Source organism: Colossoma macropomum, unplaced genomic scaffold (assembly GCF_904425465.1).
Source record: "Colossoma macropomum unplaced genomic scaffold, Colossoma_macropomum, whole genome shotgun sequence".
Taxonomy (NCBI): domain Eukaryota; kingdom Metazoa; phylum Chordata; class Actinopteri; order Characiformes; family Serrasalmidae; genus Colossoma; species Colossoma macropomum.
The window spans coordinates 5,776,097-5,848,185 of record NW_023494798.1 but is presented as its reverse complement, the minus strand read 5'-3'; the positions used below and the strand labels follow the sequence as shown (position 1 = coordinate 5,848,185).

The following is a 72,089-nucleotide window of genomic DNA, read 5'->3' as shown; positions in this document are numbered from 1 at the left end:
TGGGTGGTGGATCATTCTCAGCACTGCAGTGACACTGATGTGGTGGTGGTGTGTTAGTGTGTGTTGTGCTAGTCTACACTGTTGGACTGAGAATAGTCCACCAACCAAAAATATCCAGCTAATAGCGTCCTGTGGGCAGCGTCCTGTGGGCAGCGTCCTGTGGGCAGCGTCCTGTGACCACTAATGAAGGACTAGAGGATGACCAACACAAACTGTGCAGTACCAGATGAGCTATCGCCTCTGACTTTACATCTACAAGGTGGACTGACAAGGTAGGAGTGTTTAATAGAGTGGACAGTGAGTGGACACAGTGTTTAAAAACTCCAGTAGCACTGCTGTGTCTGATCCACTCGTACCAGCACAACACACACTAACACACCATCACCACCACATCAGTGTCACTGCAGTGCTGAGAATGATCCACCACCCAAATAGTACCTGCTCTGTGAGGGTCCATGGGGGTCTTGACCACTGAAGAACAGGGTGAAAGGGGGCTAACAAAGTATGCAGAGAAACAGATGGACTACAGTCTGTAATTGTAGAACTACAAAGTGCACCTATATAGTAAGTGGAGCTGATAAAATGGACAATGAGCGTAGAAACAAGGAGGTGGTCAGAATGTTATGCCTGATCGGTGTATACCTTATAATATGAGATCTTATGAATGATATTCAACTTAAGATGGTCTAAATGCAGAAAAGCAACAGTTTTGGAAGGTGGCTTATCTTGTCTTTGTCATTGAGGCCTATGCAGTCATATGCAACAGCTAGAGCACCCAAATATTACATTTTGTAGATCTTATTAGTGACAATAAGGTAACACATCATCCACAGAGAACACCCCTGCACAGTATAATGCACAATTACTATTTATTTGCTTAATTTAAAATAGTGAGGAGAAAAAATAAGCATGAAATATGGTCTGTGCAAAAGTTATGGCACATTTGATATGTTTTTTTATTTTATTTTTTAATTATGTTAAAATCAACAAAACTAAATCTTGCATACAGTTGTAAGCACCTTGATTGGGCTCTTAAATTACACTTGTGAGATTTGCAAAACACAAGGTAAACAATTAATATTTTACGCCTGATTTCACAGTGGATTGCATCATGCAGTGTCAAACCCCGAGGATGTTTGTGACAGCAGTCTGATGTTGATATCAGCTGTGGTTTAATTAATAAAGCTGTTGTTTGTGTTTTACTGTTTGTCTGTTTTAATTGCTTTCCAGACAAGTGCATCCTCATGACAGTCTATTAGATTTTGTGGTTTTTCAGTAAAATACTGTGCCTGTCATTGAATTATTTTTTCTATTTTTGCTATAAATTGAAAACCTAATAACATCCTTAGAAAGCAAGGGGTACTTTAGGATCCCCATCATTTAGCATTTTGCTATTTCTCCCTTTGCTTTAAAAACACAGAACAGTGGAAATGCACACAGAAACATCACCAAGGTTGTAAAGTGCTAATCCATTGCTGTGCCGTAACTGGAAGATCTCATTATATACATGATCATGTCTACATAAGAGCATAAAATATGATACAACAGAGTTAATACAGTGTCTTTATTGAAGGGATAATACAGAGACTTTTAATGATCTTTGAAACCAGTGCTGATCATAGATATAGTGCCTTGGTGTGTAGTTTAACAGTATACAAAAAGTATGCAATCTTTTGTTTTTAGCTATTTTATCAGGTGTTTTTTTTTTTTAAGTGAAGTTGATGTTTCATTGATATAAACTGGGAGACTGACAGATCAATCTTTTTTTTTTTCTCTCTTGGTACACTATCGTTGTACTGGCACCACCAAGTGAGCCTCTGTCTAATGATGGTGATGCTACTTGAAATTAATTTTATATCTAATTCATTTAATTCAGTTTATTTTTCTACAGCTCAAACCCCTCTGTTTAAAACACATGACTACCACTGAGGTCCATATGAAAGAAAATACATGCAAGTGAAGTAAAACAGTGGATTTGAGTCAAGTTGAGGCAGTTCTTTGGGCTACAGTCTCTGGACTACAGTTCAGATTCTAAACCTGGTGCTGTGGGTTGGATTGGATTTAGGCAGAATGTTCTCTGGCTGTATTCAGATTCAGTTGAAAAATCAGGCCCACTCTAGGAGGTTACCCACAAATCATCCTGTTAATCATTTTTAATACAAATCATGCATTTTCATACCCAAAGGGTGGACAAAATAACCAAAACACCTAACACCTATACTAATATCACTTTTAATATGATACGGCCCACCTTTTGCCTTTGTGAATATGCTCAGTCCTTTTTGTAATGTTTTTACACTTGGCCTGATTTCTGTTATGTTATTGGGCTGTTATTCAAGATGAAAAGCATCCAGTTCTTTGGAATATGGTAAAAGAGGAAATGATCTTTCCTCAGATAAGGGTAGTTATGTTTCTATCTGGTGCTCGAGGAGGCCAGCATAGGTAAACCTGGTCCTATAGAATAATAGGGCCTCATATTCCTCGGCCATTATATGAGAGAAATTATTTGACTTAGTGATACTGACAAGATGAACGAGTCGCTACTGAATCCTCAATTATGGCTCCTTTACCATATTTAACAGTTGGCATTATATGGCATTGTGGGTAGAAGTCATCCTTTGGCTTGTTCTCCATTGCAATGACTCATTTTCTGTTCCAAGTCTGGTGTCTGAGGGTCATTTAGTGGGACAGCACCTCTCTAAACCCACTACTTTTTGGTATAATTTTGGACAGACTTACTATACATCTTGAATCTTTATTTAGTAGATGTATGTTTTACAGTACTTTATACATAGTACATTCTATAGTAAAGTATATTATATAGTATACTTTAAGTAGTATATTTTATATTTTTTCTTTTGCACCACATAGATATACTGATCACAGAATAAAATAACCACACTATGTAGATGCAAATATTTTATTTAATTTCTCAAAGTGATTTTGATGCCATTTTCCCCATAACATGTTTCTTTGTATTTAGTTCAGGCTTAAACAGAATGACATAACACTTAGGTGTAAATATACAGAATAATAAACCAAAACTTGAAGCTAAAATAGCAAATATTTCAACAGCTACAGTGAACTTTCCAGGAGAGCTGACATAAGCTGGGATGAAGGTGATCCAAACTGCACAAAAGATCAGTATGCTGAATGTGATGAACTTGGCTTCGTTAAAATTGTCAGGCAATTTTCTGGCCAGAAAAGCCAAAACAAAACACAAAGTAGCCAAGACTCCTATATAAGCCAGTACAGCCCAGAAACCTACAGCTGAACCTAACTGACATTCTAATATGATCTTATCCTTGTAGTAGTGCATATTGTTGTAGGGGAAAGGAGGTGATATTGTTAACCAAAGCACACAAATTAGGACCTGTATGAGAGTGAAGGCAAGAACACTGAGTCTCTGCTGTGGAGGCCCAAACCATTTCATGACATTACTGCCTGGAAGTGTAGCTCTGAAGGCCATTAACACCACTATTGTTTTCCCCAGAACACAGGAGATGCAGAGGACGAAGGTGATCCCAAATGCTGTGTGACGCAGCATACAGGACCACTCAGAGGGCTGACCAATGAAAGTAAGCGAACAGAGGAAGCACAAAGCCAATGAAAAGAGTAGCAGGAAGCTCAGCTCTGAGTTGTTTGCTCTGACTATTGGAGTGTCCTTCTTAATTAGAAACAAAATTCCCACTAACATTGTTAGTCCTGTTCCAAACAAAGAAAAGAAAACCAGTATTACTCCCATAACTTCTGTGAATGAAAGAAATTCTACGACCTTTGATACACATTTGTCTCTTTGGGCATTAGACCAGTATTCTCCTGGACACGGCTCACAGTTATTTGAATCTGGAAAACAATTACAGTCCTTGAATGAAAACAGACATTTCTTGTGGTTTTATTTATTGATACCATTGTTCAGGGTCTGTATCCTAAATAGTAGAAGAAGAATACAAAATGTACAACTAACAAATTTCCTTTGAAGCATCGCAAGCCTGAAATTACCTGTCATATTACTGATCTCTCCTTCTGCGCATGGTATACAGTCATAGCAGCAGACTGGCTTTCCTTTCTGTGCAGCCTTCCTGGTGCCTGGAGGGCAGCTCTCACTGCAGATAGATCTTGGCTTCTAATATGAGCGACATATTTGGCTGCAATTAGTATGATTTATTTATGTTTTTCACTATGACTCTATTGGTAGCAATTTATTTTAAGGAAAATATACTAGGGGTTTATCAGGATGGTTTGCTCAGTAGAGCTCAAGTTAGACACTTCTAAATGGTTCTGGTACTCACAATATATTACGTCTTATTTATTCTAACATGTATTAGCATGGAATTGGAACTGGGTTGTATGAAAAAAATACTAATAGCATTATTAGTTGTAATAATGCATAATAAAAACTTAATTAAACATTTTTACACAAGAATTAACCATCTATATTAAGATCTTATTAATGTTTACTTACATTTTATTCCTATAGGTTCTAGGTAATGTCAAGTGACTTCTGGAGTTTATTGAGTCAGAGCTTGTAAGACTTGAATAAGTCATTAATAGTTCAAATTATCTTCCGCATGATTATCACATGATTCACAAAATCATCAAAAACTCTTCCATAGTTTGTATGCAGTTCCTTGTTAAAATGGGTTAAAACTAACCAGCTTGTATGTTTTTGGCTACATAAAAGCTGTAAAATAATCTTTTCCTTCAAACGTGGGACGCAAATTGACTAATTTAAAAAATGTTTAGTACTTTTTAGCCTCTAGTGATGAGTAAAGCTATATTTAATCATGGAACATATCTTTAAGTATTAAAAACTGTGATTACCTCTAATGCAGTAAACTCCAGAAATCATGTGATATTATCTAGAAGCTATCAGAATAACACATCTCCCAGTTGTACAATGAATTGAAGTGAGTTAATCATTCGCAGTTTGCAGACCTCCAATTTTGTACTAATATAGGTCATAATGAATAATGCATAATGCATATTGAATTAATTTCTTGGGCTTTACTGAGCAAAGAACAAGACATTGATAACCCCTCAGTATGGTGCTTCTCACTTTTGTAGTTAATGAGATTATTAGAATGTGCCCACAAACCTCAACTTTTCCTCCACCCCAAATGATATTTTTATCAGTTATGACAAACTGCTGTCCAGGAGGAAGAGAGGCATCATAGTAACCCACTTGCTTAAACAGCACTTCTCCATCAGCCCCACGCTGCCAGTTTATCACATCGTACTTTGCAGCTGTTGCACCGGTGCTATCAAACCACACCTGTTCCCCTGTTTTTGTGGTAAAATTGACCTTTTTCAGAGATTCAACAACCTTAGGAGGAAAAAAAAGAACAGCTCTGTTCAAGTGGTGAAAATATCACAGATATTTCTTCTTATTTTGATTATTTTGCTACCTGCCATGGTTGGATTGTCTGATCTTTCTCACAACCCTGCTTTTCCATGCATTTGAGTAGGCTGTGTAGGGAATGTGCCACAGCATAAACACCATTGTAAATGTTATTCGCATATCTCAATTCGGAGATATCGTCATTGTAGTTTTTAAATGGAAACAGATCCTGATATCTGCTGCAGTTGTTTTCAGCTTGAGAAACGTTTCCTGTTGTAACCAAGCAAGGCAAAGCCGTTTCCCAAAACTCTTTTACAACGTAGTCAGAAAAGCCGATAATGTTGGATTTTCCCACATCAAATCCAAGGGATCCACCCAGTATGCTGTAACTTGTTGGAGTTATTAGATTGACGGCAGTTATCCATCCCTCAACGCCAATCATCTGGAAGCCTGTGACATTCTTCAGTATGAGCTGCTCTATTAAAATGTTCATCTCAATATGGGCGACAAATATGATAACCACTTTTGCAGTGCCTTTTTTGATGGTGTCAACCACTTTCATGAGCTTGGCTGGCTCTGATCGGTCAAACTTCTCAGAGTACTCCACACATATCCCCTCCTCTTTGGCTGCTTCCAGAAAAATGGCCATTCCATTGTTGCCATAGTCGCTATCACTGTTCACAGCTCCTACCCAAGACCAGCCAAAGTGTTTGACCAACTGTGCCAGTGCTCGGCTCTGGTAGTAATCACTAGCTATAGTCCGGAAGAAAGATGGGTACTCCGTCCTGCTGCTCAAACATTCGCAAGTGGAAGAATGACTTATCTGCAGAGAGAAAGACAGATTTCACAGGAACTTTACCTGGTTCAAGAGAAACTACTAAGGGTCAGTGTATTCTGCAGAAAGAATAAAGAAAGTGATTTTACTTTCATAATGGAATTAAAGTTAACAGACAGTAACTAAGCCTCATGTGTTACTCTTTAAATGAGAATGGTCAGAATAAAACCATGTAACCAGAAAAGTAAATTTACAGGAGATGAAAAAAAAAGTTCTTAACTTTCAATATACTATAATGTAAGTAAATTTCATTATGAAATTTTGACACAGTGTAAATAATACCTGGCATTTTGAAATTACACAAAACAGCAATAACATAAAGGTTGACAAAATTGAGATTTCTTTCTGCTAATATTATACACACTAAAAATGCATTTTGTAAGTATTCAGCACATAAAGCAGCCTTAAGAGTGTCTTACCACTGGGATCTTGAAAGGCCCTGTAGTTTTGGATAGTACTATAGTCGGAGAAGACTCAGACTCCCCTATAATGGCTTGCACTCCTGCTTGTCCAGAGCAGCCTTCTAGTGCCGTTAATTCCTGACCATTCATCAAAGCCATGGCTGCCTTCATAGACAAGAACCTTGAGCCACAATTGTCATAAATCCTGTAACCAACTGAGATATTTGGGAGCAGGCTGCTGCTTCTGTTGATTTCCTCAATGACAAAAACCATGGCCTGAGCAAAGCGCAGTTCTCTGAGGTTAAATCTGTGGACATATGGAACCAATTAAATTCTATGTTTAATGTAATGTGAATGTATTCATGAAAAAATATGTTTTCCTATGAAATGAATCAGTCCATTGTAATGTGTCCCACTCTAACAAACCTAGAGCATATCAGAGATTTAGGTTTTTCAGTAAATGACATTGACGGCATCGTTACACCACTGTGTATTGAAAAAGCTCCTCCGATGATCATATCTCCATCCTTAGACAGCAGGGGATTCTCTGGGCTCTCAATAACATGGCATAGTGGCTTCTGCCCTTTTGCCGAAAGGCCAAGAGAAAACAAGATCACATGAAAAAACATCACATATGCTGTCTGCTTCTGTTGCATGAATCCTCATCAGCTACTGTATTTGTACTTTTTATAGACATGCATAGAAATCTTCCGGGTATGAACATTCAGTTTGGACAAATCAGAGAGGGTAGACTACATGACCTCATCGTGGGACAGAATGCTACCTGGGGCCTGAGGCTTAAGCGAGATCTGGTTACAATGGTTGCAGTTTAGGTACAATGCTCTAGCACAATTACTGACAGAGAAGAGATGGTATTGACTGTAAGAATATATTGTCCATACACTGTCAGGCAACAGAGTAATGTCCTCCAAGATACAAGCAGTTTATCCCCAAAGGTTCAGCATGGTCTTTAAAGTGCAGTTGTATAGTTGTATAGGCTTTTTGTACCTTTTCATATATTTTCTGTGTCTTATTTATTTAAACAAAAAGCCTGGAGCTAAGACAGGGTGTATAGAATCAATGCAACTTAAAACATGATTTCCCTGAAATATAATTAGAGCAAATTATTTTTTTTAACTTCAAAGTTTCAAGGATTTCTCAGTATTAGACAACTATGTCAGTGTTAATGGAGCCTTTCTGATTTATCCATATAATTAATATAATTAATTTATAGAGAAATGATTAAATGCACAATGTAGATCTCCAAGTTAAGTAATGTTTATGTTAAATAGTACCTAAATATAAACATATAAAGATTATATATTGCAATTCCAACAGAGTTTGTACCGTATGTGAAATACCAATAAAAACAGAAAGCAGTTATTAATAAATTATGTTTGACTTGTATTAAATTATTAAATATTTTACCTTATGACTCATGTTTTTTTTATATATATATATTTGACCTTCAATGTTTTTCTTCTTTGTGAAATTTATTATGATTTTTTGGCAAAGTGACATGCCTCAATGCATCCTTGTTCATAAAGGACTAGGCCTTTCCTGGATGCTCCTTTACTATCCAAGCATGATTGCTTCAATAGTTGTAGATTTTTTTTTAACATTTTACAATTTCTGTAGCTTTAAATTGCCTCTGTGCAGGGGATCAACCTGGGACTGAGCTGTCTGCAATACCACAGCCTGCCACCAGAGGGAAGGACAGAGCTGCCACGCAGTAATCAAGGCTATTTGTGACACTGTATCTATCCATCTTAAGCCAAGTTCATTCACAGACTCATGCTCAGTCCTAGTGTTTCAGAGTTCTGGCAGCAGAGTTTGCTCTCAGGTCCCTTTCTCGAGCCTCTGTTCTGTACATGTTCTGTGCTCAAACCTCTGTAAAGAAAAGAATATTGGGCTCTGCTTTGACACTCCTTGTTGAGCCAGTCAGGAAATCCCTTGTCTATTAGTAGTTTTCTCTGTTCTCTGTTCTTTGCTTCCTTTGTTCTGTTTGTTACTTTGCCTACTCAAACTCTATATCACTTCTGTATTTGAGCCATTCCCTTTGTTTCATTTGGTGGCTCACTGAGTTTCTGCCAGCTTCCCATTCAAGGAGGAATGGGTTTCATTTCCTTTACATCAAATTAGGATTAAGCCAGACATGGACTCAGCAGAGCAGACAGGACTGAAGCAGGTGAAGATGGCCCTGGCAAACCAGGGTCTAGCGATCAGCAGGCATAAGCAGGCCCTGCAGCAGATTCTATCCCAGCTACAAGGTCTTTCAGAAATTTAGCACACTGGGGCGATCCCACAACTCACAAACTCATCTGCAATCATGGAACCCCGGAGTCTGTCTGGTTGCTGATTGTCCTTTATCAACAGCCTCCAGATTTCCTACCAAATGGGCTAAAGTGGCCTATGTCATTTTGCTGCTCACAGGCAGGTCTCTAGCTTAGGCCGCTACCATTCAGAGCACCAGCCTGCCTCCATAGACCAATTCATGTGTGAAATGTGCAGTACATTTGACCGTTTGGTCTTTGGATTGGCCCCCACCCCCCCTGCATACAGCAGGACAAGTGCTCAATGGTGAATTAGGCTATGGAATTCAGAATTCTAGGCTGTCAAAAGTGGCTGGAATTCAGAGGCCCAAATGGCTGCCTTCTGGCAAGGCCTAAGCAAAGAAGAGCTGGTGACTCTGGAACCCTTTACTTCGCTTGACCTCATTAGGGTGGCCCTCAAGCTGGAAAATTGGCTGCAAGAGTGCCGTAAGGAGCTAAATGCTGCTCACCCATCACTACAGTGCCAGATCATGCAACCAGCCCTGCAGGCTCTCGCGTCCCAAACAGGGTGAACAGCCCATGCAATTTGGCTGCACCATCTCTCTCTTAGCTGATGTAAGATGCTCATATGAAGGGGGGAGGGTATGTGTATTGTGGACACACTGAGGCCACCTCCATCAGAGTTAACCAGAGCTTCAGGGAATAGCCAGGGTTCAATCCAGTGTGGGAGATCTATGATGGACCCAGGCTTTTCTCCCCAGGTCTTGTGGGTGTTCCTCAGTGCAACCATCACCTGGGTACAACTGCATGAGAAACTCCCCAGGGCCTTTGTGGACTTTAGAGTCACAAGCACTTTCATTGTGACCCTTGCTAAGACCTTGAAATTGGCTCTAGAGATCTTAGGTAGTTGTGGCTTTGTGTTGGCAATCAATAATAGAGCCCTTGGCTCTGGAGCCATTTCTCAGCACACCCAGCCCATACTGTGGTAGGGGCAGCACATGGGGCAGATTTTCCTGGCTCTAGTGCAGGCTCCTAAGTTGCAGTTGGTTCTGCGGTTCTGGGGCAATTTCACAACCCACACATTGAGTGGCTTACATGGTCAGTGTCAGGATGTCAACCCCAGTGCCATGGCTTGTGTATTAAGATATCCCACAAAATCACTCAGATCTTCGTCGCGTTCCAGCTGAAGCTTTCGATCTCTCTCGAGTTACACCCTCCTACTTGGACCTTCCGAAGGTTTTCAGCAAACAGAGGGCCCAGCTCTTACCCTTGCACAGATCCTCCGACTGTGCTGAGTTGTTCCCAGGCACCAGTCCCCCCATAGGGCAGGCTGTTCTCCCAGCACCTACAACCTCATCTGCATCAACTAGGGGGACAGATGGAATAAGGTCTTCATCACCCCATCAGGGAAATAATTGAACATAAAACAGTGCCCTTTGGGCTCAAGTAGTCGGGGTCCACAGGCTCCCGAGAGACCTGGACTCTGAGAGAGGACCCCAGTTTGCTGACTGCTTTTGGAAGGCCTTCTGTCAACAGGTGGGGGCCTGAGTCAACTTCTCCTCTGGGTTTCACGGTTAATCCATTGGCCAGTATCAGTGAGTTAATTAGGACTTCAGGTGTGCTCTCCAGTGCATGACATCTGCCAACCCCTCCTCCCATACAAGGAGTCCTGGGTTCGATTCCCATTCAGTGTGAGCAACTGCTTTACACTCCTGTCTTGACTTTTTTGGAGTGTGTTCAGGGTGGATATATATTTACCAAAAACAACAAAGTTGATGTGATAAAACATTATATATCTTGTCTTTATGCTGTTTTTCTCCAAATACAGGTCAAAGTGCATTCATAAATCACTGCTTTTAGTTTTTGTTTGCATTTTACCTACTTTTCCCAACTTTGTAACAGTACTTAACATATTCATCAAACTTTTAAAATTGTGCCCTGAAGGACCCAAATACTTATTTGTCATCAGCATTTTTATGTTGGCTAAACCACGTACTGTAACACTCACTGCAGCATTTTATTTTAGTCTTCTTAGATGATTCCTGTTTCTATTATCATCCCACTTTGACAGTCATTATCAATACATTTACATGTTTATTTCTGTTGTAAAGAGCTTACAAACATGAATTAAAGAGAATGGTGTGCTTTTGTAGGCCTCTAAGGGTAATCCTTGTTATTAGCTGTTTCTGGAATGGGGTTGAGCTCAACTTCAGAATAGCACTACATAGAGATCTAGTATAAGATACTTATGAAAGGGCCATTCCAAAAGTGAGCTGTTCCTTATGTAGTGTTTAAAGTGGACTGAGAGCATATTTGATCTCCTTTTGTCTGTGCTTGTTATCAGGCCTTTAAGGATGCGTAGGTGTTTACACATGGGAGATTGTTTGCATTATCATAAATAAATGGAAATAATAAAGTTTGAATATGGGTCACATTAGTGCTGCGGTGTCTTTGTGTGTAGTGAGAGTGTCTTCAGTGGGCCTTAAACATAGCCATTTGGTAAGAAACGTGACAAAAGCTGAAAAAGAGAATTTTGGCTTGAACCCTACTACATAACATAACCATGCCATAAACATGTCATAACAGATTTTATTCTGTAATATAACTGCTATGTTACCTTTACAGCTTCTGTCACTTTTGTTAAGTATTCTCTAGTTAATCATGACATCAAAAATTATGACAATTGCCATTAATGTTTACCGCATTGATAACACTTTTATATTACTGGACATAATCTGTCATGACAACTCATGACAACATATGACATCTACCTGTATGTATATGACATGGTCATGTCAATGTTATGTAGCCGAGTTCAAGTAAAGTGTTACCAGACACATGTGTTCCTGCATGATATCCCATATCCTTTCACCATAGCTTCTATGTGAATAATATGATTTTGGTCAGATCTGAACACTGTTCTCTGTAGTATATCAAGATGAAGAGGGTCCTGGTGTCCAGGCCTGTGAGTTCATGAGAAGGTGCACACAGCCAGCAAGGCCTGCACAGCCAATAGGGAGCTTTGTTTTCTTTCTGTGAAATGTAATATATCTCTTTCACATATATGTTTTGCCCTTTGCACATACCTTATGCTTAGATCCAGTACAAAGTGATCTACAAACTGCTAAGATGTAAAACTGACCAAAAAACTTTTCTCAGAGTGTACTTTTCTCAAATAGATCAACAAGATAGAGAGGGAAATGAAGTCATAATGTGCTGATGAGCCAAGGTATATGTTTAAGGCTTAATGTATGTGTTTTTTTTAGCTGATTTGTCTTGCATTTAAGTTACAATAACATTAATAAGACACCATGTAGTTATGAACAATATCAAACTTTAATAAATAATTAAATAGAAAAGAGCCAACTCTTTTGGAAGGTGGCGTACCTTGTTGCCATTAAGGCTTGTAAGCATCCAGATTGGGATGTTAAATTACACTTGTGACATTTGCAAAACACAAGATAAACAATTAATATTTCACACCTGATTTAACAATGCATTGCATCATGCAGTGTCAAACCCTGCGGATGTTTATGACAGTAGTTTATGATGTCTTCACCACCTGCGGTTTAATTAATAAGGTTGTTATTTGTTTTTTATTGTTTGTAGAGACGCCTGTCTGATTGCTTTCCTGCCAAGTACATCCTCACGAGAGTCTGCATGCAGCTTGTTTCTCAAGTTGCAACAAGTCACCGTCTAAATCCCCAGGCTGTTGTCCCCTTCTGCTCCTGTTACACTATCCCCTCTGTGGTGCTTCCCTAACGACCCCAACTTAACTTTGTTTGTTTCTCTTTATCTCTGTATAGAAAATAGTGAAAGAATATATCCTAAAGAGTAAACTATCTTGTATCTAAAATATTTATCCTTATGATATTTATATAGCGCTATAACACTGACATGGTTGCTATTCATTTCTATATTTTTATTAATGAAATAAATGAAAATATTGCACATCCCACACAGAAAAATATGTTTTTTCAAGCATGCATTTCCTCATAATTTTCATCTTTGGTGGAAGGTATTTTGGCTAGACTGCCAGTCTGCCAGCTTTAATGCTGGTCTTCAGTGCCCTCTGCTGATACAATGCAAACCCTAACAGATGCTTGATAAAAGTCGAGAGGCCTTTACTGAACATCTGTCATCCATGAAGTCCTCATTTGGTCAGTGAAACTTGCCATTTCTATTCATCTGAACATTTTTACAAATTTTTACATTATTAAAGGAATTGGCATAACATTGTATTTACACAGTTTTCCACTTACCACTGATATAGTTGATAAGCCAAGATGTGTTTGTTACCCAAATTGTGCTTATTTAGTTTGACACTGTGGGTAACAAACACAAGAAGTCAATACTCACTCAAATATTTTAATCACATACATCCCCAAAACTACCCTCAACTCACTCAAACCACATCCAGGTCTTCATTATGGTCATTCAATCTCATCAGTGTGCTTGTGGATACAGTATGACTTACAGATAATTATGAAAATGTTATTTCTTTTTAGAAATAACTGATATTTGAATTTATATGAAAAATATATGTTGTATTTGTGATGTGTGAGCCCTCAATAGAGACATGGATTCTGCAGTGGTGGTGGAATTTGACAAGATAGCACCAGGGTCTGTAAATGCTGACCACAGCAATGGTGAAGTTTGATTCATTTTGATAAGTCACAGCAGGTCACGCTGTGTCCTAAACTACATTGGCCTTACTGAAGACCTTAATGAGGTTTTGGGGTTGTAGTTACAAAACCGCACCAAAATGTCTGTGAGGCCTTATTGAAGATCTTAATGAGGTTTTGGGGATGTTGTTACAAAACCACACCAAAAAGCCTGTCAGGCCTTACTAAAGACCTTAATGAGGTTTTGGGGATGTTGTTACAAAACCACACCAAAAAGCCTGTCAGGCCTTACTAAAGACCTTAATGAGGTTTTGGGGATGTTGTTACAAAACCACACCAAAATGTCTGTGAGGCCTTACTGAAAACTTTAAGGAAGTTTTGGGGACGTAGTCAGAAAACAAAACAAAAAAAGGCTGTGTGGCCTTACTGAAGATCTTAATGAGGTTTTGGGAATGTTGTTACAAAACCACACCAAAAAGTCTGTGTGGCCTTACTAAAGACCTTAATGAATTTTTGGGGTTATAGTTACGAAACCCCACTGAAATGTCTGTGAGGCCCTATTGAAGACCTTAATGAAGTTTTGGGGACAAAACCACACTGAAAAGTCTGTGTGGCCTTACTGAAGACCTTTATGATGTCTTGGGGACGTAGTTAAAAAACCACACCAAAAAAGTCTGTGAGGCCTTACTGAAAAAACCTTAATGAAGGTTTGGAGATGTAGTTTCAAATCCACACCAAAATGTCTGTGAGGCCTTACCCAAAATCTTAATGAAGTTTCGGGGACGTTGTTACAAAACCACGCAAAAAAGTCTGTGAGGCCTTACCCAAGACCTTAATGAGGTTTTGGAGATGTATCTACAAAACCATACTGAAAGGTCTGTGTGGCTTTACGAGGTTTCGGGGATGTTGTTACAAAACTACACCAACAAGTCTGTGAGGCCTTACTAATGACCTAAATGAATTTTTGGGGTTGTAGTTACAAAACCACACTGAAATGTCTGTGAGGTTTTATTGAAGACCTTTATGAAGTTTTGGGGACATAGTTACAAAACCACACTGAACAGTCTGTGAGGCCTTACTGAAAACCTTAATGAGGTTTTGGGGATGTATCTACAAAACCACACTGAACAGTCTGTGTGTCTTTACGAGGTTTCGGGGATGTTGTTACAAAACCACACCAAAAAGTCTGTAATGAAGTGTTGGGGTTGTAGTTACAAAACTACACCAACAAGTGTGTGAGGCCTTACTGAAGACCTTAATGAAGTTTTAGGGATGTAGTTACAAAACCACGCAAAAAAGTCTGTGAGGCCTTACCCAAGACCTTAATGAGGTTTTGGAGATGTATCTACAAAACCATACTGAAAGGTCTGTGTGGCTTTACGAGGTTTCGGGGATGTTGTTACAAATCTACACCAACAAGTCTGTGAGGCCTTACTGAAGACCTTAATGAAGTTTTAGGGATGTAGTTAAAAATCCACACCAAAAAGTCTGTGAGGCCTTACTAATGACCTAAATGAATTTTTGGGGTTGTAGTTACGAAACCACGCTGAAATGTCTGTGAGGTTTTATTGAAGACCTTTATGAAGTTTTGGGGACATAGTTACAAAACCACACTGAACAGTCTGTCAGGCCTTACTGAAAACCTTAATGAGGTTTTGGGGATGTATCTACAAAACCACACTGAACAGTCTGTATGTCTTTACGAGGTTTCGGGGATGTTGTTACAAAACCACACCAAAAAGTCTGTGAGGCCTTACTGAAGACCTTAATGAAGTTTTAGGGATGTAGTTACAAAATCACACCAAAAAGTCTATGTGGCCTCACAGATGACCTTAATGAAGTTTTAGGGATGTTGCAAAGACGATTTGGGTGACTATTGACTTCTAGTTTTTTTTAGCAACTTTAGCCTCATAGCTACAGCACAAAACTAAAAAGAAGCAAATTTGTACACCAAACATGTTTTGGCTGACATCTGAGGTAAGACAAAAGCTGTGTAAATATTTAGGAATCAATTCCTGTAAGGATGTGGATGAGCGTGGTAGCCTGGCATCAGTGAAGGGAGAAACTTTCACCAGAGTTGTTAGTAACAATGACTGTAAGGATGTCCAAGGATATGTAGGGCCACATTTCAGTTCCTCCATCTCTTAAGTAGGCAACTTATATATTAGTTTTATAGTTACAGAATACTTCAAAGTATTTACTGAATGTTAAAAATCTTAAGATTAATAACTGAATAATAAGCCTAAGATTTAAGGGGTTAAACTATAACTATAGTTATACTATAATGTAATCATTGGGCATAATGCTTTCACACGATCATGCGTGATTATTAGACACTGAACTGGACATCTAGATTTTTAAGTATTATTCTTCTGCTCTATTTCTTATTCAATACGTCTTGTACATTCTTTGTGTGTCATCATCACCACACTGAAACCAGTATGTGCTTGCTTTTAATAGCTGTTATCATGTTTACTGCCAATATCTTAAGTAGCCATGTGTCTTAAGAGGCCTTATTACATAGGGCTTACAGAGACTATACATGATAACTATTTTTATAGCAAACCTTAGTTGATTTATCCTGTTATGATTGTGCCTGAATGCAAGATATCTAAGCTATTGATGCTGTATTAGCATCAATATCAACAGATATAGGCCTGGATATGTCATTGTCATGGGGCAGTAACTTTTTTGTTATTCTTTTTGTTGTATTCTATAGTCTTGGGTATACTTCTTGTTGGGGATCTTTGGGACGGTATTTGGTTTAAAGCCTTGGCCTAGCTATTTCCTTATGTGACCATTTGTGGACACTATATGATCAACCATAAGAATGACTATCAAGGCAAATAAACACTCTATGAAGTTATAAATCTGTCAGCCTGATGTGACTTTGCCTGATTTAAGCTTTCTATGCTTAAGATTGATCCCAGGCCACTTTGGTAAGGTACACAATATAGAATTCATCATGAAAGCACTATTCAGCTTTGAAATATGTTTGACTGGTTTTAACAAACATGCATTTAACAAATGCTTTTATATGTTGACATATATTAGCTTTCGTATTATATGTAGGCGCCAGTGCTATTGTGTTTTCATAGTCATTAAATAACCCTATACTGTAATGTCTGTTGTAATGTAAATCTGAATAAAATGCGTCTGGTTCTCTGTAAACGTGACCACATAGCAGTTAAATATACTTTTAAATATAATTTTAAAATGTTATACTTTAATACTTTTAAAATCTTCCAGAAAGGCTTTCTCAGCCCTCATGCAGAGAGGCCTGTTGTTGTCTGTTTTGACTGAAAAGAGCAGTCAAAACAGCATTAACAACAACAGGCCCCATGCAGACAGGCCTGTTGTTGTTAATGTTGTTTTGACTGAAAAGAGCAATCCTCTGTGTACCACCTGTCAGCATCAGCACTCACCGAATCACTCATGCCGCTTGCCCTTGTCACAAAGCAGCTAATTAATAATGATGCAATGCCCCATAATGATACAAGATCTCTTGATTTGGAAACAGTTACCTGTTGGCACACGTTTAACAGGTTGCAGCACACCTGCGACCTCCCTTGAGCGAGGGGAGGGCAGGATGGTCTGAGACACCACTTCACCGCCAACACTCCCTCAGCTGTGGGCAGGTTAGACCGCATGGCTGCTTCTCACCTCTCAACTCCAATTAAATCATGGCCTTGGGCATGCACTGATTGAAAACTGAAACAAAGGCCCCATGGCGGTGTGCCTGAGTTCACAAAACAACACACCTCACCCCTTGGGACCAATCTTTCTATTAGCTTTTTCCAGACTGCAAGTCACTTTCACCCAAGGGACTACCAAGGATACACTTACACAGCCTGTCTTTATTGTCTTATTTATTTGTCTAACAGGTGTGTGCTAATTGTTTTTTTTTAAAACAAAATGTTTTGGAAGAAGTTATTCTCACTGAATAATATGTTGATTATGTTGCATCAGAAATTAATTAAGTCTGTTTGTCTCTGAGAGTTGTTATTTGCAGATGGTCTTTTGTGACCTTTTCAAGGACAAAAGTTATCAAAAGATTCAAAGTCTTTGTTTATTAAAGATAAAAAGTAGTTAAAATAATAAATAACAATTGTAGAAAACCTTTCCAAATTTCATAAGACTTTGCAGACTCTTATAGTTCTTCCTTTTTATTATAAAATTTCAACTGTAGTGGCATTGCATTGCAATCTTCTTAGACAATCCCTGGCATGACCTCCTTGCAATATTTCTTTTTATTTCAGTGATTTAGATTGACTGACAAAAATAACTGGTTTGCTGATATAACTGATAAGTGGATGCTTAGTACAATAAATAATTAAGCAAATTACTGGCATTATTATCTATTGATGCACCAGCTTGCATCAATTTAAGTTATGGGAGTTATAATTTGCCCAGCGAAAACAGAGTGGTTGTACTGTTAAAGTTTAAAATAACTTGCCACATTATGTCTTTTCATATTCAAAATTTAAATCTAACATGGTACCGTGTGCAGGCCCAGTGTTGTGTCCCATTTGGTATCACTGGATATCTATTTCAATGCACTGCTAGAGGTAAAAAGATTTCTTTCCCCATTTTTCATCCAATTTCTGACATGTAATTCTGCATATAGAGTCCTCCACCATGCAAACCTTGAAATAAACCTGGTCTGAAGAATATCCTCTCCAGAGAAATGTCCAGTTACATACCATTGAACCAGTGTTAACAGCTTATAGTTGTGTATGTCCAAAAATGTGAGGTTATAGTAAATAAATAAAATTGGCGATTAGTATGTAAATAATATATTCTACATAGTCTTTGATATTGTTAAACAAATTTTTCAATTTGATAACCGACTGGTATAATCATAATAAGATAATCCTTTATTAGTCCCACAAAGCGGAAATTCACAATATATATAAAATTCCCTAGCTATATAATATATAGCTGCTGCTTAATGCTCTTAAGAGCTGTTGCTTAATGTTCTGCTGAAAGTGCCAGTGATATAATCTAATAAAATAAGCATACAGCCCTGCCACTGACCAAGCATGACGCCTGGGTAAGGGTTGATTCAGTAGAAGAGGGCAGGCCTAGTGTCTACCTCAGGCCAAGGACTCTGGCAGTTTATGCCCCTACATTTTAGCAGCTGGTCAACTACCTGTGCCCTCTTTTAGATTTAAGCTGAACTTAACCCCCCCTCGCGCCTTCCTGCTGCACTCTGATACAAATAGTCATTTTTTTATTCAATTTAGGGTAAGACTTTATTTGCAGTGGTCCTTAGTAGATGATTAATAAACTCTTAACAGATTACCAGTAACCAATCAACAACATATCAGTGAAGAATCAGTAGTGACGCATCTCCACACACTGAAGTAAATATCTTGAAGATGTGAATATGTTACTTTTATTATGCCAAACTTAACCTCAACCCAAAACCTAACCCACACCCTGGCCCTAATCGTAAGTCTAACCTTAACCTCAATCCAAAAACCTATTCTTTAAGCTCATATGTTTTTGACATGTCACTGAGAGTCTGTTTAATCTAAAAAGGACCACTCAAAATAAAGTTTCACCCAATTTAGTGCCTAAGCATGGGAAGGTGTACAATGTTGTCCAAAAAAGGAGAAGCTGGAGGGAATAGTGGGCTACTTTAGCTATGGGTGAGTGCATTATTTTAGCCATGGCCTGTGTCACCCATCAGGAGCCATTGGCAGGGGACAGATCTCACGCTCCTCACATGGCTCCTTAACTTGAAATGACTAGAAAGGCAGCTAGTCTAATGGATTGAGGCCTTTTAGTACTTCCACATTCATGTGCAGTGCAGGGCCAGTCGCCTCCACTGCAGCACTTTCTCTCATTAGACACGGTGCGAAGACATCCTAGGTGCTGGAACGAGTGTCAGGAGTGGTGTATCACACAGCTAACTGGAAATGGTGCAGCATCAGCCAAGGAAGGGTGCCCTACCAACCCTTTTCCAAACTACAGAAACAGCCAGCAAGGAGCAACATAGCCCATATCCAGCAAATGCTCTACTGCAAACAAATTAAAGCCATTTTTCTTTGAAAGTGGACCAGGAGAAATAAGTCTTATAGCTGTAACACTGCTAAATGCCATTTCTCATTTCATGGGAGGACAATGTAAAACCATCACTTCAAGTTTACAATAGTAAAATTCAAATAGAAGTGAATGTAGTCTAAAAGGAACAAAGATGAAAAGAGTAGATTAAATACAATTTTTAAAGTTTTTCAATTGATTCCGTATATTAAATTACAGTGTTTTTTAATATCTGAAATGAAAACGTTGCCTAGCATTGTTATTCTTTGAATGTGCATGTTGTGACACTCTGTGTGACATTCTACCACTGGCAACAGGCTTCATGTTGTAAGTCATTAAAAAGTATATTCATTTCTTCACGCATGTACCTTATTATGAGTAAACATGAGTTACAACACTGTTTCCAAAAAAGTTGGGATGCTGTGCAAAAAAAACAAAACAAAAAAAAATGCAATGATGTGCAAATTATTTAAAGCCTGTACTTAATTGAGAACAGTGCAAAGACAATACATCGAATGTTAAAACTCAAATGTTTTATTGTTGTTTTTTTTTTGCCCATGTTGAATTTGATGCTTGCAACACATTTACGCAGTGATTTCCAGTACAGAATAATGCAGAGCCACCTGAGGGCCCAAAGATCACAGCCAACCAATATTGGTTTTTGGCCTTGTCCCTTGGATACAGAGATAGCTCTGGATTCTCTGAATCTTTTAATGAGATTGTGTCCCATACATGATGAAATTCCCAAGTTATTTGCTATTTTACACTAAGAAACATTATTCGTGAATTATTGCACTCTTTGCTCAAGCAGTCTTTCACTAAGTGGTGAACCCCTACCCACCATCTTTACTTCTAAAAGTCATGTGACCGACCAACCTAATTAGTTTTGAGGTCTTCCACCAGGTGTTTTTTTAAACAATTACAAAACTTTGCTAGTCTTTTGTTGTCCCTGTCCCAGTATTTTTGAAACATGTTGCTGGCATCAAATTTAAAATATATTAAAAAAAACAAAAACAAAACAATAATCGTTCTCAGTTTCAACATTTGATATGTTTTCTGTACTCTTTTCCATTAAATGATAAGTTGTAATGACTTGCATATCATTTTGCATTTGCATTTTGTACAATGTCCCAACTTTTTGGGAAACAGGGTTGTATGTTAAGTGTAACTGAGTATTACTAAAGACCTTATAGGAAAGTCTGTCCACTTGACAGCCATCTTGGCAATGCCCCTGGGCAGTTATTTCCACATATACAAAACCAGACTCCTATCTTTTGGGGTGAGAGGGAAGAAACCTGTAAATCTGAAACTAAAAACCACATTATCACTTAAAAAGCATGCTTGAAACACTGTTAAAACCACATCAACAGTTTGTAGCGCTGGCTCAAATAACACAAAAACCACATCTTTCCAGCATGTACTGGCTGCTGCGCATGTGCGTATCTCTACAATGAGGAGGAGCTTTTCCCACTTGCGGCTTTACCAGCTCATTTTATTAAAGGGCAGGACTTTCCTCATAAACAGAAACCATGTTGACCATTATAAGCTTTCGCATTCATTTTACAACCAGTGACCAGTCTTCTCCTTTATAGTGTCTTTGTTAATGCCTCCCAGTCTCTCCATGTATGGGCTTCTTTTGCTCCATTAAATCAACCTTTTTGCCAACAACGCTACTCTGCAAAGTTTACAAAATATAAAGACACAGCAATACAAAAGACTGGGCCACAAGATTTTTAACCTGTAGCCATGAAGTGTGGTACTCTCGAAATTATTAACATCCTTGGATAAAAAAGGACATATACTATGTTCTTGCTTGCCATTTGTGTGTTACTATTTCAGTGTAAATAGGAGGGATGAGCTTTGTCAAATTCCTATCATCATCATCATCAGCAGCAGCAGCAGCAGCAACAGCAGCAGTAAGAGGAAAATGAGTAATTTCCTTCAGCTGTTCCTTTTATTCCATACCTTACTGTAGTGTCTTTGGAAAGAATGTGTCTTTTGCATCTACACACAGTGAAGAGGCTCATTTGAGAGGCAGAAATATACTGAGATTAAAGTTGTTTTTTTTTGTATGTTTGAGTAAACAAGTCTCCAAAAAATATGGTAAGATCCCTCATCTAAACCAATAAAGGAGCAGGTTTGATAACAAGAGAACAAAATACAGCTTGCTGACCTCAAACACAAGAAGGTGTGGGTGGAGGTTTATGGCAAAAAAAAGGATGGGCTAATCCTTTGAAATATTAATACTGACATTTGATTTTGCGAGTGATTTTGGTTCAAAAAAAAAAATGTGAATGTCTTTATCAGGAGGCAAGAACATAGTAATTATGGATCTTCTAGTATGACAATAACCCCTTTCTGCAGGTCTCCTAGTGGCCAATCATCTGGCAGAATGGAAATTGACTCATTGGAAGTTTTGTTTTTTATTGTAATAAAACAACTAGTTTAATTTTAAATATAGTTCAAATTTACTTTACATGTTTTTAATAATTTTAGTTTAATTCAAAATATTAAAATTCAAGGCTGATCTGAGGGACCTCCAAAACAAAATGAAATTGCATTTTATGGATACTGTGAATTAAAACAGAGTCATGGAAAATGAAGGTTTGTCTCACACAGGGCCAAAATTAAACAATGTCTCAGAAAGTTTTCAATTTGTAGTTTTAAAAATGATCATTTTACTTTTGTCTCACTTATACTTGTCCTTAAAAAAGAGCACAGCTGGATGTTTCGGTGGTGGAATCAAAGAGGAGAACGAAAGTCTGGCTCAAGAAAATTCAAGGTGAACAATCAAACCACTGAATAGAAGAAATTGAAGGAAGTTTTGACAATTATAAGCTTTCTATCAGGTAGCCTGAAGTTTCAGAATGTAACAAAATTTTCTGCAGTGAGTATATTTGTGGTTACTAAATGCAATAGGCCTCCTGCACAAAGTGTGTTTTAGGTTATTTGCTATAGGCTTACTGTAATTATGATTATGATTAATTATGCTATTATTATTTTAAAGTAATTAAATGAATTAATGTAATACTCATAAGAGCTATGGCTTCTCTCAGTTGCATTTAATGACATTACTTCTACATAGTGGTGCTCAGAATACAAAACTTCATAAGCAGGCTTTTGAATTTCTATTATTTTATTATTTTTTGCAATAATGATTTTTATTTAATTTTCAAGAGAAAAGAGGGAAAAAAAAACAAAACAACAACAGAGCTAACCCCCTACCCCATCCCTACTAACAACAAGAGACAGCTTGCTTGACATAATGGTGGACATTCTAGACAAGCAGGCTTTTGAATTTCTATGTGTAACTTTATGCGTTTCGTACCTCTCTGCTTGGGTTGTTTGTGTACTGTGCAAAAGCTGTTTGAGAGCTGTTTATATTCACACAGCAACCAAATTGTGCTTGGAGCATTCTTTATTTTATTATTATTATTATTATTATATTTTTTTTTACCTTATTAATTTGTGTGTGTGTGTTGAGTTGACTATATATACAGAGCTTATTTTGTTAGGAACTATGCACATCTTTAATGTGAATGAATTCATCAGAGTTAAATGACAGATTTAAACTATTTTTGGTCAGTAAGTGTGTAAATTATTAAACTATTTCTGGTCAGTAAGTGTGTAAATTATTAAACTATTTCTGGTCAGTAAGTGTGTGATTGCTCAGAAAACAGCACTAATAATAAAGTAAATACAAAATAACATCAACCCTTTAAAATCCCAGCCCTATTGCACGTTAGACTTATTAGTCAGTAACTACCGGGATTTCAAAGGCAACTGGTTAAACTATTATTAGGTTATGGAAGTGTTTAACAAAACTTTGGGCCCACCAATGGGCCCTGATCATCAGTGAGCAATACAATGAGTAGTATATTTACGTAGTATATTTAAGTACTGAACTTGCATATGTCAATGGGTTTGTTTAACCATCTTTGAAAACATTGGGTTTTAACGTCAGCCCGATTTTCATTTTCAACTAAAATTCAACCTCTGTTCAACGTCCGGGGTTGACATCAAGCCAACGTTGGGTTTTGGCGTCAGACCGATTTTCATTCTCAACTAAAATTCAACATCTGTCCAACGTCTGGGGTTGACACCAAGCCAACATTGGGTTTTGACATCAGCCTGATTTTCATTTTCAACTAAAATGTAACATCTGTGCAACGTTGGAGTCCAATGTCTTTCTGACGTCAAATTGACATCCTGTGCCTGCAGGGAACAAGCTTACTGCATAAATGGCTTTAAATAATATGCCGAATGTGCCTAAGACTTTTGCACAGTACTGTACATTCCCCTTTTTAGCCCCATTTGCCCTTCTGACACATTTTCACAGATTTTCACAACTTGGGAGTTGTGAGTTAAGTATGCTAAGGACATTCTCTAGGCTCCTCTCCTTTCTTTTAACTTGGGTAAATTATTGTTTCTATACTGTCGTCAAAAACAGCCCACTATAGAGTTTTGCTTCTACAGCCAAGATGCAACAACTTTAGACAATTAATGAGCAACAAACATCCCATTTGCACCTGGCCAAAATTTTGTATACCACATATGATTATGCAGTCATGTTGCTTCTGTCCATATTCACTCATAAAGAGTATGGTTCAGAAAAAACAGGCACGTTTTAATGTTGTAACAAGTTCAGGAAATGCATGACAATGTAGTGTCTAAGTGAAGTAGAACCAGAGGGAAACACTGTGCATGTGGACAAACACTCTTTTATTGAACACGCAGCAAGAAACATATGCTGCCAGCACTATTCAAGTGGCTGGGATAGTGAGCAGGTTCCACTGCCACCAACTACCCCACATCCCAGCACAAATAGCACTGCTAGACTATTAATGTCCACACCAACGTTATTACAACAAATGGCAGTGTAGGCAGTGGTGGAATGCCACATAGTCCCTACTTCAAAGGTCAGCCATCCCAGTGACCTCATAGAGGTCAAGTCCCTGGGACCATGTGTGGCCGAGGAGATCATGCCCCAGTCCTCTCTCAGGTCTGTGTCCTCTCCATTGGAGCTTTTTCCTCCCTGATTGCAGCAGAACTCCCCACAGGTCACCATGCCATCAACACTGGTGAGGGAGCTGCAACTCTCCCTTGGCTACTGCGGATTGAAGGCATGTTGGCTGCACAGTGCCCCAGTGTTAACTCCACCTTTACCACCTCCTTGAATGCCGGACATGCCTGTTAGACCATTGCACTCAGGTCTGCTGCCAGCTCACCTATCCATTCTTCAGGAAGCAGCTGCCAGGCCAGTCATGTTGCGGATGCCTGACCAAAGTGTCGCTGGAGAGCCATGGTCAACATCACCCTGCTCCACTGGCAGGTCTTTGCAGCCACCCACCATCTAGGCATTTTCCTTGGCGCGCCATTTTTTCTTCCGTGGGCTTTGGCTGGGATTGGTCTTCACCACCTTGGTCTTTACTGAAGAGCCATTCCTCTCCAGGCTGCTATCCAACTTCTGACACCAAATGTAGCATCTAGGCCAGGGGTCAGCAACCCAAATGTAAAGAAGAGCCATATTGTCTTTTCAACAAAAATCATATTTGGTAGCTTGCTTCAAGCTTTAGCTCAGCTATTGAGCCAGGAAAAGTAGAGTAATTTCCTGTAGAAATGTTTCTCAACGTTTGACCTTTTACAAGGCTGAAGTCAGTTTTTTATTCGCCAGCTTCTTCTTCGAATTTTCCCATTTCAGCTTAAATTTTCTATAACGTTTGATGTAACTTCTGCACCATTTAAGGTGGAATGAGAAAATTCGAACAAGAAGCTGATTTCAGCTTTGCACCTATACAGTGTTTTAACAGTTTCTCATTACAGATTAAATGTATCAGGAAACCGTCTGAGTGCTTATAAATGCAAAAAAGTCAATTTGTCTCGAGATTGTTGTCTGTGTTGCTGTGACCAGCAGTCTGCATGCCAAAATTCAGGGTGAAAGGGTGAATTAACAGATATAGGCTACATTAACTACAGTGTTTGATACAATTTATTGTTAAACCTGTGTTTGAATGATCAGCAGAGCTTCGTTTTACTGCAAAGGAAGATTACTATATTTTTACCTAAAAATCTAATTCTGTTGTGGAGCTGCAACAGGGCAGTAAACGAGCGCTGGCAGCAGGCCCTGGAGCCACATGTGGCCGACCCCTGGTCTAGGTGAAGAAGAATCAAATACTCTTTTTTTTGAACAGTCAGCAAGGGAGAACTGCTCCCAGCACTATCATAACTAATGCTGCTGCACTAATAACATCCACCACAACGTTAATAGAACAAATGTCTTTCTCCTTACTGGGTGCATGGTGCCTCCCAAGAGTCTCTTTGCATGGCCACTCTGCACGGCCATGGCTCACGCACTCCCAGCCAGTGGTTTGACACCACAATATTTCACAGATGGCCTAAAACTCCTACCAGTGTATTTGCATTATGGAACTTCATTTTAATTTTGCAACAAAAAGTACATGTTTAAGCTGTTCATTGTTTGACTAGCCTTTTTAGTCATTGCTTATTGGCACACTTGACTTGCTCTTTAGTAATCTTGGAGGTATTTTCCTATTTGAGATTTGTAGTCAGAGCTCCAGACATTCTTGTTTGTGCAATTATCTTGATATTTTAAAGCACTGTTTGCTAATTAAAACTTAATCTAAAAGTTATTTCACTTTTATATTTAACTTTTGATTTTAATTTCGTTACTGCGCTTCCATTATAATATCCATTGCAAATATGTTTGCCTGAAAAGTGTTAGCTATTAATACGAGGCCTACTTTATGGCATACCATAAGTTGTCTGCATTCTGTATAGCATCAGTATGCTAGAGTGTGGTTAGCTTCCTACACAGTGATCCTGGGAGAGCAGCTACAATCTCCTGATGATATTAGGAGGAATAAATAGGAAAAATAGCCTGGAGCCACACTATAAAATGCCTTTTTCTCTACCTGTCTGTACCAACATTGCCTGCAGCGTTTACAGTTGTGAGCTGCTCCCAGTGCCACTAAACAGTGTTTAATGAGGCGTTAATCCACAGGCCTAAATGCCCTACTGAGAGAGCCTTAGGCTATGCAGTACCTGAGGAGTACTGTCAAAATGTCTATTATCCCCAGCCTCTTAAAAGAGCTTTAATTCACTACTGGTGGTTGGTGTACATCATGGGTAGGTTTTAAGTGTGGTTCTGGAATACTTTGATCCATTTTGATCAAGGTAAGCTTTGGGGAACCCCCATGGCTAACTGTTTTAATATTCAGCACTTGGTTTCTGGTTCAGTGGTTTGTTTCCTGGTTTCAGGTGATATGTGGAGCTTAATTTTAACTTAGAGTATAGACAGAAATCACCCCTCATATATTTGAGTACAAGTTGTTCATTTTTAGCATCAGGAAAGAGCATATTTAAAATCAGAAGCCCCAACAACTAAATATCAAACTGGCCAGTATTTAGTGTGTCCACTCTTTGGACTTGTTTTTCAAAGAAATCTGCAGGGATATTTTTCAAGTTCTCCAAAGTTCAGTCTTAGAAGTTGGTTGCATTTTCTGATTCTCATGATCCATGTAATCCCAAACACATTCAGTATGGAGGTGGTCAGTCTATTATTCTGAGAAAACCAGCAGCAGCAGCTTCTTTGTTTGATGTGCAGATTTTTTTGTCTGTCCCCTGTCTCACTGTTGCTCAGTGAGGCTTCTTGACAGCTACACATCCTCTCAGACCCATAGCGCTGAGTCGTCTTCTCACAGTGGAGGACTGTTTCAGATGTGAAGCAGTGTGATCTTCTATTGTCTCTCCAAGATGAAAGCTTTAAGTGATGTTTTTTAATAGGGTCTATCAAGTCATGCAGGTGGTTGTTAGGAATCCCAATTTGTTGTTTCTTTTCTTTTGTTTTTTTTTGAATGCAAGTTTTGAAACTGGGTGGGTGTCACTTTATTTAGGGTGGTCCTTTGTAGAAGACTAATAAACTCTTAACAGATTATCAGTAACATCAGTAGCAGTGAAGTAACAGTAGTGAAGCATCAGAATACATTGAAGTAAATGTCTTGTAGATGTTCTGTTGATACATACTTACATTAAGTAGATGTATTGTTAATATATTACTTCCATTATGCTAAACCTAACCTTACCAAAACCTAGCCCTCACCCTGGGCCTAATCCTAATCCTAACCTTAACCTTAACATCAACCCAAAACCTAATCCTAACCCTAACTCTGGCCCAAATCCTAACCTTAACCTCAACCCAGAAACTAATCCTAATCCTAATATGTTTATAACATGTTACTGAGAGTCTGTTGAGGGTTTTTTTCATCTGAAGGGACCACTCAAAATCAAGTGTCACCAACTCCTGTTGATTTACTTATTTTTCTATTGACTTTTACTTCCTTATGCAAGTGAATTATCCTACATCGGATTTTCTGAATAAAGAACGTTTGACTTTTCTTTTTGTAGGATTTCTTTATTTATTTAATGGCCATTTTTACTGAAAACTAACTAAATGAATGATGATTTCTTACTTGACAGTACTGTGTTTCCCATACTGAACAGAGAAACTGATAGTTAGGTTCTAATGTGCAAAGAAAGTGAGCATCATATGTTATTGCAGTGTAGGCGTATAATGGGGTACAATTCAGTTTCCACTGCCTGATGTCCTCAAGGGGATGATGTTACATTGGTGGTACATGTACAACATAAAAGTGAGCATGAGTGAACCCTGAATTCATTACACAAGCGTTGTGTTAGTCTGTGTTGTCGTAGCTGAACGCCATATAGGAAATGCTGTGCTGTGGAGTGCGGTGGATTGTTGGGGCAGTGTAATCGGGCTTACACAGGTGCACAGAGCCAGAATGCGGTGGTGGGGTGTGTATGTATGTCTCTGTGCACCTGTAGTGTTCCTCTGTACTCTGATCTCTGCCCAGCTCCTCCAACAGCAAACCTGCCGGCTCATCCGCCCTTCACACCTGCCTACCGTGGCCAAAGAGGGGAACATCACGTTGGGGGCACTGTTCTCGCTCCATGATGCAGTTCTGGAATCACAGCTGTCCTTCACCTCTCAGCCAGAGCCTGCTCAGTGCACTGGGTCAGTCACTGAAACTCCGGTCCACTACTGGCCACTACAGTAGAGCATCTCTGAAGACCTGTCTGGATTATTTATTTATTTATTTATTTATTTATTTATATACAATGTAAAAAGTGATGTCCTGGCAAATGAAATCATCTTAAAAGTTAATACGTCTCAAATTTTGAGACCTTTTAAAGAACATTATAAGATTGTGTAACTTCTTTCTAGACATGTTTAAGTCATTTTATCTGTCTTATTCTATTATTTCTGTTTCACTATTTCCTGAAAGAAGCAAAATTATCTGCCAACAGAACATAATAAAATGACTTAAAGCAACTAAAAACATGAAGAAATTAGTTAAATAGTCTTATTATTCTTACAACAGTCTTGAAATGAGAGATTTTAGATATATTGATGATTTAAGATGCTTTTACTGTCAAGATCTTTTTTTTTTTGCATTGTATATTAAAATGTTTCTTTCTTTTTAGCTACACTGCAAAAATGGTATCTTGTCAAGTAAAATTATCTTAAATCTAGTCAATAAATCTAATATTTCTCCTGTTGAGATTGTTGTAAGCTTAATTGAAGATTATAGATCTTATTTCTAGAAATTTCTTACTTGTTTCAAGTCACTTTATTAAGTAAATTTTTTTCACTATGTTGGCAGATAATTTTGCTTGTTTTAAGAAATGTGCTAGAAACCAACAAAATGATCTGCCAGCATAGTGAGATAATATTGCTTAATAAAATTACTTCAAACAAGAGAAAAGTGTCTAGAAATAAGTTAAATAGTCTAATAAGTGCACAACTATCTCAAAATGGGAAATATTAGACTAGATTTAACATCATTTCACTGGACCAGATGCCATTTTTGTACTGTAGTGCTTTTAGATATCTATCTAACTAGATATCTGTCATTCAGCTTGTGTGAGGCTTGATAACTTTTGATGAGTCTCACTACTCTAGACTGGGATAAGCAAACATATCATAGTTAATTCGCTGTTTGGTTGAAAAATTAAGCCTTTGCATTTTAGCTGTTCTTGTTCCTCACAGGTTTAATTTCCGGACCTTCCGATGGATGCAGACAATGATTTTTGCCATAGAGAAGATCAACAGAGACAGTCGACTCTTGCCCAACATCATCCCTGGGCTACAAGATCTATGACTCGTGCAGTTCACCTCTGCATGCCCTGCGCACAGCTGTGGAGCTGATGGGGGGCAGAGAGGAGGAGAGTGATGGAACAGAGTGTCAGGGCAACGTCCCTGTTGTCATTGGTGATGGTGGATCCACATTGTCACTGGTGGTTGCGCACTTTCTAGGGGTTTTTCCACTGCCACAGGTGAGCATAGCTGTGTGCTGCTTAGTTTACTGTGTTTAAAGGAGAAGTCCACAGATTTTTTCCACATTGGGTTATTGGTTGAGTGGTCTACAACTTATATTGAATTATTCTATTTGCAACCCAGTACAAGCAGAAAGCCTACACTTGCCTGTTTATAGTTTTTATATGTAACATTGGAGATAAAGTTTAAAAGAAAGCTTTCTGAGGACTATTTTGTCAATAATAGTAAGCATAAATTTGGAAAACATATATTTTAACTAAAACCTCATCTCAAAAATATTATAAAGTATTTCTCAGACATTGGGCAGCTTATTTGTTACCATTTCATTTTAAACTTTGTGACATAACTTTAAGGAGCATTAAACTTAGATGTCTGGTTCCTATCACTACCACTATGAACAACTGTGACTCTCTACAATGTTCACTGCAAACAATGTCTAATATTTCTCATTTTGAGATGGTTGTGCACTTATTATAAGATTCTCTAGCTTTTTTCTAGACATTATTTACTTGTTTTGGGTTTTGGGTTTTAGTAAGTAAAATTATCTCACTATGTTGGCAGATAATTTTGCTGGTTTCAAGCACATTTCTTAAAACAAACAAAATTATCTGCTAATATAGTGAGATCATTTACTCAATAAAATTACTTAAAACAAGTAAAACGTCTACAAATTAGGTAAATAGGCTTAAATTAAGCCTACAACAACCTCAACAGGAGAAATATTAGATTTGTTGACTATATTTACGATATCATTTTAGCAGTGTTGCATTTCAAACCACTTTATCTTTGTTTATATCTTCATGATTTTTTTAAAGTCTGTATGTGCTTGAATGTAATGTAAGTGCTTAAATGTTTTAAATGCTTAAAAGCCTTTCTTCTCTCCTTTCCAAAGGTCAGCTATTTCTCTAGCTGTGCTTGTTTAAGCAACAAGAAGGCATTCCCAGCTTTTCTGAGGACCATGCCCAGTGACTTCTTCCAAGTAGACGCCCTGGCTCAGCTGGTACAGCACTTCGGCTGGACCTGGGTGGGAACGGTTGCTGGGGACGATGCGTATGGTCGTGGGGGCGCCCAGATCTTTAGCGACAAAGTTACCAAACTTGGTGCCTGCATTGCTTTGTATGAGATCATTCCTAAAAATCATGCCCCAGCGGAGATGGCCAGGATAGTAGAGCGTATTAGTGGGTCAGGTGCTCGGGTGGTGCTGGTGTTTGCTCTAGAGCAGGATGCGAAAGCTCTCTTCTCTGAGGCTCTCAAACACAACCTGACTGGGGTGCAGTGGTTGGCCAGTGAGGCTTGGATCACAGCGGCTGTACTTTCCACCCCAGAGTTCCACTCCATTCTGCAGGGCTCTATGGGCTTTGCCATACGTAGGGCTGAAATCCCCAGCCTGCAGCCTTTCTTGCTGCGCCTGCGCCCCTCCTCCTTTTCCTGATGACCCTTTTGTTCTGCAGTTCTGGGAGGAGATGTTTAGATGCTCCCTTCAGAATGGAAGCAAAGGGGTGGGCTCAGATGCCCTACGCCCCTGTAATGGTTCAGAGGAGCTCGCTAGTGTAAAGAGCATCTACTCAGATGTGTCTCAGCTGAGGATCTCCTATAACGTCTATAAGGCGGTGTACGCTATTGCCCATGCTCTAGACGCTATGCTGAGATGTGTGCCAGAGAGGGGACCCTTCCCTGGGGGGGCCTGCCCTGACACTCGCAGTATAAAACCATGGCAGGTAGAAACATTAGTTCTCTCATTAATCTTGACATGTTTTTATGGTTATGTTCTCTTGGTTTTCTCTAGTGCCACGACAAAGCATGTATCTCTATTTGTTCATCAACAAAAGAGCCAAAATAAAAGTGTAGTTTATGAGACACATCAAAGCCCTTTCTCTCTCTCTTTCACCACCCTTGTTCCCCTTCTTATTGCTTGTGTCTTCTCTCCCAGCTCCTGTACTATCTGAAAAAAGTAGACTACATTAATGAGTTTGGTGAGGAAACTAAGTTTGATGTTAACGGTGACCCCGTGGCCATGTATGACCTCATTAACTGGCAGCTCTTGGACAGTGGAGAAGTCCAGTATGCCACTGTGGGTAGATTTGATGAAATCAGGAGTGCTAAACTGGAAATAAAAGAAGACAATATCATCTGGAATGGTTATCAGAGACAAGTAAGTCTTAATTACAGATTTTACAGGGTAATATGATCCATCCTTACGAAAGTACAATATCAGTGGTTCTCAAGCCCCCAGCCAGCCCATGTTTTTGCTCTGTTCTACCCCCCCAAACACCTGAACCAGGTGTTTAGGGTTCTTAATGGCTTTGTGTACATGGGGAACTGGATAGAGCAAAAAGCAGTCTAGAGGTCATGAGGACTGGATTGAAAAACAATGTACTATATAATTACATTTTGAATTCTGTCCCTGGAAAATAAATGATTTATATCTTTTTAGTTGCCCTGCTCTTTGTTGTGCAGGTCCCTGTGTCTGTCTGCAGTAGCAGCTGTCCCCCGGGCACCAGGAAGGCCATTAGGCCTAGCTTCCCTGTCTGCTGCTTTGACTGCATTCTCTGTGCAGCTGGGGAGATTAGCAATCAGACAAGTGAGTCGACTGCAAATGTCTAAGCAATGAAACAGGTCTGATACACCGTGAAGACACTGAGAAATATAGATTATGTTGCATCTATTAAACACTACATTTTATTTGTTTCATCCCATAACCTCTGAGGGAGACACTCATCACTGTTCAGAGGGACTAATAGTCTTATTAATCAAGAAGATCCCATCCAAATGCAAGCCAGGGTCTGTGTTATGCAATTGACTAAGACACTACCAATTACTACTGTAGTTAGCAACTGTATGCAGTATGATATACTAAATTACAATAGAATAAGTACAGAGCAAACCAAAGCTCAAAGCCCAACATTAAATACAATACAATAAATACATAGGACTGTGTGAACTGTGAGAATAATCACAACAAAAAGTAGTGCATGGCCACTTTATTAAGTATACCAACATCCACCTAACACCCACTGTCCATTTTATCAGGTCCAGTTACTGCACTTTGTAGTTCTACAATACAGTTTTTTCACTACAAGTGTCGTTACCTCTCTTTACCCCATTTGTTAGTGGTGAAGACCCACCAGGACCACCACAGATATTCTTTGGTGACACTCTTTTCTGATGCTGTGGTGGTGTGTTAGCGTGTCTTGTGCTGGTGTGAGTGGATCTGACACAGCAGTGCTGCTGGAGTTTTGAAACACTGTGACCACTTACTGCCCTCACTATTAGACACTCATACCTTCTTAGCCCCACTTGTTGCTGCACAGTTTGTGTTGGTCATCCTCTAGTTCTTTATCAGTGGTCAGTTTCTGGCCACAGGAAGCTGGATATATTTCGTTCACAGACTATTCTCAGCCAAGCAGTCAGTATTACTGCAGTGCTGAGAGTCATCCACCACTCAAATATTACCTGCTTGTTCTGTGGTGGTCCTGTGTAGTTCCTGAGCGTTGATGAATGGGGTAAAGAGGGGCTAACAAATTATGCAGAGAAACAAATGGATTGCAAAATGCACAAATATAGTAAGTAGACCTGACAAAAAGGACAGTGTAGATACAGTGTAGATGGACCAGTGATTGTATACCATATCAACACAATTTGTCTTTCAGTTTACTTACTTGAACTTAATTTAATTTACAGCTTATTGAGAAACAGTGTAATTATATTTCAAAGGAACATGAGTTCACACCAAAAGGAAGCCACAAAATAGATTACTGTTAATACCTAATCAGGAATTTGAACTCCAGTCTCCAGTATAAAAGCCTGCAACTTGACCCGCTCTACTATCTAATGACCTTGAATCATGGTGTTGCAGTTTTTTATAACCACTCAACAGAGCCTGGTTTTAAACCTTTGGTTTAATAAACTATTAGCGCTCCTCACAGCTGATATTACGATTGGTTGTTGTTAAACTTGACCATATTATTCAATGTGATGCTTTCTTAAAGAGATTTATCAGCAAGATTTCCAGTTCTGTGATGGTCAGAACACATGTTTTATTTTGTTGTATTTACTTATTTCTCTGCAACCTTTTTGAGGCCCTGGGCAGTCAGTCACATGGTAGCTCAGAGCATGATTGTACAAGCTTACCAAGAGGGCATTTTTAAAGCCTGAGGGTGAAAGTGCTTGGGGCCTATATGTGCACATGCCTGGTTGTGTTGATGTCATATATTTTAATAATGTATAAATGATGTACACATTTTAATCGAGATGCAGTGCACCTATAACGTGTTCTGACCCTGTGATTTCTCAGATGCTGTAGAGTGCGTGACTTGTCCACCTGAATTCTGGTCCAACCAGAAGAGGGATGCCTGCATCCCAAAGCTGGTGGAGTTCCTGTCCTATGGTGACACCATGGGCATGGCCCTGTTGGCTGTGGCTCTGTTGGGCTCCTGCGCCACCCTCGTCATCGCCCTCGTTTTCACCTGCAAGCGTCACACGCCTCTCGTCCGTGCCAACAACTCGGAGCTCAGCTTCCTCATCCTCAGCTCTCTGTGGCTGTGCTTCCTGTGTGCGCTGGCCTTTATCGGGCAGCCCACAGCCTGGTCGTGCCAGTTACGCCACACGGCCTTTGGCATCGCCTTCTGCCTCTGCCTCTCTTGCATCTTGGGAAAGACCATGGTGGTCTTGATGGCTTTCAAAGGCCACTCTCCCAGGCAGCAATGCCATCAGGTGGTTCAGGCCACCACAACTGCGTGCTCTGATTTTCCTCTGCACTGCAGTGCAGGTAGGAATTTGTGGTGCATGGCTGGGCCTGGCGCCTCCCTTCCCGCGTAGACTGATGACCCGCGAGTCTGCACGTATCATCCTGCTGTGTGACATGGGCTCCACACTCGCCTTCTCCCTGGTGCTGGGCTACATCGGTCTGCTGGCCGCTGTCTGCTTCCTGTTGGCCTTCTTTGCACGGAAACTTCCGGATAATTTCAACGAGGCCAAATTCATCACCTTCAGCATGCTGATCTTCTGTGCAGTGTGGATCGCCTTTGTGCCAGCATACGTCAGCTCTCCGGGGAAGTACACCGTGGCTGTGGAGGTCTTTGCCATCCTGGCCTCCAGTTACGGCCTTCTACTGTGCATCTTTGCCCCAAAGTGTTACATAATACTACTCAGACCAGAGAGGAATACAAAGAAACACCTCATGCTCAAATCCATGACAGAAAGGAGATTTTAACAATAAATAGTAATCTTATACATTTGAAATCTGATTTTTTTTGGAGGTTTACATATATAAACCCATAAACTCAGGTGTTTCCAGTATTTAATTAAAATATTTCAGTAAAATTTTAATATTGGGGTACATTATAATGCTTTTCTATCTCTTATTAGGCTTTATCAAGTAGTAAACCATTATATTGCAGTTTATTACTACTTTATTAGCAATAACTAGGGTGAATTATGCATTTTCCAGGGCACTTTTATTTGTGTATCGTACACCATCATCTTTTTGCTCAATATTTTTCAGGGTAAAATTTATGTGAGCTTACCATTGAGCTGTACTGCATGGCATTATGGAATATAATAGTTAAAAAGACATTTGATAATTTTGAACTATCATATCCCATAATACTGTGCGGTAAGAAAATATCTTAAGATGACTTGATTTCACAATAAAATGAGGAATATATAAATATATAAATGTTGTAATATAAATGTTGTAATTTCCTCCCTTGTTAATAATTAATAGTGAGCAAAAAATACAATGTATGATACCCTCATAAAAATGCTTAATTCACCCTAGTTATTGCTAATAAAGTAAACATATATCTGCTGTCGAGATGAGTTCAGTTCAACTCTTTCTCTGCATTGTAACTTCTCATCTGAGCATAAAGAAATATCTACACAGATGAACTGTTGTGGTCATCATTTCTAGATTTCCTGCCTTAGCAGACCAGCCAAAGGGCCAGGCAGTGTTACCATCAGCCCCATCTCACTGTCCTGTCATCACCCAAATGAGCTCAAGCACTGCCCCTCAGAGCCCCCCAATAAAAGCCCAGCTGCACAGGCTAATTAAAACCTCACTTAACAGCCTCTTTGTGCTCACTAAGTGCAGCAATAACAAACATGCGCAGGCTGATTTTATGACTGATTAGCTGCGGCTGATTTTATGAGTGTTTTTTTTCCCATCCTCATTAATGATAAGGTGCAGTGGTTGTTCCCTCCTCAGGAGAGCAGCCATGCAGTAAACAAAAGAGTGCAAACAACAGCATGGTGTCAAGAATTTAAGTGACCCAATGACAGACGTTTACATGGCACCCTAAGCCCTTCTCACCTCAACATGAAAGGCCCCACCATTTCTGACCTCAATAAAAATTCACTGTATCACGTTTTTTTGGATTTCACCACAATTTGACTCTTTTGGTATGATTTAGAATCCAATTTCAGATGATACAGTGCAGTTATTACTACGTATGCACCCAAATGGGTACTGAATCTAATGGGGGAAATGTCTGGTAAAAATGTTGTCCATATAAATCCATATAAAATGTAAAAATGTTATTTAAAAAGTGTCATTTAATTATATTGTTTCAAGTAGTTGACTATGAACTGAACCACTTAATGCAAATATGTGCATTAATGTGTACTGCCCCAGTACAAATACAGTATATAAACATCCTGTGTGGTTTATTTTAACCCTTAGAAACTTAAAATTTCTGGGAATCTTTAGGTATTTTTTTGGGTCAATTACAATTACGATGTGACAGTCACACACCTCAGAAACCTTTTCAGATATTGTTAGTCTGGAGTGTCTGTGAGCTGAAAGTGCAATAATTTTGATGTTGATTCATTCTGTTGGTTATTATGAGTAAAAATAAACAATTAGCATAAGGCGGACATGTTTTTATTGATTTTCTGTCCTCTTGGATTCAGACTGAGTGCTAAAACTCTGATACCCAGCAAGACAGACTTTATTTTTAATTACAAATTGAGTTGCATATTTAATATCAGATATTTTTAATACTCAAAATCAATATAAACTGAAAACTCTTTGTTTATGATATGAAGGCTAAAAACAGAGATGTAATATAACAGTAGCGAGTGGGTTTGGGTGATTTTGGAGCTGGATCTATGGCTGATGGATGATCACAGGTGGATGAAAACACTCTGGATGGTGAAGCAGAGTCTGATGATGATCTGATGTGTGAATCCTGTTGCTGTTTTATCTCTTTGTTGGAATATAAAGGCCAAAAAGCAGAGCAATAATATCAGGATTTTAGGTGATTTTCAAATTACTCACTGATGCTGACGTCACAGCTCGATGATGTCATGCTTGCTAGTTAGGGGTGGGTCTGCTGAATGTCCTGATATGTGGATATGTGGTCTCTGGGTCCTAAGGGTTAATGCCCTCTTTACATTTCCCATGATCCTTGCTATCAAAACTGCATGTCTTTTATTATGAATGTCAGAAAATGTTAAAGGAAGCAATGCAGTTCTTTAAATGTAGGTGTTCAAATAGCCAGGCTGGGCTATGGTGATAGAGCAAGTTAGCTAGGGTACCCTCAAAAATATAATACCTACATAAACTTTATTTGATCAATTACCTGTAGCAACACATGTTTATACAGATGTGATAGTCAATAAAGACATCTGCACATTATCCATTGTGATAAATCACAGAAATGTGGTCTGTTAAATGCTCTCTGGCTTGCTATGGTGTTCCTTTCTAAAACTGCCTTCAGGAGTTCAGCAGTTTGGGATGAAACTCTGGTGCATCCAACTCCAACGGTCAAGACACTTTATGTTAATGGGTTTTTATTTGAGGCTGGTTTTGCATGGTGAAACTTTCATGCAACTTTGCTTGAAACTTACATGACACTAAAGTTCCACTGAGTTGCATAATGTAAAGCATCCTGCAAATCATTTGAAACTCGGCCACAACAGTTGAGTCTAAACTGCCAAACAGATTTAAGTCAAATATGTGGTAAAGAACCGTAGATAGCTAAAAGACAGATATATACAGTAAATATAAAAAGAACGGCAGTGACAGCTGGAAAAATGAACAATAAAGAGCAAACAACACTTCATATAGTGAGAATGCTACAAATATGAGCAGCTAATTTGGCTAAATAGCGAAATAGTCAAATGTGTTGCGTGAGATTTTGTTTCTGACTTGCTTTGTGTAACTGTCAAGTTACATGGAAATTAAGTTGCATGCATTTTACAACATACAACCAGTTGAAAGTTTCACTGTGTAAAGCCAGACATTGTCGAAGAACATGCAAATGACTGGGCCTGATAAAAAAGTGCAGGTGTTCTACATTGTTAACAACAATTTCTGACCAGAGTTTGACGCATTTCTCCAGCAAGCTGAATTGTTCACAGACTTTGTGATCGGCACCAGCTACTTGGGTCCACAGAGTGAAATCAGCAGCAGATTTCTTCTTGGCTCTTGTTTAATTTTAGGAAAAGGCAGCATTCTGAAAGGACCATCGTCTAATCTCAGAGAAATAACATGATCTTAATCATTTTAGTATTAAATGTTTAAAAATCAGTAGCTTGCGGTGGGTTTGTACAACAACAAAATGTATATAAAAACAAAATTTAATGGTGTGCAAATCATTTAAACCCTATATTTAAGTGAAAATAGTACAAAGACAACAAATCAAACGTTGAAACTGAGAAATTTCATTGTTTTTTGAAAAATATTTGCCCATTTTGAATTTGATGCCAACAAAATGTTCCAAAAAGTTGGGATGGGGGCAACAAAGGGCTGGTAAAGCTGTGTAATGCTAAAAAAAAATTGGCAACAGGTCAATAACATGATTGGGTATAAAAAGATCATCCCAGAGAGGCGGAGTCTTTTAGAAGTAAGGATGAGGAGGGGTTCACCACTCTGTGAAAGACTGCACAATCAAATAGTGTAAAAATGTACTGCATTTTAATTTTGAACAATCATCATTAAATAACAATAGTTTTCCCCATAGGAATGAATGTGGTGCCAAAGTTTGTGCCCCCATTATAGTATGACGACCATTGACAACACCATATTTACCATGTAGGACACCATAGCAACCACCAACAACCACCTAGGAATCCCGTAGCAACCACGTGGGATACCCTAGCAATTGTCTAGCAACACCCTAGCAACCATCTGGGATGCCATAACAACCACATAACAACCATTCGGGATGCCATAGCAACCTCCTAGCAATGACCTGGGATACCATGGCAACTGCGTAGCAACATTTTAGCTAGCTTTATGCTGCACAGTCAAGAAAATGTACTTTTCTAGTTTACACTGAACTACTTTAACCAAATTCAACTGCATAGCCGCATCCCACATGATACGGTTAATTTGGCCTGTAATCAAAATCTCCACAGTGTTTTTTTTATTCTCTTGAGTGTCCTTCCTCTGAAACCGCCCATCCGGCCAGGTTTATTTGAATGATTTGTTTGAGTCATTCTAAAACATAATTCTATTGCTGCCTCGATCTTTGCAGTACTTTACAACTTGGGCGTTTTTAGTCTTTGTTCCATTTGAAGAGTCCCAAAAGTGAAGTAGTTGACCATGCAGGAGTTGAGCTCTGTCATAGGTGTGCTCTGTGTGTTTGTGTCTATGAAACACGCATGCGTGTCTTCACTTCTGTGCATAACTCGCCCCCCTCTTTAATTTCCCTACAGAGGTGCTTTTCATTAATCAGCCTCTATAAAACTCTCCAGTCATCACAGCTCTGCATACTAAACGCTGAGTGGACCGCTGATGTGACTCGCCGATCAGGATATGCAGCTCCACCAGGTCGCGACCCTGCTGCTTTCTCTCCACTGCACCACACGTGGTGCCTCCGAGGCCGACTGTGGCCGCTGGCAGGACCTGGACTCTGCGGTGGTCCATAAGGATGGCCAGGTGATTCTGGCTGGAATGTTCCCCATCCACTCTAAGGGCATAGAGCAGCAGCTGAACTTCACCAGTTCACCAGGCAAGAGGAGATGCAGGGGGTAAAGAGTGTTGGCTCCTGAATTTTGCAAGCACACCTCCTGCTTTTGAGGGGCTGCCAATGATTAAAGCCCCCCTTTTACTTCACTGGCTTTGATGTGCTCCACCAGCTACCTGATCCATTATGTAAATACGCAGGCTGTGTACACGTTATTTGGAGATAAAGTGTTTAAAATTCACTTTGTTCTTTCTGTAATTGTTCAGTGTCTGTTCTGTACACAGGAGAAGCTTCACACTTGATCATATTTATCAAAGATACCGTACTGACCATGTAATTTGCCTGTAGGGGTGGGCAATGTAATAATGTTTCACTGTTATTGTGATAAGAGAAATTGTGATATACTTTATCTTGGGTATCATCAGTGCTTTTATAAAAATTAAGCGAACATCTATAATCTAGAAGATGATTCAGACCAGTTAGAGAGATTAATTAAAAGAGAGCCTGTAAACAGCAAGTATATATCATTTGTAATGAAAAAAAATGTGTGTTTATGTTAGAAAATAATGCAAAATCGAAGCCTTTTCACTAGTGGTTTCAGACTTTTGGACCCCACTGAATCCAAAGGTCTGAAACCGCTAGTGATTATGCATCTTTTTACTTATTGCATTCTTTTCTTTTAATTTAAGGCAGCTTTTCATTACAAATGATATTATCAGCATAGCAATTTGAATTACAAGGAGAATCTATGAAATATTTACATGAATTTCTCAGTGTGTGGTACTGTATGTCCCTCTTTTGCTCTAAAGGGTAATTTCCCTGATTTTTCAAAATATCTGTGTTATTCAGTGGTTAAGATGTAAACAAAGTCATTCAGAGTGGTTTGGTGTGAAGTAGTTGATTGTAGAGAAACTCGGATGTCTTTACAGTGGTGGTGATAAGAACCAGGGGTCACCATGTCTACAACACAAAAATAGCCATTTTATTTACTATCCAAAACCACCAGTGAACCTGCATGTGTCTTCTGAGTGTTTATATGTGATGTTGATGATGATAAAATAGTGATAAATCTGAAAACTTTGTAGTGCCTTACAGCAGTCCACATGTATCTCTCTGCTGTGAATGGTGTTTAAAAAGAGTATATGTTAGGCCTTAAAGCAAAACTACCATGAAATTTTGTCTTTTAGTGGTAGATGTCTGGTTCCTACTACCAGTACTGTGAACAATTCTGATGGGTCATTTCACATCAGACCACTCTGAATGGCTTTGTTTGCATCTTAACCATGTAATTATGCACAAATGTTGAAAAAATGGTGGGATTCCCCTTTAATAACAGCTGGCACTTGAGCTGGCATGGACACAAGCTTGTGCGGCAGCCTTTGATGAACAGATTATATCCACAGTACAGTGAGGAACAACAGTGATGTTAAGGCCTAATTGCATACCTTGAAAACTGGTTTTAAATTTACAAGCCTGGAGTCAGTATCATTCTTCAGTTTTTAACATAATTTGAAATTGCCTTGGGCTTTACATTGTGTGTAAATTTCATGATGAATGGACCAACAGAAATGACCCAAAATTACTTGTCTGGTTCCATTGATTTACATTAAAAGTAAAGTATGTTTTTTCCTTCTCCTGTAAAGTTGCCATTTTGGAGATATGAGGTCTTGATCCGACAATGGCAACTTTACAGGAGAAGGAAAAAACATACTTTACTTTTAATGTAAGTCAATGGAACCAGACTTTTCTCCAAGCCATTTTGGGTCATTTCTGTTGGTCCATTCATCATGAAATTTACACACAATGTAAAGGACCACAGATACTTTCTCACAGCAGCGATATATGTATATATATATATATATATATATATACATATATATATATATATATATATGTGTACATATTATTGCAATATAGTGCAGTGATGATCCCTAGCTCAAGGTTCTTGAGGCTTCCATCCCAGTGACTTGAGAGTCCACTCCATTAAGAGTTTACTAATATTTTTCTGAGACTGTTTGTAAAAAGGCGTTTTAAAGATACCATTGACTGGTCTGCCTTTGAATGTCTTGCTGCTTCAGGTTTAACCTGCGTGTGTTTCGCTGGTCGCAGTCCATGATCTACTTCATAGAGGAGATCAACAGAAACCCTAACCTGCTGCCCAACATCACACTGGGCTACAGGATCTATGACACATGCGGGCTGGTGGCTCTGTCTATGAGAACAGCCTTGTCGGTGGTCTCTCAGCCCCTGAAGAGGAACAGTACTGGAGCGTGTTCGTCCCCCACCATCCCTCTGATCATAGGAGACTCGGGATCCACTCTGTCTATGGCCATCTCCAGACTGCTCAATCTGTTCAGCGTCCCGCTGGTGAGACACAAACATGGCCATGCACTGTGTGCTCGAATGTGTGTGCTGTTGAAACGACTCTCTCTCACTCTCTCTCTCTTTATCTCTCTGTCTTAAAATTCCCGGTGAGAAAACTTTGCACAGTGAAAATCCACTGGAAATTTTAAGTCAACCTTAAATAAAATGCACAAAATTTCAATACTGCAACTTAAGTTATGTCAACAAAAAGATGTAAGATGAGCTTAAAAAAATCACAAGAATTGTGGTTGCCTCCACGCTTCATCAGATCCTCCCCTGAATTCAATCATCGCCAATTCCCACCCACAAGCTATGATGTCCCCTATCACATAGTGTCCCTACTCTGGGGCAGAGGTGCACTGGTGGGGGGTTCAGGGGTGGTGAGAGCTTCTTCCTCTTAGATATCTGACTATACTCTGTTAGAAATAAAGGTTCTGTGCAGGAACATTTCTCATTCATCAAGGTACAAACGATGTAAATGTGCCCTCAAAGGTTCTGAGGTCCAATTGTGAACCTTAAATAAGTTTTTCCAGTGAAAACGTACATATTTGTAGCATTTCATAACCTGATGTTTTAAAACAGAACCATAAAATAAAAGCCTGGAGGCGAGACGGGGTGTGTGGAGTCAGTACAGCTTGGAAAATATCATTTCAGTGGATTATGGTTCAGTTATTTTCCCTAATCAAAGGTACTGAGATGATCCCTTGAAGGTTCCACCCCAGTGACAAGAGGGGTACTGCCCCCAGTGACAGTTTCATACCTTTATTTCTGAGAGTGTAGAGAGCTGTGGCATTGCCAGCATTCAAAACAGCTGCGTCACAAAGTATAAAATTTGAGTTAGGGAATGAAAGAAGAGGTCATTTTAATCAGAGCAGTTGACCTGTGCTCACATAGTTCCTTATGTTCAATAGAGAACATTGCCTGTGCTTAGATAAAGAACATTTACTTATGCAAATTGCAAATAAGTACATTTTATTATTCAGAGAGCAACGTTTTTAAATTGTTATTAACCTTTTTTTTTATTACATCTTTTTTGTGATGTCATAGCTTCAGAGTGGTGCAACTGTTTAACTGCTTGATCATCAAGAGAGTAGTCATGAGTTTAAATCATGCTGGTGCTTCAGCCTTCTTTGGATACAAATTTGAGAAGAACAGGCCCTCATCCCCAAAGGGTGGGAGCACTGTGCCTTGGGGGCAGTTTTTGTATGTGGGTGGGAATTTGCAATGACTAAATTGGAGGAGGGAGTAAAAAATCATAAAATCAAATAATGTAAAGGGGAACTGGTGAGGTTTTTTTATGACAGTATTTCTTGATAGCTTTGCCTAAATATTGAAAAAGCAATATTCTGTATCTCTGTTTTCTTCTTCCCAATATACCCCAACCCCCCCCCAACACTCCCAGGTTAGTTACTTTGCCTCCTGTGCTTGTCTGAGTGACAAGCAGAAGTTTCCGTACTTCTTCCGTACAATTCCCAGTGACGCGTACCAGGCCAGCGCTCTCGCTCGCCTTGTAAAACACTTTGGCTGGACATGGGTAGGCGCAATGGGTGGCGACGATGCTTATGGGCGAACTGCCCTGGACATGTTCACCGCAGAGGTGTCCCGCCTAGGCGTGTGCGTGGCCTTCCGGGTCATCATCCCAAAGTTACCTTCTCAGCTGCAGCTCCAAGACATCGTAAAGACGATTCGAGACTCCACTGCACATGTACTGGTCGCCTTTGCCATTGAGGAGGACATCCAGCCAGTGGTGGAGGAGACGGTCAGGCAGAAAGTGACGGGAAAACAGTGGGTGGCCAGTGAAGCCTGGATAACGTCCACCCTCATCTCCACTAATTACCCCTCTTTCAGCGGCACCATCGGTTTTGCCATCCGCCGGGCTGAAATCCCTGGCCTCAGGACGTTCCTCCACAGCCTGCAGCCATTGGCTGACCCATATAACCCCTCTGCCAAGGAATTCTGGGAAACGCAGTTTCAGTGCTCCTTTAATACAAGCATGCCAGTTGATTCTATGGCTGACCCTGTCCACTACAACCGTACCTGTACAGGACAGGAGAAGATTGCGGACACTGAGACTATCTATAATGATGTGTCTCAGCTCAGAGTGACCTATAACATGCACAAGGCTGTATATGCAGTAGCACACGCACTGCACAACCTGCTAATGTGCAAGAAGGAAGAGAGCAGCACTGATAAGCAGCAGCAGTGTCCAGATATCTACAACCTGCAGGCCTGGCAGGTATAACACTCAGGATTCCTGCCAATGAAATCTATATAAGAAGGATTATCTTGAAAATACAGTACTGTACAAAAGCCACTACCCTTATTTTATTGAATTTCAAATATAAATGAGTACAAGTTATTTATTTTTCAGTGTCCAAACCAACAACTAAATAGAATCGGTATTTAGCGTTCACTCTACCTTTATTACAGCTTCCATTCTTTTTAGGTGACTCACTTTCCGTTTCTCAAAGAAATCTGCAGCCACACCACAAGTTCAGTCTTAGAAGTTGATTGCACGTTTTTTCTCGTTAACCAAAAATCCCAAACACATTTAATGATTTAGGGGCCTGGGCTCTGGGGTGGCTTCTTATTAGATGTTAGCATAAACAGACCTTCAACAGTGCTGAGTTGTCTTCACACAGTGGAAGGATGGACAGAAACACCTGTGGATTTTTTTTAGATCTGATGCAAGAGTGAAGCTTTTCTCCCGTATCTTAAAGAATAAAGTACTTTTTATCTGATAAGGAAAATTTTAGTGGTCTATCAGTTCCTTTATGGTTAAGTGTCTCATTTTCTATCATTTCAATTATTATGTAGTAACTTTTGTTTTTTGTAATTGTGTGCATTTTTGTAAATCCTTATTTTAGTTATTTTTCTTTTTTATGCAAGTGGAATATCATATCTAATCTCATCAGAAACATCTCCTGAAAAATGAATAGCTTGTATTTTTTGACTGAAAACTAAATGAATGAAAGCTTTTGCACAGCACTGTGTTTGAAATGAATTCAGATGTACAGATATATTTACTTATGAATGAAACATATCATATGAACACAATTACATCTAGTAAGTTTACTTACTCATGGCAATAACTCTGTTGTTCTAAGTAGAATTGATGTACACATTTGAATCATCAGTTCTTTTTAAGAATAGATACTTTTCTCCATTAAAATGATCATGATTTCCATTTTCCCTGATTTAAAATTGTACGGTGTACTTTTTAAAATTGGGCATGAATGTGCTATAGTGCAAATTTCTTCTTCTCTTTTTGTAGGTGATACAGTACCTGAAGGAGGTGAACTACACCAATGTGTTTGGAGACACTGTGTATTTTGATGAGTATGGAGATCCTGTTGCGTCGTATGATATTGTAAACTGGCAGAACAGAACGGAGGGCGGTCCACTGCAGTTTGTTACAGTTGGACGCTTTGACTCCTCTCTTCCAACCGAGCAGCAGCTTGTGCTCTACCAGGACAGCATTGTTTGGCATGGGGGATCCAGAGAGGTGACATTATTGCACATTACTGCTTGGTTGCAATTATTGACTCATTTAGGATAATTAAACATTTTTTTTTGACCCAATGTGTTTTACCAGTTGTGTTTTTACCCCATTTTCCCACCCAGTATAATCATAGCCAATTCTTCTTCCCAGATAGTTGGCTTACTACTGGGCATGTGGGCCAGATCCATACGGACAGCTTCATACAGTTTTGCCTTGTGTCTATAAGTGTGGGAAATTCTGGCATGAATGTTGTGGGCCAACAATGTAGTTGGGCCAGAGTGGGGCCAAATTTAGCGTGTGGGTCAGATCTGGGGCAAGGACCCAGCCGTATACTGGGCCAGAGCAAACCAAGGATGTGGTCCTCAAGTAGGCCAGACAAAATTTGCTAACTGGCTAACCAGGTCATCTGCTGTCACACAGCGCTATCAAGCCAGTAACATGAAGTCTGGCTCAACAAGCCTGGAGTGGAGCACTAACTCCAATTTTGTTACCAGATAGCAGACAGTTCTGGGCTGATTCTAGCTTTCATACATGAGAGTTGGTTGATTACTGGACAGGTGTGAGGCATGTGGGCCAGAATATGGCCAGATGCCGCACAGCTGTATGCAGATTTGCCTTGGGTCAATATTTGTGGGCCAATTCTAGCGTGAATGACCAACGATGTAGTTGGGTCAGATTTGGGCCACATTTGTAAGTTCTACTCCTTTCAGAGTGTGTGGGCCAGGTCAGGGCTGAGGACACTGTTGTATAGTGGGCCAGAACAAACCCAAGGATGTGGCTCAAATTTAGCTGCATTTAGCCAGAGAACTAACATAGCAGCTAGCAAACACGATTACATTGAATAATAATATCCTCACATTTGTACACATTAGTTTAGTTCAGTAGTTATTGAAACATTTATAGTAGATTGAATAATAGTATTAGGCTTATTTACTAAATAATAGGCCCAAGGTGTTAGTGTCCCCCCCTCTGTAGCTCACTGTCTCTCTTTCTCTCTCACTATGTCTGTGTCACTTTCTCCTCCTCATTTCGTTTCCCTTTCCTGCTCCCAGGTGCCAGTGTCGGTGTGTTCACCTAGCTGCCTGCCAGGCTACAGGAAAGCAACACGTAAAGGCGAGCCTGTCTGCTGCTACGACTGTGTGCCCTGTGCTGAAGGCACCATCAGCAACAGCCTAGGTATGCAGCCACATCCTAGAGAACCTCTATACTGCACAATTTCAATTTAGTGTTTCTTACCTGCCCCAACTTATTCAACTAATGTGTAATTACTTTGAGGCATCTTTAAATGTGTGGAGCCGTTGTGTGCATATACACCACTCAGGCATAACATCAGGACCACCTCCTTGTTTCTACGCTCATTGTCCATTTTATCAGCTCCACTTATTATATAGGTGCACTTTGTAGTTCTACAGTTACAGACTGTAGTCCATCTGTTTCTCTGATACTTTGTTAGCCCCCTTTCACCCTGTTCTTCAGTGGTCAGGACCCCCATGGACCCTCACAGAGCAGGCACTATTTGGGTGGTGGATCATTCTCAGCACCGCAGTAACACTGATGTGGTGGTGGTGTGTTAGTGTGTGTTGCGCTGGTCTGAGTAGATCAGACACAGCAGTGCTGCTGGAGTTTTTAAACACCTCAGTGTCACTGCTGGATTCAGAATAGTCCACCAACCAAAAATATCCAGCCAACAGCGTCCTGTGGGCAGCGTCCTGTGACCACTGATGAAGGACTAGAGGATGACCAACACAAACTGTGCAGCAGCAGATGAGCTCATACTGTACAGCAAGGGATGAGCTACTGTCTCTGGTTTTACATCTACAGGGTGGACCAACAACACAGGTGCGTCTAATAGAGTGGACACAGTTTTTAAAAACTCCAGCAGCACTGCTCTGTCTGATCCACTCGTACCAGCACAACACACACTAACACACCACCACCACATCAGTGTTACTGCAGTGCTGAGAATGATCCACCACCCAAATACTACCTGCTCTGTGAGGGTCCATGGGGTCCTGACCACTAAAGAACAGGGTAAAAGGGGGCTAACAAAGTATCAGAGAAACAGATGGACTACAGTCTGTAACTGTAGAACTACAAAGTGCACCTATATAGTAAGTGGAGCTGATAAAATGGACAATGAGCGTAGAAACAAGGAGGTGGGCATAATGTTATGCCTGATCAGTGTATACTTACATTTGTAGTTTGTGCTCAGACCAATTAAAGACATCACAGAACTAAATTTCACCCGAAATTTTCATCCGAAAATTTCAAATATCATATGGAATGGTGCATTATTTCCACTGGAATGTTTAAGTGACTGAGCTGATTATAGTGTGTCTGTCATGGATGGATATCATAGTTAGTGATGCTATTTGGTATTGCTTAACCTTCTAGGGTCTGGGGGCATTTTTTTGCATATATTCTTAACTTTGCCTTTAAAGGCGCTTGCATACAACATGATGCCCACATATGGGCCTCCAAGCTGAAAAAATCAAATCCAGTTTTAGAAAATCTTAATATCTTTAGCTTTACTCATGTGGACAAATTGTTTTGGTGCTTGAAACTAGTTTACCAAAGTCTTAGGTTCACAAAAGTAGTGGAATGTATGAATAAAATAGGAGATTCTCATTGATATTTTCCAAAACTACTGCTGCAACCTAAGCGGCTGCTAACTTTTTACACACCACTTGCATCTGTGTCCAAGGCAAATGAATGAAAAGTGTTTCAACATGATGTGTAAATCCTTAGTTATTTCCTGAGTGTCCATTGGTCAGTTTCGTGCAAAATATAGACAGACACATGAATCCACCAATTATTACCATTAAAGGCGAGAGGCAGATGACGGACACACAAATCTACCAGTTGCACACAGTGAAAGGCAGATAGTGAGTGTCCCAACTTGTCTTCATTTGCTCATAACTCCAGATGTGAGTCATGTCTGACATCACAATGTGATGCAATGGAAAGGACGACTACAGATTTAGGAACTGTTTGAACCATATTTCTGTGCAGTATTGTCACAAAGATATTAATAGAAACACTGAGAAACATCAAATTTGATGTGCTGACGCATTTCTCGACCCTGGAGGGTTAATACAGATATGCAGTTTAACAGTTTGGAATCATTTCTTTTTGTAAATAAACCACAATATCCTAATATATACACACTACTGTGTCTGAAGCATCTGAGAAAATGCTATGTTAAGCTATTTATGTGGACATTTGTTTTATTAATTGAAGATAATTTTTATATTGAGGGGCCCTTTAATTATTTTTGCACTGGGGCATGTAAGATCCTAGTGACACCACTGCTGCCCTTCACTATGTTGTTGTCCTGTCTTTGTCCTCAGACCAGTCTGAGTGTAAGTTCTGCCCTGAAGACCTCTGGTCCAACCCACAACGTGACAGTTGTATTGACAAGCAGATCGAGTTTCTGTCCTACACCGAGGGTTTCGGAATGGCCCTCGCAGCCACAGCCATCCTGGGTGTCGTCGCTACCGTGACGGTGGCTGCCATTTTCCTGCGTCACCGAGACACACCGCTGGTCCGCGCCAACAACTCAGAGCTGAGCTTCCTGCTGCTGCTGTCGCTCACCTTCTGCTTCTTATGCGCGCTCACCTTCCTGGGCCAGCCGACCCGCTGGGCCTGCCAGCTCAGACGCACTGCCTTTGGCCTGACCTTTGCCCTCTGTCTCTCCTGCCTGCTGAGCAAGACTCTGGTGGTGCTAATGGCCTTCAGGGCCACACTGCCTGGTAACAACGCAGCTCAGTGGTTCCGCCCCCCACAGCAGCGTCTGGGCGTGTTCCTGTGCTCCGCCCTACAGTGTGCAATCTGTGTGGCTTGGCTAACCACGGCTCCGCCTCATCCAGTGAAGAACACCTGGCTGTACCGTGACCGGATCATTCTAGAATGCCACCTGGGTTCCTTGGCTCTGTTCTGCTGTGTGCTCGGCTACATCGGCTGTCTCGCTGCCTTTTGTTTTATCCTGGCCTTTCTGGCTCGGAAGCTTCCCAATAACTTTAATGAAGCCAAGTTTATCACATTCAGCATGATCATATTCTGTGCAGTTTGGATCGCTTATATCCCAGCTTATGTCAGCTCTCCTGGAAAGTTCACTGTAGCAGTGGAGATATTTGCTATTTTAGCCTCTAGTTTTGGGGTACTTCTGTGTATATTTGCCCCCAAATGTTACATCATCATCTTTATGCCTGAGAAGAATACTAAAAAATATCTCATGTCTCAGAAAACTAGCAGGTGATTTATACTATTAATTAAACTATTGGCAGAGCTTATGAGATAATAAAGGAGGCTTGCAAATGTAAGCAATTTGGAAAATGTTTGCTCTCCTATTGATTTCTATTTTTGCATATTTTTCCCACTTAATTGTTTCAGATCTTTATTTAGAAATTTAGAAAATGTAATATAAGTCAGCCATGAGAATGGTTGCATAGTTTTTAAGTGATCATTCCATTTATTGAAGGACAAAAGTTATCTAACGCCAACTGGCACCCTGTGAATAAGTAATTGTGCCCTTATCCACAAATTAATCAAACTGAATTGATAATTGGGATCAAATAAACTAGACACACTCAGGCTTGATTCCTGCCAGCCCTGTGGAATCTAAACACTACTCAAGAAAACCTTTCCACCAATGTGAAGTTGTGAAGCTAAAAGGTCTCAACAAGCAGTACACAATGACAATCAGAAGAAATTCTGAAATTCTGAAATTCTGGAGATGAGAAAGGAAGTTATTGGGATATGTTAATCTGGAAAGGGTTACATAGCCTTTTCTAAGGCTTTGGGACTTTGGTTAACCACACTGAGAAATGGAGAAAACTTGGAACAGTGGTGAAGCTTCCAAGAAGTACCCAGCCTACCAAACAGCACAGTGATGACTCATCCTAGAAGTCATGAAAGAAACCAGAAGAACGTCTAAGGAACTACAGTCTGCGCTTCAGATGAGGTCAACATTAATGATTCCACCATTAGGAAGAGACTGAGCAAAAATGGTATCCATAGGACAGTTGCAAACAAAAAATCACTGCTAACCAAGAAGAACACAAAGCCTCGTCTCACATTTGCCAAAAAAACACCTTGATGGCCCACAAGCTTTTTAGAAAAATGTTTTGTGGCCTGATGATCAAAATGTTTTGCATAATAGATTACCTATTATATCTAGCATAAAGCTTACACAGCATTCCACAATAGGAATTAAAAACCAACAGTGAAACATGGTGGTGGTAGTGTGATGGTGTGGGGGTGCCTTGCTGCTTCAGGTCCTCCATGACTTGATGTAACTGAGGGGCCATGAATTCTGCTCTGTACCAGAAATTCAGAAGGAGAATGTCTGGTCATCAGTCTGTGATCTGAAGCTTAAGCACAGTTGAGTTATGCTGCGAGACAATGATCCAAAGCAAAGAGTAAATCCGCCTCTGAATATTTGTTTTGGAGGGGGCTAGTTAAAGTCCTGAACCCCACTGAGATGCAGTGGCAATTGGTTGCACTTGCTGATGCTAAAGGTGGCACAAGCAGTTATTAAACTTAGAAGATCAGTTACTTTTTCATGTTTCCTTCAATAAATGAAACGATCATTTAAAAACTGTTTGTGTTGTCCTTGTCTGAGGGTCTTAAACCATTTAATATGACAAATAATGCAAAAGTAGACCAAATAAGGAGGGAACATATACTTTTTATGAGACTATATTGATAAAGTTGTAAGAACGTTATTATTCTTTTAAACTGCTAATTTTTAGTCAATAAACTCAAATGGCCTAGCGTTAGCACTCTTAGCAAAAAGCGTTCTGTATAGTACTAAAAAGATTCTATTACTTGTAGCATTAGTAGAACCGGTGCTATTTAGAACATTTTTATTCTTTTCTTTTAGGAGACAATGTACAGCACCTTTACATCATAGAGATAAAAGTTATTTGAGTTGTCACAGTTCTATATATCTACTATACACTGATCAGGCATAACATTATAACCACCTCCTTGTTTCTATGCTCATTGTCCATTTTGTCAGCTCCACTTACTATATAGGTGCACTTTGTAGTTCTACAGTTACAGACTGTAGTCCATCTGTTTCTCTGATACTTTGTTAGCCCCCTTTTACCCTGTTTTTCAGTGGTCAGGACCCCCATGGACCCTCACAGAGCAGGTACTATTTGGGTGGTGGATCATTCTCAGCACTGCAGTAACACTGACGTGGTGGTGGTGTGTTAGTGTGTGCTGCGCTGGTCTGGTGGATCAGACACAGCAGTGATACTGGAGTTTTTAAACACTGTGTCCACTCACTGTCCACTCTATTAGACACTCCTACCTTGTCGGTCCACCTTGTAGATGTAAAGTCAGAGACGATAGCTCATCTGCTGCTGCACAGTTTGTATTGGTCATCCTCTAGTCCTTCATCAGTGGTCACAGGACGCTGCCCACAGGACGCTGTTGGCTAGATATTTTTGGTTGGTGGACTATTCTCAGTCCAGCAGTGACACTGAGGTGTTAAAAACTCCACTCGGACCAGCACAACACACACTAACACACCACCACCACGTCAGTGTCACTGCAGTGCTGAAAATGATCCACCACCCAAATAGTAAGAGAGTATGCAGAGAAACAGATGGACTACAGTCTGTAACTGTAGAACTACAAAGTGCACCTATGTAGTAAGTGGAGCTGATAAAATGGACAATGAACGTAGAAACAAGGAGGTGGTCATAATGCTATGACTGATCGGTGTATACAGTCATATGCAAACGTTTGGGTGACACTAGTCAAATGACACATTTTGTTGATTTTCTAAGTGACCATAAACACACTCTCTACAGAAAACACACTTCTGAACATTTTAATTCACCATTATTGTTCATTTGCTGAACTTGACATATTGGGCAAAAATAAATAAAAAAAAATGTGGCCTGTGCAAAAGTTTTGGCACACATTTTATTTATTATTATTTTTTTTTCTTATATGTTAAACATATAAATAGAGATACTAACTAGAAATTGTGCACTAAAAATTTGTAGAAATATGCAGTGTTTAAGTTTGTTTCCTGTAGAAGATGAATTCTAAAACATTATAATGGGTTATCTAAACCAGGCCTACTTTCTGTTCATGTTTTGTGCTTTCTGTTTTCACCACCAGGGAGTGCTGATGTTCCAGTGTGCTCTATCATTAGCAGATCAGTGAGCTGAACTCAGCACAGATCCCCAAAAAAATTAGTAAGTGGAATAAATAAGTGAATAAAGAATTTCAGGTTCACATCATGCTGAGACTTTCATAAACCAATCTATCTCCAGTCAAAAAAATGTGAATAAATCAGACAACAAGTCATCCAGAGTTGTTTGATGTGAAATGCTGCATTAAAATTCCCCTGTTCAGATTTCTTTACAGTGGTGGTGATTGGAACCATAGGGCGCCTGTCTACAACACAACTACAGCCATTTTATTTACCAAATTGACCAGTGAATGTACATGTACTGTATGTAATGATTATGGTAAAACAGGTAAATCCAAAATAATATGTTTTATTTGGGGGCTGTTTTGCATGTATCTCTCCACTATAAAAATACATTTTAGGGCAAAGTTTTATTTATAAACTATCGTGAAACAACATCTCAGGCATACGAAAATGTATTTGTAACCATTTCATGTAACAACTTTCTGTGTGGTAGTCCATCTGTTTCTCTGCATACTTTGTTAGCCCCCTTTTACCCTGTTCTTCAGGGCTCAGGACCCCCATGGACCCTCACAGAGCAGGTACTATTTGGGTGGTGGATCATTCTCAGCACTGCAGTAACACTGATGTGGTGGTGGTGTGTTAGTGTGTGTTGCGCTGGTCTGAGTGGATCAGACACAGCAGTGCTGCTGGAGTTTTTAAACACCTCAGTGTCACTGCTGGACTGAGAATAGTCCACCAACCAAAAATATCCAGCCAACAGCGTCCTGTGGGCAGCGTCCTGTGACCACTGATGAAGGACTAGAGGATGACCAACACAAACTGTGCAGCAGCAGATGAGCTATCGTCTCTGACTTTACATCTACAAGGTGGACTGACAAGGTAGGAGTGTCTAATAGCGTGGACAGTGAGTGGACACGGTGTTTAAAAACTCCAGCAACACTGCTCAAATTATAGACCTATCTCAAATCTCCCCTTTATATCTAAGATCTTGGAAAAAGTTGTAGCAAAACAGTTAAGCTCCTTTTTACATAGGAATCAAATACATGAAAAATTCCAATCTGGTTTTAGGCCACATCATAGTACAGAAACAGCACTAGTAAAAATTGTAAATGATCTATTATTATTTTCTGACCAAGATCATGTGTCCTTGTTAGTCCTCCTCGATCTTAGTGCGGCATTTGACACAATAGACCACACTATCTTACTAGACAGACTAGAAAACCTTGTAGGGGTAACAGGAACAGCTCTTTCCTGGTTCCGGTCCTACCTCACTGATCGGTATCAGTTTGTTAATATAAACGGTGAATCATCTGTTCTCACAAAAGTAAAATATGGTGTTCCACAAGGCTCTGTTTTAGGACCTGTATTATTCACTTTATATATGCTACCACTGGGCACCATTATCAGTAGACACGGCATAAACTTCCACTGCTATGCCGATGACACTCAGTTATATTTAGCAAGCGACCCAGATGATAGAATTAACCTTAGCAAGATTGAAGACTGTATACAAGACATAAAGGACTGGATGTCGAGTAACTTTCTCCTTCTAAACTCAGATAAAACAGAGGTTCTGCTTCTTGGTCCAAAAGCAGCCAGAAACAAACTGTCTAATCTAACACTTAAACTTAACAATTTCTCAGTTGCATCAAGCTCATATGTAAAAAACCTTGGTGTCATTATAGACCCTGATCTGTCCTTCGACACACATATAACTAATATTACTAGAACAGCCTTCCTGCATCTTCGCAATATTGCTAAATTGAGAAATGCATTATCTCTACAGGATGCAGAAAAGTTAGTTCATGCATTTATTACTTCAAGGCTAGATTACTGTAATGCCCTGCTGGCTGGATGTCCCAGCAAAAGCATTAACAAGCTTCAGCTAGTCCAGAACGCTGCAGCCAGAGTCCTTACAAGAACCAGAAAGTTTGACCATATCAGCCCAGTTTTATCAGCCTTACACTGGTTGCCAGTAAAATTTCGGATTGATTATAAAATTCTCTTGCTGACTTATAAAGCACTAAACGGACTCGCCCCGCTGTACCTGAGTGAACTTCTCTCTCACTATGAACCATCCCGCCTACTTAGATCACAAGGTGCTGGCTTACTATTAGTACCCAGAATTAATAAAGTTACGTCAGGGGGGAGAGCTTTCTCATACAAAGCCCCCCAGCTTTGGAATAGTCTTCCTGTTAATGTTCGGGACTCAGACACAGCCTCAGTCTTTAAGTCTAGGCTAAAAACCTACTTGTATATTCAAGCCTTTGGTAATTAGTTTTCCCTGTTAGTTCTATACCTGCCAGAGTCTCTGCTAACACTGTAATTTGTGATCGGTCACCCATTACAGAACTGACTCTGTGTGTTTTCCTCTCTGTGTGTTTTCCTTTCTTTCCTTTGCCGAGTTGAACAGCTGCCCATCCTGTTCTGATGCTGCTGCCTTTTCTGCCTCGATCGGGTGCCACTGCTCGCCAGCCCTCTGGACCGGGTTACCAACATTGAGCCTCCTGCTGTTCAACGCCGTGCAAACCTCACCCTCACAACCTGACCCCACTGATACTACTGCTGTTGCTGCATGAACTATTCAAAATTATTCACTTGAACCAATCAATCATTCAAACTAATTCAAATTAATCAATCACCCATTGACTGTGTTTTTCCTCTCTTTCTTTTGCCGAGTTGAACAGCTGCCCATGCTGCTGCTGATGCTGCTGCCTCTGCTGCCTTGATCGGGTGCCACTGCTCACCGTGCAAACCTCACCCTCACAACCTGACCCCACTGATGCTGCTGCTTCTGCTGCATGAACTGAACTATTCAAATTAATTGTTTCCTTCACCTTTACCCTGTTTTTGGTCTATAATACTTTATACTAACAATGTTTACTATCCGGTGTCGACCAGAGGAGGATGGGTTCCCCTTCTGAGTCCTGGTTCCTCTCAAGGTTTCTTCCTGTTTCTCTTAGGGAGTTTTTCCTTGCCACTGTCGCCACTGGCTTGCTCATGGGGGCTCGGACCCGGACTTCTTTTTGTAATGCTCATTTCCTTGTAAAGCTGCTTTGTGACAACACCTGTTGTAAAAAGCGCTATATAAATAAACTTTACTTACTTACTTACTGCTGTGTCTGATCCACTCAGACCAGCACAACACACTAACACACAACCACCACCATGTCAGTGTTACTGCAATGCTGAGAATGATCCACCACCTAAATAGTACCTGCTCTATGAGGGTCCATGGGGGTCCTGACCACTGAAGAACAGGGTAAAAGGGGGCTAACAAAGTATCAGAGAAACAGATGGACTACAGTCTGTAACTGTAGAACTACAAAGTGCACCTATATAGTAAGTGGAGCTGATTAAATGGACAAGACGGTGGTCATAATATTATGCCTGATCCGCGTATGTAAATGCATTGGGCTTTATGACATCACCAAAAACAATTCAAAATAGGCTGCAGCTTAGCATCCATATGGACATGATAGACTAATGAGTGAATAGCACATTTTGAAACGTTAACAATGTTTACATATTGCATCAAACACTTTTATTTTAAAATACTTTAAATGCATTCATGATGGAGAGATAAATGCTGTTTTATCACAACTGACATAAAATATTAAAGCTCAGAACATGTGTAGGTTCACTGGTGGTTTTGAATGGCAATTGCTTTGAAGACATGGCGAGCTCTGGTTCCTAATCACCACTCAGATGGAAAACGTTGAGTTTTTCAATGAACCATTTCACATCAACATTGTGACTTTGTTTACATCTCGACAGCTAAATTATGCAGAAATGTAAAGTGATCATTGGAATTCCTCTGATTTTGATGTCTCTCACATATTGGACAGATTGTTGGATACTATGTTTTGCGCACACATCCAGCTAATCAGTTCCTTCTGTGATAATCCCTTCAGGATTTCCCATGCATGCCGAGTCAGTGGCTTTCTCAGAGGGCTGTCCTGCATATTTGCTCTCTTCCCATCTTTCATCTCTCTTATTTTCCCCCTGAAACTCCAGCAGAGATGAGTCTTACGTGAACATATGCAAAAGTATATGTGCTGGCAGTTTATTTCTCTAATAAAGGTTGTTTAGGCTTCCTGTAACTGATATCTAAAGTAAAGACTTGCACCTTTGCACTTTGGCCACTAAGAGGTGCTGTTGCGATGCGTTCAGTTCAACTCATTCTCTGCATTGTAGCTTCTCATCTGGGCATGAGGAAATATCTACACACACAAGCATGTTGTGGTCATCGCCATCAAGTCTTTCCTTCTCTGCATTAAGAAACACAGATATTCACTCTATGTATCTTTCTCCTTCATTCAGCCTTAGCAGACCAGCTGAAGGACCTGGCAGCATTACTCTCAGCCCTGTCTCACTGTCCTGTCATCTCCCAGAGGAGCTCAAGTACTCTCCCTCAGAGCCCTTTAATAAAAGCCCAGCTGCTGCAGGCTAATTAAAACCTCACTTAACAGCCCCTTTTTGCTCACTGAGCACAGAAATAACAAACACACTTGCAGGCTGATTTTATGACTGATTAGCTGCGGCTAATTTTATGAGTGTTTTTTCCATCCTCGTGAATGATGAGGTGCGGCGGATGTCCATCCTCTTGAGAGAGGTCACAAACAAAACAGCATGCTGTCAGGAGTTTATGTGACACAAAGGCCGACGTTTACATGCCAACTCACCTCACCACTAGGGGTCTAAATTTCTGACCTCACTAAATGATTCACTGTATCACAAATTTTTAGAATCATCACTCTTCAATTTGACTGTTTTGGTGTAATTTAGAATTATATATATATGAAAAATAACTGTACACACAAATGTAACTGGAGGAAATGTGTACACAGTCATGGAATAGAGATACTAGAAACTAAAAAGGTTTTGTATTTGAGCATATATATAATTATAACTGATGATTATAAAAGTTGATATAGTTGAGTCGCCATCTTCAAATCTGCTGTTGTACATACACCGATCAGGCATAACATCAGGACCACCTCCTTGTTTCTACACTCATTGTCCATTTTATCAGCTCCACTTACTATATAGGTGCACTTTGTAGTTCTACAGTTACAGACTGTAGTCCATCTGTTTCTCTGATACTTTGTTAGCCCCCTTTTACCCTGTTCTTTAGTGGTCAAGACCCCCATGGACCCTCACAGAGCAGGTAGTATTTGGGTGGTGGATCATTCTCAGCACTGCAGTAACACTGACGTGGTGGTGGTGTGTTAGTGTGTGTTGTGCTAGTACAAGTGGATCAGACACAGCAGTGATACTGGAGTTTTTAAACACCGTGTCCACTCACTGTCCACTCTATTAGACACTCCTGCATTGTCAGCCCACCTTGTAGATGTAAAGTCAGAGACGATAGCTCATCTGCTGCTGCACAGTTTGAGTTGGTCATCCTGTAGTCCTTCATCAGTGGTCACAGGATGCTGCCCACAGGACGCTGTTGGGGATATTTTTGGTTGGTGGACTATTTTCAGTCCAGCAGTGACACTGAGGTGTTTAAAAACTCCAGCAGCACTGCTGTGTCTGATCCACTCAGACCAGCACAACACACACTAACACACCACCACCACAGTGCTGAGAATGATCCACCAGCCAAATGGTGGTCAAATGGTGCTTACATGTACAATTTTAATTGATCATTTGGCTGTCGCAACACGTTTATACAGAGCTGACGGTCAATAAACAAATCTGTACGATATCCTTTGTGGTAAAGCACAGAAGTGTGAATTGATAAATGCACTCTGGTTTGCTGTTCACACTGCGGTGCTCCCTTCAGCTGCCTTCAGTCATGCTGGAGGAGAAAGATGCATACACTTTTAGGATAAAGCTCAAGTGCATCTAGGCTGACTTTACACAGAAATTTGCATGTAACTTTAGTTTCTTGAAACTTATCGGAAACTAAATTGCACTTGAGTAATGTAAAGTACAACCCGTGTGAAACTCAGCTGCAACAGTTGCAAGGGACTCAACTTTGTGGAGCAAGTTTCATGAAACAGCAAATCTAAATGCTGATAATGCATCACCTGATCATATCAAATTAAATCATTTCAAACAATTGATTGTTTCAGGTCAAGGGATAAGAAAATGAAACAGAAGATTGTTCACTGGGTGGTTAAAAATGAGATCTTGTCTTAGTCCATGTCAGTTTCCTGAGCCATGACCACAAACAAGCATGAATTTCTCAAAGCTCTGTAAACAGCTGGTTACACTCGCCAGCTAATGCTAACAACTGTTTAAATGGCTGCTTGTATTCTTCTTTAGCCTTCTGTTATTTTGATCTTTGTAGTTACATTATTTATTTCTTCCTTTCTTGACAACCTCTAATTTTGCACCGATTGCAGATTCCTTTATGATCCAAACAATGATAAATATTACAGAAGAGGAGACTGAGATGTGGTGACTGGATGAACTTGCAGTACTTCCAGAACAGGATAAGTGAGCCAAACGTACAAATGTAATGCCTACTTAAGCATGATTTTTTAAAAGAATAATCATTCACAGAACAGAGCCAAATATGTGCTAAATATCCATAGATTCACAGATCTTAGAGATATAGACAAGAACAGCAGTGCCAACTGAAAAATGAACATTAATGCTGCAAATATGTAAATAGTGAGAACAATATGGAGTACCAACAAATAGGAGCTGCACATTCTACTATCTAGTGGAGTAATCAGATGTGTTGTGTACAACTTTAAATTGTTTTTGAATTGCTTTGTATAGCTGTCAAGTTGCAAGGAAATTAAGGCTCAATTTCATTTCACTCCTTTCCACTACCACTTAGCCCTATCCCTCTGTTTTGTGTGTTCACACCTAGGAGTAGGGTGTCCCAATTTTTGTTGAGATAGAGGGGTAGGGTGAAGTGTCATGGCCTTTTTTCAGACACACTACAAATGTAGTGTCAAGAGAAATAAAGAAAAACAGCAAGATGGCCACAAAGTGAGTACTTAAATGACGATAATCTTTGTATTAGTTTACTATTATTTCAATGTATTCTGGTCGTTTCCTTAATAATAAGCATAAACAATTGCTAGTAGTATGATGATGTCTCAGTAGACAGCTATGTAAATTTCCTGTTCCACCTTAAATGGTGCAGCAGTTCTGATGCCTGAGGTGCCACAATGTAATTGCTGCACCATTTAAAGTGGAATGGAAAAATTTGAAGAAGAAGCTAGCAAACAGCTGACTTCAGCTTTATATCACTGAAGAATTAGGGGTGGGCGATAATAAATAATTGCCCCCCCCTTTGAAGGCATTTGATGCCCTAAATGTAACTAAAGCCCAGCAGTGAGGAGCTGAACTTTACCCTCCTCTGCTGTCACTGCAGACTGGCAGCGTCGCCTACAGAGCAGCACTGGTAGCTGTTAATGAAGTGATGCTCTTTTTATTTCAGGATTGTTCCACATTGTAGGACAAGATTTTAATCACTATCCTTGTAACTCGGGGATTGAGCCTAAGTCTCATGCAACTCACTACATGCAACTAGTTGCATGAGGGTTTCACTTTGTAAAACCAGGCTTAGGCTGTTGGATAAAATGCAAATCATAGGCTTGCCTATCTCATTAGGCGATTGCAACAATTTGTGACCAGAATTTTACCAAAGTTTCCAACAAACTAAATTCCTAGACATCATGATGGCACCAAAATGTCATATTGGAAACTCTGCCAGTAAATGCATCAAATATCAGTTTGAAATATCGGTCAGTCTGATGCTGATCATTTTTTCTGCTGATGTCAGTATGATCCTGCATCCCTCATTATCACAATGTGAGTCCAAATACAGTCCTGATCTAAACTAAGTTTCTAACTCGTGTTCTCTCACTCGCACTTTCTGTCCTTTACAGTCTTCCCCCTCTGGAGTCAAGTGACAGGAAATTTGGATCTTGGCTCTTGTCTAATCCTGGAATAAGGCAGCATTCTGAATGGGCCATTGTCTAATCTCACTCTGTACTCTGTGCAAACAGACTAAGAGCACCGAAAGATTCTTATCCCCCCCTTTCTTGTCATATTGATGGATTCTAAATGGATTGAATTGATATGCCTGGCCCAAAGGCTTTTGCTAGGGTCGGTCATCTCACAGTTGCTCAGAGCAGTTGGAAGACCACTGATGTGATGCATATGGTGATAAATATTTCAGTTGACAGTTTGGAACATGTTGAGTTATTTAAACTGTAGCACTTTAACCGAGTCCGACTGCATAGCTGCATTCCACATGGTACGGTTAATTTGCCCTGTAATCAAAATTTCCAGAATGTTTGTTATTGTCCCTGAGTGTCCTTCCCCTGAACCCACCCGTCTGGCCAGACTTATTTGATGGATTTGATAGAATCAGTCTTAAACATAATTCCAAAGCTGACCCAATCTTTGTAGCACTTCAGAACGTCCTGTTGGGCGTTTTAGTCTTTGTTCCATTTGAAGAGTCCCAAAAGTGAAGTAGTTGACCATGCAGGAGTTGAGCTCTGTCATAGGTGTGCTCTGTGTGTTTGTGTCTATGAAACACGCATGCGTGTCTTCGCTTCTGTGCATAACTCGCCCCCCTCTTTAATTTCCCTACAGAGGTGCTTTTCATTAATCAGCCTCTATAAAACTCTCCAGTCATCACAGCTCTACATACTAAACGCTGAGTGGACCGCTGATGTGACTCGCTGATCAGGATATGCAGCTCCTCCAGGTCGCGACCCTGCTGCTTTCTCTCCTCTGCACCACACACGGTGCCTCTGAGGCCAACTGTGACCGCTGGCAGGACCTGGACTCTGCGGTGGTCCATAAGGACGGCCAGGTGATTCTGGCTGGAATGTTTCCCATTCACTCTAAGGGCATAGAGCAGCAGCTGAACTTCACCAGTTCACCAGGCAAGAGGAGATGCAGGGGGTAAAGAGTGTTGGCTCCTGACTTTTTTTTCCACACTTCCTGCTTCAGAGGGGCTGCCAATGATTAAAGCCCCCCTTTTACTTCACTGGCTTTGAAGTGTTCAAAATGCACTTTGCTCTTTCTGTAATTGTTCAGTGGCTGTGTTGTGCACAGGAGACGCATCGCTCTTGATCATATTTATCAAAGAAACCGCACTGACCATGTCATTCACCTGTAGGGGTGGGCAATGTAATGATGTTTCACATTATTTTGATAAAAGAAATTGTGATATACTTTTCTGAGTGTATCACAAGTATCATCAGTGTTCTTAGACAAACAAACAACTACATGTGTGAACATAAAACAGATAGATTTATATCAATTATACAGAGGCTGTTAACAGCAACTAGCATATCACTGCTGTCAGAACAAAAGCTTATATGTCCACTTTTGCCTTTTTTCTGTTTTGATATAATTTGAAAATGCCTGTTGTCTTTTACATTGTGTGTAAATTTCATGGTAAATGGTCCAAAAGTTCCATTGACTTACATTAAAAGTAAAGTTTTTTCCTTCTACACTAAAGTTATTATTTTGGAGATATGAGGTTTTGTTCTGACAGCAGCGAATCATCATTTCCAATGAAAAATTGTGTATTACATTAGAAATTAATTCAAAATCCAAGCATTTTCACCAGTGATCTCAGACTTTTTTTGGACCCCACTCTATCCAAAAGTCTAAGATTGAGTTGAGTCCCTTGCAAATGTTACTATTCACTTATTTGCATTTCGCTGTTGTCGGAACAAAACCTTGTATAACTGTACAGAAAAAAAGAAAAAACCTACTTTAATTTTAATATAAAGTCAATGGAACCAGACTTTTTTCCAAGTAATTTTGGATTGGTTTCTTTTGGTCCATTTATCATGAATTGTTCACACAATGTAAAGGTCAATAGGCATTTTCAAATTGTGTTGAAAACTGAAAAAAGGCAAAAATGGAGATACAAGGTTTTGTCCAACAGCAGCCATTTGTTTCAAATTTGATACAGAATCATTCATTACAAATTATATTATCAGCTCAACAGTTTTAATGAAAAGTAAAATCTTTTCAATTTGAACTTGACTTTCGGAATTTCTTAGTATTTGGAATGCCTCCTTTTGTTTTAATGACAGCATCTACCCAAACTGGCACAGATTCCATAGCAGAGTTGGGTCATTCAGGTCCAGAAAGTAAACCTCCTCCCCAGTTGGCACACCACCAGCTTCGCTCCACGAGTTTAAACAAGGTGGATCTGATCTGGTAACAGACCAGATCCTCCTGAGAGTCACCTGAACACCTGCTGATGGAAGAGATAAGACTCAAAAAAAAGCCTTAACATGGTCAATGTCACAATTTGCTTCGGTTTGAATAGAGACATAATAATAGTGCAGAATCTGGCATATTCATTGTTCAGTTTACTTCTTCTATTTGACTGCATATACATATGCAAAAGTGTGGGCACCCTGGTCAAATTCCATGTTTTGGTCATTTTCTAAGTGAAACTGAGTGAACACATCCTCCACAGAGGACACAGTTCTGCACATGTTAATAAACATTTACTTTTTATGTGCTGTCTGTCCTGTGATGGACTGTCCAAGGTGTATTCTGCCTTCTACCCAGTGACCACTGAGATAGGCTCTAAAACCCCCGCTGCGACCCAGGAGGAAAAGTGGTTTAGAAAATGTGTGTTTGTGTGTTTATGTGCTGAATTTAAACTATTGGGGGAAAAAAGAAACATAAAATACATCATTTGCAAAAGTTATGATACTTTTTATAATTGTGTGGTTTTTTTTTTACCCTACATGTTATATAAACAGAAATTGCGCACTAAAAGTTGCTTAGTAAAAAATTGCTGTACTCAGATTTTCATAGCCTTTTAAAATGTGGCACTACCATTTTGCTTGTGCAAATTAATTTTCATGTTGTTGAAATGTCTCCAAGCCATGCAATGTATTGTTGCTGTCAGAACAAAACCTTGTATCTCCATTTTTTGTCATTTTCCAGTTTTAGACATAATTTGAAAATGGCTGTTGCCCTTTACAATGTCTGTAAATGTCATAATGAATGGACCAAAAGAAATGTCCCAAAATGACATCTGGTTCCATTGACTTTCATTAAAAGCAAAGTTTTTTCTTCTTCTGTAAAATTACCATTTTGGACATATGAGGTTTTGTTCCGACAACAGCGATATGTTTCTAGTACACTGTAAGAAAAAATGGTACTGTTCAGGTGCATTTTTGTTCACCAAGGTACAAACAAAGTAAACTACCCTCAAAGGTACAGTAGTGATCTTAAGGTTCAGCTGTGTTCCTTAAAATAGTTTTAAATGTACTCTACATTCACCAGGAAGGCACCACCACAGTGACAGTTTTCTACTAGCTTTAAGAGTGTATGCAGAAAGTCTTTATGAAGGTTTCACTGACTTCGGTCTGCCTTTGAATGTCTTGCTGCTTCAGGTTAAACCTGCGTGCATTCCGCTGGACTCAGTCCATGATCTACTTCATAGAGGAGATCAACAGAAACCCTAACCTGCTGCCCAACATCACGCTGGGCTACAGGATCTATGACACATGCTGGCTGGTGGCTCTGTCTATGAGAACGGCCTTGTCGGTGGTCTCTCAGCCCCTGAAGAGGAACAGTACTGGAGCGTGTTCATCCCCCACCATCCCTCTGATCATAGGAGACTCGGGATCCACTCTGTCTATGGCCATCTCCAGACTGCTCAATCTGTTCAGCGTCCCGCTGGTGAGACACAAACATGGCCATGCACTGTGTGCTCGAATGTGTGTGCTGTTGAAACGACTCTCTCTCACTCTCTCTCTCTTTATCTCTGCCTCTCTCACTCTTATCCACTCTCTGTTTCGGATTTTCGCTTTCCCCATGAGAAAACTTTGTAGACTGAAAGAAATCAACCTGAATTTTTTTCTTTTTTTTCTCTTAGTTTAGGCAGAAGTTCTACTTAAAACCCAGAAAACCTAATTCAGTACCACATCTTAGGTCAGTTCTTGCCCTGAATTTAGTCATTGCTGATGCTGAAGTTATGACTTCGCCTATCACATAGTGTGGTGGGGGGCCTTAAGGGCTTCTTCCTCAGGCTTCTGACCGTGGGAAGCTGAGGTGTTGGCAGGATTCAAAACAGTGATTAAGCAGTTAGACTATCGTATCCCACTGGAGCTGCAAAGCTTTTTTCTGCGCTTCTGCTTTAAAGAATTAAAGAAAAGGTGAATTGAATCAGATCAAAGTGACCTGTTCTTACATAGCTCCTCTTTTTCAATAGAAGGCATTCTCTGCGCTTGGATAAATAAGACTTACCTGTGCCAATAAATACATGAGAGCATCATGTTTTCTATTATTTACTCTTTCCTATGTTCATTGTTCCATTTTCATTGTTTACGTTTACTATCAGAAGGCCTGGAGTCAGTTTTTTTTTATATAAAATTAGAAATAAATTGGAAATCAAACATTGCTAGTTGATTCCTTTGGTTGCTTTAACATGCTAGGACTTCTCTTCAGCTCCTGAAGTCCAAATCAATTGAATTTAACATTTTAGTTTCCATCCACAACTTAACAACCAAACAAAAGTAGTACTGTAATGCTTGCAGAGTTTAAACCCAAGCCTGATTCTATTGAATAAAAATGAACTAAAAATTACAGGCAGGCGTATTTTTAGCTCCCAGAAGTCAGTAAACCTTCTCTGAAGGCCTCTTCATTTTAGCATTTGTAAGATTTGAACTATGTATCATCATCAACATCATCATTGTAATATTCACTAAACTACCAAGTTGTTTCTAAAGTGTTATTTCATTTCACCAACAAAATTGTCATGACAGAATAGAATGTCAGAAGAAGTCAGTTACTGCACACTTCATGTGGTATGTCAGCAGAGTTGACAGAAGCAGTCTATATGACAGACAATGCCTATTGGAATGAGCCTCTATAATTTTTTTTATATTGGTTTAAGTCAGTTGAGTTATGTAGGTGCTACCTAGCATAATGAACTGCCCTACAGTAAAGTGTTACCACTCCAGTGTTAAAAATCTATTTTTTACATTTTAAAAATCTAAATTTATAAAAAAAAATGTCAAAAAAATCTAAGTTTTGGGTAAATTACATTGGGAAAAAATTGAAAAGATTAATGCAGAAGGATGACACAGTATCTAAGAATTGGTGACTTTAAACAAGAGAAAAAAGTAAAAAATTGAGTTAAATTTCTTTTTGAAATTTCCCTTTTTCATGAATTATTCAAAAAATGTAAAGGGAAGCTGGTTTTCACTGGAAAACTGGAAAAAAACAACAACATTATTTTATGATGACTTTTTATTATACATATTCTACTAATTTATATTAAATTTAGACAAAATTGTATTCTCTATATCTTTTACTTACTTTCTCTATCTCCTCTCTCTCTCCTAAACTCACAGGTTAGCTACTTTTCCTCCTGTGCTTGTCTGAGTGACAGACAGCAGTTCCCGTACTTCTTCCGAACGATCCCCAGCGACACGTACCAGGCCAGCGCTCTTGCCCGCCTTGTAAAACACTTTGGCTGGACATGGGTGGGTGCATTGGGCGGTGATGATGCTTATGGGCGAACTGCCCTGGACATGTTCACCGCCGAGGTGTCCCGCCTGGGCGTGTGCGTGGCCTTCCGGGTCATCATCCCGAAGGTACCTTCTCAGCTGCAGCTCCAGGACATCGTAAAGACGATCCGAGACTCCACTGCACATGTACTGGTCACCTTTGCCACTGAGGAGGACATCCAGCCAGTGGTGGAGGAGACGGTTAGGCAGAAAGTGACAGGCAAGCAGTGGGTGGCCAGTGAAGCCTGGATAACGTCCACCCTCATCTCCACTATCTACCCCTCTCTCAGTGGCACCATCGGTTTTGCCATCCGCCGGGCTGAAATCCCTGGCCTCAGGACGTTCCTCCACAGCCTGCAGCCATTGGCTGACCCATATAACCCCTCTGCCAGGGAATTCTGGGAAACGCAGTTTCAGTGCTCCTTTAATACAAGCATGCCAGTTGGCTCTATGGCTGACCCTGTCCACTACAACCGTACCTGTACAGGACAGGAGAAGATTGCGGACACTGAGACTATCTATAATGATGTGTCTCAGCTCAGAGTGACCTATAACTTGCACAAGGCTGTATATGCAGTAGCACACGCACTGCACAACCTGCTAATGTGCAAGAAGGAAGAGAGCAGCACTGATAAGCAGCAGCAGTGTCCAGATATCTACAACCTGCAGCCCTGGCAGGTATAACAAAACTCAGGGCTTCTATGAATGAAACATATTCCAGACGCATTGTCTTGAAATACAATATTATCCAAGACCACCTTTCATTTGTTTGATTTCCAGTTAAAATGACCATTAAATACAAGTTATTCATTTTTCAAAGTCAGCAACAACACTTAAACATAGTCTTTAATACTTAGTGTGTCCACCCTTTACCTTTATTACAGCTTCTATTCTTTTCAGGAGACTCACTTTAGTTTTTCATTTATATATTCCCAAAGTTTAGTCTTAGAAGTTGGTTGCATTTTCTGCTCCTCACAGTCCAAGTAATCCCAAACACACTGAATGATGTTGAGGTCTGGGCTTTGGGGTGGCTACTTATACTTTGAGATCTATCCACATCTGGTCTGAAACAACAGTGAAGCTTTTCTCTCAAAGATTTAAGTGCATACTAAAGCTTATCATTCAGTACCTACACAGATTTCAATGCAAACTAGCTGAGCTGTTCTTAGGTTATTGTGTGTGTAGTAAAACGTTGGGCCTGCCAGTGGGCCCTGGCCATTTAAGGGGTTAAATAAATGATGAGTGGTCTTTTGCACAGTACTGTACAATAAAAAGGGACTGAATGGATTGAAATTGATTTAAATGCTTATCTGCATTTTCACCTGAATGAAACATCAACACAACCACGTTAAGTAAGACTACTTAGGGCAACAACTGTGTCGATATAGGTAGAAATGATGTACACATTCAAATCGAGTCAGTTCTTTTTCTTGTACACTCCTGGGCAAAAAAGCCCAAAATGGCAAAATTTTAAGCTTTTAATAGTCTTAACACCAAAACGTTAAACAAACAGAATAAATAAGTTAGTATGGTAGAGCTTCCATTTGATTTCTTTAAATGTTGATGTTTTGTGTGTGAATTTGCAGACAACCTTTTACAGAAAGGAGAGTCCGTACTCAGCATTGATGGCTTCATACAGCTAAAAACTTTGCCAAGCTAGTTTGTGTTTAATGTGAGATAAAATACTCTATATGGTTTAAATATAAATTCTGTCCAAACCATCAGTAAAAAACCTTATATTTTGGGCTTGGCCCATTTTTTTGCCCAGGAGTGTAGATTATTTCATTAAAACTACCACAGCCGACATTTAGATATTAATGTGTACAGTCTACTTTTATCCTTTATGCATTAACATTTTTTAGGTGATACAGTACCTGAAGGAGGTGAACTACACTAACATGTTTGGAGACGCTGTATATTTTGATGAGCATGGAGACCCTGTGGGGTCATATGACGTTGTAAACTGGCAGAAGGGACCGGACGGCAGGACATCGCATTTTGTTACCGTTGGACGCTTTGACTCCTCTCTTCCAACCGAGCAGCAGTTAGTGCTCTACCAGGACAACATTGTGTGGCATGGGGGATCCAAGGAGGTGAAATTCTTGATTATTCACCATTACGGCTAAGTTGTATTTACTAATAGTTCAGTTTTATAAATGTTTATACCAAATATTTTGACCCTGGAGGGCAACAGTCCAGTGTTTGTGGTGAGGTGAGAAAGAATAGTATACAAACAATGAAGATAGGTAGGTCTCAGATTTTGTTAACACTTTGTTTGAAGGCTACCTACATCTGGACATGCATAAGCATTTAATAACACATTTATAAAGCAATTCTAGAGCGTTCATGGATTGCTTATGCCATTAATGGGTAGATGACAAGTTTTTTTATGAAGAATACATAATAAGCCCAGCATTGGAAAGTGTTGACATAAATTGACAGGCACTTGTTCCATTTATAACACTGTTATAAAGCATCATTCTCAAGTAATGGAGCTTAGAACTAGTTAAGAATACCATATATCTTAATACTTTAATAAAAACTGTACTTTTGTACTTAAACCCTCAAAAATATATATATATAGAACTTACTAATAGTGACTCAAAACTACTTTATAATGTAGGCTCACTTACGTGGGGATAATGTGTTAGAACAATGTTATAAACGGGACAAATGTCCATCAGTTTAGTTTAAAGCCTTTTATGTCAATACAATATAATTTAGGTCATACAACATCTTATGTTATCTTGCAATTAATGACATGAAGAGTCAAGCATTGCTTTATAAATATGTTATTAATTGCTTATACATGTGTTATGAAGACCTTATGTAGATAACCTTCAAATGAAGTGTTACCAGGTTTTAAATTGCATTTTATGATATTACAATATATTAAATTTTTACTTTCAAAAAAGGAGGAGAAGGAGAATAATGATTGGATAAATTATATACAGTATGACAACATCTTTTTCAAAATTATGTATAGTATGAAAAATGTTTAGGTGAAAGGTTAGGGTAACTTTCTGGTGGCCAGCAAATGTCCTGTTTGGCCCCACTTTAGGCAGGCCTGGTTCATACTTGTTTTAAGGTCGTACACATTATGCACTGTCATCTTCAAGATTGATATTTGAGATGAAACATTGGTGAACGATCTGTCATAATTCAAAAATATGATGTTTTAGCCCTGATTTCTCACTTTTATAACTAAAAAACTTACACTAGTTTCTTTAGCTACTGCAACATTCATAGTGGATCCCAAATAATAGTATTAAGATTAGTTACTACATAATAAGCCTTGGGGTTAGGGGTCCTCTCACTGTATTTCAATGTCTCTCACTCTCTCTGTCTGTCTCTCTTTCACCCCCATGTTCTATCCCTCACTCCAGGTGCCAGTGTCGGTGTGTTCACCTAGCTGCCGGCCAGGCTATAGGAAAGCCACTCGCAAAGGCCAGCCTGTCTGCTGCTATGACTGCGTGCCCTGTGCCGAGGGCACCATCAGCAACAGCATAGGTACACTGCTGCATCCAGGAGAGCCTCTATACTATCCTAGTGTCCTTGCCTACTCCAGCTTATTCAACTCCTTGAGCTTGTTTACTGAAGGTTATGACTCCATTAACTTACCACAATAACACTGCATCAGCCTCTCAGTCTCTCTCTCCTTCCAGTATAAACACCCAATATCAGTGAGAACTCTGAGCCAAAAACAAACAGTTCTCTTGGAATCTGACCATTAAAATTTATAATGATGTGAAAGCCACAAAAAAACAAAGCTTTAGTCTCTGGATCCTGAATTCCCTCTCCTTTGTGTTATGAGGTTGAAAATGGGTGTTTTGTTGAAGGACCAACTGGGTGAACCAATTCGCTATAGCGCCCCCCTGAGGCAGACCAGTGCTGCATCACTAGTTAGTTAAGAGAACGAAGGACAGAAGTTTGCTGATTGTTGGTGAAGCAGGCTAAACAATGACCTTTCCCTGAATTTGTGACATAATTTTGTGACATCCAGAGTTCCATGAGGTTAATTTGGGTTCTTAGCCCCCTTGTATTTCGCACTATCCTCAGGGAACATTCACTATTTCTTTTGTCTTTCCTCCCAGATCAGTCTGAGTGCACGCTCTGCCCTGAAGACCTCTGGTCCAACCCACAACGTGACAGTTGTATTGACAAGCAGATTGAGTTTCTGTCCTACACCGAGGGTTTCGGAATGGCCCTCGCAGCCACAGCCATCCTGGGTGTCGTCGCTACCGTGATGGTAGCTGCCATTTTCCTGCGTCACCGAGACACGCCCCTGGTCCGCGCCAACAACTCAGAGCTGAGCTTCCTGCTGCTGCTGTCGCTCACCTTCTGCTTCTTATGCGCGCTCACCTTCCTGGGCCAGCCGACCCGCTGGGCCTGCCAGCTCAGACGCACTGCCTTTGGCCTGACCTTTGCCCTCTGTCTCTCCTGTCTGCTGAGCAAGACTCTGGTGGTGCTCATGGCCTTCAGGGCCACACTGCCTGGCAACAATTCGGCACGTTGGTTTCGCCCCCCACAGCAGCGTCTGGGCGTGTTCCTGTGCTCCGCCCTACAGTGTGCAATCTGTGTGGCTTGGCTAACCACGGCTCCGCCTCATCCAGTGAAGAACACCTGGCTGTACCGTGACCGGATCATTCTAGAATGCCACTTGGGTTCCGTGGCTCTGTTCTGCTGTGTGCTCGGCTACATCGGCTGTCTCGCTGCCTTTTGTTTTATCCTGGCCTTTCTGGCTCGGAAGCTGCCTGATAACTTTAATGAAGCCAAGTTCATCACATTCAGCATGCTCATATTCTGTGCAGTTTGGATCGCTTATATCCCAGCTTATGTCAGCTCTCCTGGAAAGTTCACTGTAGCTGTAGAGATATTTGCTATCTTAGCCTCTAGTTTTGGGGTACTTCTGTGTATATTTGCCCCCAAATGTTACATCATCATCTTTATGCCTGAGAAGAATACTAAAAAATATCTCATGTTTCAGAAAACTAGCAGATGATTTATAACAATTGACTGAGCCTGTGACTCTTGATAGCGTTCCCTGGAAAAATACAAGAGGGAAACAAATGTATGGAATTTCAAAAAGAATGTATTTTATACAGTGCTGTGAAAAAGTGCTTGCTCTCCCTCTGATTTCTTCTATTTTTGCACATTTGTTACACAAAATATAGTTTTAAGTGTTTCATCTATTGAAAGAATAAATTTATCCAGCACTAACTGGCACCCTATGAAATAGTAATTTCCCCCTTGGTTACGCAATCAACAAATTAACCACCATTAGAAAGTGGCCAGGCAAAAGTGGTACGGTGTGGCAATGCTTTGCTGCTTCAGGACCTCAGTGACTTGCTGTAAGTGATGGAATCACGAATTCTGCTATGTACCAGAGTAATTCAGTAGGAGGATATCTGGCCGTCAGTCCATGATTTGATGCTCAAGCACAGTTGGGCTCTGCTTGAAGACAGTGATCCAAAGCATAACAGCAGGTCTGCCTCTGAATAGCTCAAAAGAAACAAAATAAAGGTTTTGGAGTGGCCTAATCAAAGCCTGAACTCCATTCAGATAATGCAGCAGGACCTTAAATGGGCAGTTTTTGCATGAAAGCCCTCCAATGTGGCTGAAATTAGAACAATTCTGCAAAGAGGAATGGCCCACAGTGATGTGAAGGACTGATCTCTAGTTATTGACAGCATTCGGTGGCACTTACTGCTGCTAAACGTGGCACAAGTAATTATAAATATTAGAGGGACAGTCATTTA

The 72,089-nt window shown here is 39.9% G+C and overlaps 2 protein-coding genes and 1 pseudogene across 2 annotated transcripts; 2 read left to right on the top strand and 1 right to left on the bottom strand.

Annotated features, from left to right (window-relative positions):
- Nucleotides 1–2,932: 2,932 nt before the first annotated feature.
- LOC118818400 (extracellular calcium-sensing receptor-like) lies at nt 2,933–7,206 on the bottom strand. The gene is made up of 6 exons (XM_036585655.1): nt 7,004–7,206; nt 6,596–6,884; nt 5,409–6,164; nt 5,099–5,326; nt 4,003–4,126; nt 2,933–3,846 (listed from the first exon to the last, which is right to left on the bottom strand). Exons 1-6 carry the CDS (start codon nt 7,204–7,206, stop codon nt 2,933–2,935), a joined length of 2,514 nt encoding a protein of 837 aa, XP_036441548.1.
- A 21,271-nt stretch (nt 7,207–28,477) lies between these two features.
- Nucleotides 28,478–35,110, top strand: LOC118818407 (annotated as a pseudogene).
- A 6,778-nt stretch (nt 35,111–41,888) lies between these two features.
- LOC118818476 (vomeronasal type-2 receptor 1) lies at nt 41,889–71,332 on the top strand. The gene is made up of 9 exons (XM_036585744.1): nt 41,889–42,176; nt 43,576–44,409; nt 45,448–45,678; nt 46,728–46,851; nt 49,026–49,219; nt 66,175–67,008; nt 68,193–68,423; nt 69,717–69,840; nt 70,425–71,332. The coding sequence occupies exons 1-9, from the start codon at nt 41,922–41,924 to the stop codon at nt 71,330–71,332; spliced, it is 3,735 nt and encodes a 1,244-aa protein (XP_036441637.1). The 5' UTR covers nt 41,889–41,921.
- Nucleotides 71,333–72,089: the final 757 nt, after the last annotated feature.

Bases quoted from the DNA above. Each gene is read 5' to 3' on its own strand.
- LOC118818400 (XM_036585655.1), bottom strand. From the start codon at position 7,206: ATGTTTTTTCATGTGATCTTGTTTTCTCTTGGCCTTTCGGCAAAAGGG. The intron at 6,885-7,003 runs GTTTGTTAGAGT...ATATGTCCACAG, and splicing joins AAATCTCTGATATGCTCTAG to ATTTAACCTCAGAGAACTGC. The intron at 6,165-6,595 runs GTAAGACACTCT...TTCTCTCTGCAG, and splicing joins GGCCTTTCAAGATCCCAGTG to ATAAGTCATTCTTCCACTTG.
- LOC118818476 (XM_036585744.1), top strand. From the start codon at position 41,922: ATGATCTACTTCATAGAGGAGATCAACAGAAACCCTAACCTGCTGCCC. The intron at 46,852-49,025 runs GTATGCAGCCAC...CTTTGTCCTCAG, and splicing joins CACCATCAGCAACAGCCTAG to ACCAGTCTGAGTGTAAGTTC. The intron at 69,841-70,424 runs GTACACTGCTGC...CTTTCCTCCCAG, and splicing joins CACCATCAGCAACAGCATAG to ATCAGTCTGAGTGCACGCTC.